The following is a 72,089-nucleotide window of genomic DNA, read 5'->3' on the forward strand; positions in this document are numbered from 1 at the left end:
GGCAATGCTGACAGCCGGATTCGATACCGGTGTCTCGCGCGTTGGTGACGAGCGCTTAGACCGCTACGCCACCCAGCCGCACGTATGTGAATCATTTCTTGAAATGCAGCCTACTGTAAGCAGCATAACCAAAAGTCCCTGTTCTAAAATGGCCTTCCTGACCTATGCAGGTTCTTCAAGGTGACGGGACATGGGTGAATCTATGCACCAAATACATGACCAGAAACTGTCTGCACTGAGGCAATCGATTGACATGGTGGATGGAATCAGATTTAATAGATGTAAACTAAAACACCAACATTAAAAAGGAAGAGGCTTACATAGAATAGATTAGGCTTGAAGATTGCCATAAAAAGAAGAAAGGAGAGCAGCCTGACCAATTCAGGATTGGTTCTGGTACAGTCTGCCCCAGGCAGGGCAAGTTAAAGGAACACGCCAACATTATGGGAACTTACCGCCCTTACCATCTTCTCCAGAGTCAGAACAGGAAGATAGATACCAATTTTCTCTCTGTGCATTCAGTAGAAAGCTATCCGGCTGCAAGCTAGCCTAGCACAAATGAATGGAAGCGGACACTAGACCGCTAGCCTACTGTAGCTTAAAGGCCAACAGCTAGGCTAGCTGGTTGCATCTACATTCATTTGTGCTAAGCTAGGCTTAGACCGTAAGCGCATTTCCCAAAATGTTGGTGTGTTCTTTTAAAGACAATGGGGTGGACTTTGTGGATTCATTTTGATGTACTGTATGCCTATAATTCTACTGATTTATCCAAACCTGGTAGGGGCCCTTCTCTGGGCCTCAGGAACCTTTTCACCCTGGAGCCCTGCACTGAGAGGTATCTGGTATGTCTATAGAGACTAGAGTAAGTGAAGTGAGCAGTCTTCTGTGTGCACCGGGGCTCTGGAAGTGGGTTGAAGGGAACAGAACAGGCCTTAGGAAGGAACAAGAAGGAGACTAGAACAGTGGTCTAGCGGTTAGAGAGTACAGGCTTGTGACCTCAAGGTTGCCAATTCGATCCCCGGTAGGGAAGTCTGGGCACAGGAAGTGAAATAATAGCATTCTCCCCTCCCTCAACATCTGCTGTTGGTGTGCCCTTGAGCAAAGCACTTAACCCCTAACTGCTCCCGTGGAGCTGCTTGACCCAGATATGGAAACATTTCCTGAAAATCTGTTTGGTCTCTAGGGATATCGAAAGCTATGACTGAGGAAATATGGACAATCACATTATGTCTAGAGATGAATCATCCATACGCATAGTGTGGCCTGAAGAGTGGTACTCTCTAGTGGTTCAGGCTTTAGGGTGACGTCGGGTACAGCATGGAGATATCTACAGTATAATGTGTTCTATTTGTTTTATTGTAGTTGTTGTGCTTTCCTCATTAATATATATATATATATAGTTGAGTTTATTGTTGTGCTTTGCATGTTTTTGGAGATTTTGTTTTCTCCCATTTGTTTTTCCTCTTTTTGGAGATAAGTACTCTTGTTCACCGTTGACTGTGCATTCGCCTTTTCATGTTCTACCAAAATAAAATGGTAACCTTTGTTTGAGAATCAACACCTGTCTCTCGTCTATCCGTTCTGCACTGCACTTGGGTCCAGCACACCTACCCAACTCGTAACAATTGTAGCACATAGTATCCATAGTGTCACATTATGTTCTGTATCTCAAAATGTGCTCATGTCCTCAGAAAATCCCCTAGGTGCTTCAACACTGTCCACACAGTACATTTCCCATTTCATTAAAATCTTGTTTTTCTATTTTACATGCTGTTATGAATTATGAACTAATGTTTTGAATTTATTGCACTAAAGATAAATTGTGGGTCTAACAATTCCATTGTTGTAATTGGGATTTATAGATCAGCTGATCTATCTACTGGTTATTGGCAGAGTTATTCTCAGTATACTAACTCTGAAATTATCATTTGGGGCGATTTTTAACATTGCTGATTGATTGATTGATTGATTGAAAACTTTATTAACAGATTGCAGAATGGGTACAATACAGTACAGCTCAATACACACAATTGTTAAGGGGATGCAGACCAGAGAAAGACTTTCGTCTTGTTTACACCAGGGTCCCCCATTTTCAATTCATCAGGACATATATGACATACATGACATACAGATAGTCAGTACTGCTACATCTATACATTTATGACATACCAGATTTGCAAATACAGTACTGTTTGTGATACAGAAGGAGTCAAGAAAAGGGAGTATATACATTTGACGTAGAAACTGTACATTGGAGGAGGTTGGGTGGGGGGGGGTTGGGTACACTGGGATATTGACAACCATACTGGGTAATTTACATTGGAGGTGGTTGGGGGGGGGGGGGGGGCACACTGTATAAACAAGCAAAACTGTACATTGAGGGGGGGGAGACTCTGTACAAACAAACAAAATTGTACATTGGACTATTGACAAAACCATACTAGGTAAATGACTGTACATTGGAGGGGGTTGGGTTAGGATATTTACAGGGGCCAGTGTTGAATTGCAGTCTCCCGTAGGTGTCTCTTGAGAGAGGTTTTGAAAGTGGGTAGTGATCCACATTCCTTTACAGCTTTGGGTAGGGCGTTCCACATTGATGTGGCATAATTGCGAAACGTGTTTAGTCCCTTATTTGAGCCGAATCTGGGTTTAACATGATTTGTGGAGCTCCCTCTGGTGTTGTGATCGTGGTATTCACTGACCTTTGGGAAGTATTTTGCCATGTACATGGGTACCTTGGTCGTGTAGTGTATCTTGTAGACCAGGCCCATTGCAAGTTGCTGTACTCTGTCATCTACTCTAAGCCATCCTAGGTTGTCAAAGTGGGCAGGGGTGAGGTGGGTTCTAGGAGTAAGGTCAAGCAGTAGTCTGACCAGTTTGTTTTGAGATGTTTGTAATTTTGTTTTTAGCGCCTTTGAGGTGCTTTGGTACCATGAGGTGCAAGCATAGTCGTAGTACCCCTGAATGAGTGCTCCTGCCAGAGTCTTCAGGGTATTCTTGTTTACCAGAGAGGAGATCCGGTACAAGAATCGAGTTCGTTGGTTGACTTTTTTTATTACATTGGATGCCATTTTGTCACAGGAGAGATTGGATGCTTGGATGACTGCTTGGATGACTATTGCTTCTGATTATTTAAAGGAGCTCAGTTGATCAATGAACCCACCAGTCCTATCTGAACAACCCCTAAGTGATTTTTTTTTTCTAATAGGAGGTGCCAGAATCATTGTAAGTGGTGTTTTCAATTTAGGGATTAGTAATCATTGCCCTGTTGCATGTATTAGGAACACACATCTGAAGAGAACTTCATCGTGAATTATAGTTAAGAGAAATACACAACATTTTAATGAACAAGCTTTTCGAAACAACCTTTACTTTCTATAAAGCATGCACTGTTTAAAGGGTTTAGAGTGAAAAATAGGTCTAGTCTGTGGTTTTCCCCTGAACTATCAATCGCATTTATGGCAAGAAACAAAGCTTGGTCCCTACTAGATGGACTAAGGAGACGTCCCACTGGGTCTCATTGAGGAAGCTTAGAAATAATTGCATCTCCCTTTTGAGAAAAGCTAAATCTGATTATTGTGAATTTGGTCTAGCTTATATTAAAACCCTGCAAAATGGAAGGTGGTAAAATCTAATAAAAGCAATTCTGCTGCTTCTCTACCTTCTCGTCTCGAGTTTGATGATTGCTTAGTATATGATTATAGTGAGATATGTTCTGCCTTTAATAGACATTTTGCAGCAGCTGGTAAAATTTGAGGATGACCATCTGTTTATTAATCATGATTATGTACTTAATTCAAATCATGCCTCAGTTTATTCCAGATCATGTCTCTCTTAGCGTAGTTATTGAGGCTCTTCAAACCATTGATCCTAAGAAATCAATGAAGTTAATTTGGATCCTTTTTTTCTTCATCTTTATGCCCTACTAATTGCTGAGCATACGTCACATTTGTAACCGTTCTGTTGCTACTTGAGTAGTTCTCATAGTTTGGACAACTGCTCATGTCCTCCCCTTGCACAAGGATGGAGATACGAGCAATCCAAATAATTATAGACCAATATCCAAATTGTCTTGTTTAGCAAGGATTCTATAATCACTCAAGGAATTTCTCACCACAAACTCTGTTCTGAGCATCAATCCGGGTCCAGCTCTACATGCACAGCACTGTTTCTGCTATCACTTTGGTTGTGAATGACATTGGGTGCCATGTCTGGACCTCCAAGGCATTTGACACTGTTGATCATTAATTTTACATATTTGAAGTACTTTTAATTCAAGTGCTTATGCTCTGTGTGGCAGCAGTCAGTGGACTTGGGAACTCTTACCATAACTAAGGTGTGTTCTTTTTACAATGTATATTAATAATATGATTTCATTTTTAGCTAACTGCCATGCACATTTATAGACGGATCATGGATGATACAATATTGTATTGTATTGCCGGCTGTTCGGCTACCTGTGGAGAACAGCTGCACTTAATGATCTTAAAATGGTATTGAATGCACATAAACCTAAGTTTTATGTTGTTCTCTAGACCTAGAGGTAGGGATGGGTACCGAATTCGGTACTTTTGAGGCACCGAACCGAAACACGTCGGTACTACCGAGTATCGAATCAAGTGAGAAACCGAAAAAAAATATATATATATATATTTTTTTTATTATTATTTTTTCTTTTCTTTTTTTTACCTTTTTTTTTTCATGTCAACGTTCACATGCACAATATATGCTTACCTAGGATTTGACTTGATTCAACAACAAAGCAGTCGGAGCAATGACAAGCCGAAAACTGTCGAAATTGTAGTTATTTGAAGTTTGGATTTTTTTTTACGACTGAGGTAGGTAAATTAAATTTCTTGAGACTAAAGTACCGAAAAAAGGTACCGTTGGGTACCGGTATCGATTCACAGGTACCGGTATCGGTTCAAATGTGAAAGGTACCCATCCCTACCTAGAGGTAATAGTACCACAATCTTTCCCACTGTACAAGGATCCAATATTAAGAGTTACAGAATATATATAAATATATACCTTAGTATTGGATAGATGACAGATTCACATTTAAATATCATAAACCATCTTGTCAACAAATCACGACAGAAATTGTCAACAAATTTGCTCTCCAAACAGCTTTCCTTTTTTTATTTTATTTATGGCAATCTAACTTTTCAATGCTGTGTATGAAAAGGATTGCTGAAGCTGTTTTTCCTCTGTTATGGATTATGGTGATGTGATTTATAGGCATAGCTCTGCCTCTCTACTCTTAAGCACTTGGGTGCTGTTTATCATTTGGCTCTTTATTACCCAGTGACGTTTATAGCACTCATCATTGCATCCAGCATGGAAATGTTGGGTGGTCTTCTCTGTCAGAGACGTGATGGGCATATGTATTTATTTATCTACGAGACTTATTGGGAAGCTGCCATCTTATATCACATCTAGATCGGTCCTCTGGGCCATATCAAACTGGGTCTAATGACCCAGTCACTGCAGGTCCCTGGAGTTTGCACTGAGCTTGGAAGACCTGCTTTTGGTCTTTATGCTCCGACCACCTGGACATCTTTACAAAGCACCCTAAAAAGATGAATACTGTGGTCACCCTTGGTCAACTTACATCCATGATCACAAACCGTTCAGCTTCTGTTTGTACCCGTTTTAATTGATTCGTTTTTTGTATCTTTTATTTTGGACATCTGAGAAGATCGGAGGAGGGGGGATGTTGAGAGGGGTGGAGGAGATGATTGTGGATGGGCGGAGGCCGAGAGGGAGGCCGAAGCAGACGTGGAGGGGATGTGTGGAAAATGATATGAGGGATCTGGAGATACATGAAGACATGGCACAAAACTGTGCCCAGTGGCGTGGAGTCATCGCCCCATCCAACCTCACTGTAGTGGGGGGAAAAAGGACATAAAACGAAGATGATGATGAACTGCACTTATATACTTGTTTTAATTGATTGTTCTCTTATTACTTTTTTATTTTTAAACTGTTACTCAACATCATTGTAAACGAGCCCCAAATGATTTTTGGAGTTTAAATAAAGGCAATATATTGTTTGTAGTCTAGGCTTTATCCATGGATGGCATCAGAGACTAGCCTTGGCACTCTTTATTTCTAGGTTAGGTAGAGACTTCAATCTACACTGAATTGTCCCCAAATGACAAGAGTAGAAGTGAATTCCATTTAGGACGGATTCGTCCTTAAAGTCAGAGATCTACTCAAAATACTATATAACACCTAATAGGTTACATGTGGAATTTGTATCTAGTCTCGTCATGAGATTTTACAATGAGATCAGTTTGAACATGTTGCCAGTGAGTATTCTAGTCAGTCGCTGGATGATAACTGTGGGTGGAGGACACTCCCCCCTACTGTCCAGACTATCACTGTAAAACGTTCGCTCCCATTATGAAATAATGCAAATAGACCACCAGAGCTTGAATGAAACGGTATACAAACATGTTATTTATTTAAATCTGTGAGCCATATACGCATTCAATAAAATCAATGCAGGCACTGACCTTCAATTGCCTGATACAATCAATAAAGGCTGCAGGTTAAAGCCCCTATGTGTAGAATTTCTAACAACATATCAGTCCGATTAGTTGTGATACCTTGGTATAGGCTAACTACTGTAAACAATTTAGACCATTGCCAAGACAATCGGTAGCATACAGTAATTTTCAAAGACCACATTTCCCATAACCGTTGCTTCCTGTTGCAAAGGGGATGTTGCTATTTGTTCCTAACCTCCTAGACCCTCCTCCCACCCCATCCCGGCAGCCCTTGCTAACCGTGAACTTTTAATTTAGTTAGTGCAGCTAGTTTGATTTGGAAAGGGTTCCTTTGTGCTGTAAAGCAGTTAGAGGCTACTAAAGATCTCACTGTGTGTTTGTGGTACAGTAATCCTGTCTACAGTAGGTGTGGACACTGAATTGAACCCTTGCACTGTAGAACCATACAACTCCATTATGACATTTTCAATCAATGCATTTCAATCCAAATCACTTGGCGTGTGAATGTTATATATCACAGGAAGGTGCTCTTCTTCTACTTCTGGCATCTTCAACTATGGATGAACACAAATAGTGTCACTTGTTTATGTTGTACAGTATGGAAGATGTGACGTTTGAAAACATTGTTCCTTCGAAAACTTAAAATGGAGCTCAATGGTTCTCAATATGATATACAGGCGTGGAAATCCTACACGTAGGGGCTTTAATGTGCAACAGCGCTTAAGACGAGAAGACTTAAGACAAGATTGCCTCCCAAGTTAGGTCGTTCACAAATGATAAAACCCTACTGCATAAGGCACATATTGCATCAAATAATACTTTTCCTTATACTCTACCATAATGCTTTCAGACACATTCTAGGCCAACCGTTTGTAAAAATAACACAAGAGATGGTAACACTTTTCTGTCAGCACTTGAAATAATGTTATCGAAAGGTTAATTGTTAGTTCATAACATTTAAAGATGTGCATAGTCATCAAAGGAAACAGCGTTAGGAGTGTAAAGATGGACTCATAAACTGAGCTAAATATGGGTATGAGAAACAAGCCCGGCTTGTGATCGTAATATTTCTTTTGGTAAATGACAATTATATCAACCACTAGATACATAGTTGGGGCGATGGGCTTTCCTGAGAAAATAATTTGGTTAAAGAAACTTGCTATTAGGGGGAAAAGTGCTGTTGATGTGCTAATGGGAACGTGCTAGTAGCTTGGACTGACTGTTAAAAACAAAGTTGAACACTGCATTCAGCATGGCTCTAGAGTGAAATGCATAATGACAATGACATTTCTCTATGACAGGTTAGATACTAACATCAGGCAGTAATACATACAGTATTAAACCCTTTCAATACCACACTACAGAAGGTTAACCTTTCACTACCAGTCTGTAGTGTGGTAGTGAACGGGTTAACCTTATGTAGTGTGGTTGTGAAAGGGTTAACCCTTTGTTTGTGTGACAGCGAAAGGGTTAACCTTCTGTATTGTCGCAGTGAAAGGGTTAACCCGTTGGTAGTGAAAGGGTTCATAAACAGGGTGTAGGAAAGCAGATATACTCTGACAGAGGAATACAGTAGGTACATAAAAAAAATAAGATATCGAACAGCGAACTCAACTAGACACTGCTGTTCATGTGCAGACAGGCGTTGAGGCTGGAGGCAGGGTCACGGCTCTGTGGGGAGGCTCCCCGGTCGCCCTGCGCGTCCAGCTGCTCCGCGGTCGGCCCGCTTAGGTCACAACACTCGGAGGGGCAGCTGACGGCCTCCGTGTCTTTGCCCGGGAGCCGCGGAGAGGACACAGGGGTGAGGAGGGCCGATAGGGGGAAGTCTGCGGAGGAGGAGAGCTTAGCGAGGAGCTGTAGCTGGTCCTGCTCGGGGCCCAGTTCCACGCCGACGCTCTTGCACAGCCCGGACAGACTCTGCCTGGTCTCCTCCATGTTCTGCTCCAGCTGACTGCGCTCATGTATCAGCCTCTCCTTCTCACCTCTCTGTTGAGCACAAGCATGATGGTACAGTTGGCCTCACACTCACTTTTACTGACAGGCAGGCAATTGGAGGCTTTTGTGACAATTATTAGCCCATATCTTGCATTTGTACACAGTGTTACAAACCTGAACATTATTTGGATAATTAAACTGTTGATTGATACAGCAATATATTGCGAGGTCTTCCATGATATTATATCAATACGGTGACGTCAAGTATCTATATTGTTGAGGTGTTATGAGGTGAACATAATGAAAGCATTATCTTATTAGATAAAACAGATGATGCATATATATATTTTTATTGCAGACGGTAACAAAGTTGACTATTGGGGACATAATTCATAGTTAATAATTATCAAGTTGTGCAATTTGCTGGCCAGTTTGTCATGCACACTGAGCACAATACATTTTCATGTCAATTTCATGTAAAAAATACATAATTGTCTTTAAATATGAATGTGCACAACATGCCAGTGTTCAGTCTGGGATAGTTACAGTATGCACATCCAACAGACTCGGGTGCAGGCATGTTTTTCAAGACTGATAAAAAAAGATATATTATATGAAAATATAATTCACCTGAAAACTTTAAACTGACTTACCTATATAGTTCTTTGTCTAATGGGTTCATTAAATCAACTTAAATACTCTGGATGCAGGACAACCAGGATGAATAACAAGTGTATAACCATACACTGAAGGGATTCAAAGAAAACATACCAATGTATTGATTTCGCATTCTAATATGTGGATGCCGTCCAACTTCCTCTTTCGGCAGCGCTGGGCGGCTACGCGGTTTTTGCTGCGTCGACGGACATCGTGCACAAATTCCAGCTGATCCTGGGTCAGCTGCTGGCGTCTCAGAAGTTGCTGGAAGGCGCTCCGGCTCAGCGCCGAGATCTGCTCCACCGGGAAGGGCAACTGCACCTGAAGAATACAGGAGTTGTGGAATTGTGTTCAGTCGACGCCTTCAACTTACCATCACTAAAAGTGTCACGTACGTGAACACAAGAATGACCTCTTCTGCTCTCTTCTTGTTGGCCTCCGCATCTCCGTCTGTGTCCAGGTCCGAGTCATCCTCTCCCGAGTTGAGTGAGGACATGTAGGGACTCTCCTCCGACTGGATCAGGCCGTCTGCCCCAGGCGGCTGCTCCCCCTCTGCCCCAAGCTCCCGTAGGAAGGGGCAGTCTGCCGTGCTGGAGCTCAGGTCCAGTTGTTTAAGCCAATGAAAGTCCGTAGCCTTCGCCAGACTGCTCTGGTCCACGGGATCCAGGGGGATTGGCTGAGTTTGAGACGGGCATAGGTCAGGCCAAAATCCCTTCGCCAGATGTTCCGCCACCTCCCTCTCCACACTGCTCCGCTCGCCAAATCCCTCCTCGAGATCAACAGTCATGCTCTCATCGGGGCCGCCGTCACTCTGCTCCAATAACCCACTGCCGTGTTCCCCCCCGGATGCCTCGAGGGGACACGAACCGTGGTTGCAGTTGGTTTCGGCGGCGAGCGACTCGACGGTTTGGTCTCTGAGGTCTCTGAGGTCTCTGAGGTCTGGCAGGTCAACGCCGCTGAGGGAGGCCAGCTCACAGGGCAGGGCGCAGTCGACCAAACCCAGCTCGCTTTGATCACACACGCGGCCTAGCTCCAGGATGGCTGTTTCGCAGAACTGCGTGGAACAGTCTGTTCTGTTGGCTTCCGGGCATGGTATAGCCAAGATGGGGCACACTCCACCGGCTGTTAACCCCAGAGATAAGGGGGTCATTTGAGGGCCACAGTTCTCTAGGCTGAAGTGCTCCTGCTCTATGCCGACGATCTGGCCCTTTATGTTCTCGGGACATTGTGAAGAGAAGTCTATTTGCACTGAAGCCACTGAGCTGTGGGACTCTTGCGATTTAGACGAGTTACCGTGAACAATGGGGTTTGAATCGACGCCAGGAGTCCTATTCTGACAACACCTTCTTCGCCTGACTCCCTTACAGCTCTCTGAAAACTTTGGGATGAGGAAATCGAAGCACGCCGTCTCCAAGTTGTGAAATCCTAACAGCCCGGCACTTGTGTGAACGGCTTGGATGTTTTCTCTGGTGAAGATCAGCTTTGATGTGTAAGCAAACTGGAGCAATGGTTCAAACCCTTCCACTGTCACCTGCGAATGAAGAGAAGATGTTGGAAGTATGACAATAGTGTATTCTTGACTGTTCAAAAGATTTTCAAAACTGCATGGCTCTTAGACAATCTTGTATTTGTACTTTTTTATATTATATTGTATTTGTATTTATATTGTATCTATAGTGTATATAGATACTGGACTGTATAGGAATGTGAAGCTCTGTATCCCCCCCCCCCATGCTGCGTTGACACCCAAATCTCTCCAAGGGGATTAATAAAGGATCATCTTCTTAATAACGCCAATGCATAATAAACAAATCCCACAATAAAGTATAACATAAAGATGATCAACTACCATACGTAAACACTAAGGCGGGAAATTGTCCCCAAGAATACCAGTTTAACTATGAATAGGCTCCAATGAGGCAGATTTGAATGCAATCAGAATATTAATGATACAATTTACATCTCATTACCACATCAAATGAGGAGTAAAATGCTTACAATTAACAAGTTCATTGTGTGTTATATTTGCTACTATGATTAATACCAATATGAAATAATCATTAGGCATTTGGCTGTGCTGTGTAACATCTATTTATTGGCATGCATTGCAGGCACATTTTTCCAATGTCACAAAACCGGAAAGAACCAGTAATGCGTTTTTCAGTTCACCTCATTTCAATTATATATATATATATATAATTGAAATGAGGTGAACTGATATATATATATATCTTTTTTTCTCGTTTTTTCTTTACACTCGGCTAGCTTTTTGACAGTTGAATTCACTCAGCCCTCATAAACACAATCTATATACAATGCACAGATTTTGCATTATTATACATTGGGATTAATTTATATCCCTGATCCCTAAAAGTTCAGAGCCAAGTCAACTGCAACATACATCCAAAAAAGAACAATAATAATAACGCATGTTACTATGACACTATACTAATATAACTGCTACTACTAGGCTATACTATACGGTTACACGGGATATTGACCTCGTGAGGTAGATGCACTGTGGAGTTCTGTTTGGGGACATTGGTGAATCGGCTGTGGAAGTAGTCACCGCAGGAGGCCAGCACGGAGCAGTGGGCACGGAAGCTCCTGTCCTCCACCACCACGGTCACGTCGCACAGCACGTCCCGCTGCCGCTGCTCGTCCAGACACTGCAGCACGTGGGCACTGTGCCCCGCGGACTGGAAGGTGAACGCCGACATGCGAGGCACTTGGAGTGACATGGCTCTCACATGCTTAGCCTGTACAACGGAGGGAGAAAGTTGGAGTGGCATAGCAGCGTCGTGGCTAATATAGCACGAGTGAAGTTTCCACATGTTCAATATGAAGAGTGTACGTGGTGGGAGTGATGTGTAAATCCATTGTTAACGATAGGAGAGGTTGTGTACTTTTAGCTCAGGTATCGCATAAATTACATTCAAAATGTCAAGTGGCACTACATAGTTTTTGGGACAGACCATTTGAAACTCAAAACAGTGTCTGACATATCTTTAATACTGAATTCATTCAAACTGGCTTCCTGGAACACTATTTAATTTCATTTGTATTTGTTCCGTTCATGGTAATGTACAGTTCCATAAAGGTACAATAGTATAGTTTCATAATAAAAACCTCTCAATTTGCACATTCCATGAGCGAAAAGGAGCTGGGAGAAGAAAATCTTATTTTGCCTGCTTACTCAAAACAATAAATAAACAATACAAATAGTTGGTCTGTCAATTATACATACAAGCAATACTTACAATAATGTGAGGGGGGGGGGTATAGGGAATATAGCTGTTACCCCTCAACTTCATAAAGTCTAAATGTTCTTTCTTTATACATGTTCTTGAACTGAAATATATTAAATCATTCTGTAGCAAATTCCACAGTTTTACTTGACATACTGAAATACACATAATGCTTTAACCTCTTAACCTGTGCCCCCAAAAGTGGCCATTTTAGTTTTCGTTTTTTAGGACTGCATACTTTTTTTGCAAACCAAAACAACATACTTTATACTTATAGCACATGCATGAGACTGGTCTCTTTTGAAAGATGACATTCTGAAGTCTCTGATTCCAGAAAGAAAATTCACTTTTAGTGCTAATGAAATAGAGTAACATAGGTCTGAACTTGAGTTGTAGAACTTGTTACTCAAGTTTTTCTGTAGTAGTTAGTAGTCCAGGTAGTATTTCCCCAGAATGTCTGGAGGCTTAATCTCCCGAGATCCATAGCCTGAACTCCTGAAGCCTTATGTAGTACATGTCCAAATTTCATAAAGATCCATTCAGAAATGAGTGATTAGGAGTGATTTTGGTAAACTGTGTACAAAAGAAAAACTCAGTTTTCTCATATACTTCAATTCATTCGGCTGTTTTTCTCTTCCTGTTTTCGCTCGTTAGTTTTTCACCTAGATCCCCGATTCATACATCCCCAGGTGGGGTATCATTAGAAAGCCACACTCATTGGCTACAACCCTCCACAATCATTGTCGAGATCGCCAAATGATTGACGGAACTAGAGCCCCAAGAGTCGGGAGTGGTATTTTGCACAATACTGTGTACTTTGCACAAGCCTCAAATTGTGAGGCCATAACATTTTTGTGTGAGCCCTTACATCCAAATTAGGTTTGTTTCCAAGCTTGCACAAACATTGTATGACCCCTTAATAAAGTCAGAGCCCCATTCATGGAGCAATCACACATTTTACATTGCAGTAGCAAATGGGGGACCCTGATGTAAACAAGACGAAAGTCTTTCTCTGGTCTGCATCCCCTTAACAATTGTGTGTATTGAGCTGTACTGTATTGTACCCATTCTGCAATCTGTTAATAAAGTTTTCAATCAATAACATCACCGATTCTCTATTGTGATTTGCGACATGCGTTGCTCATGGGACGACTGGTTGCACTATGTTTTAATGACGCCAATGATGCGCAATTATTAAAATGGGTGACATTCCCCTTTAATGACAGCGCATGCAAGGAAGAACGCCGAACCAGTCTGTAGTGATACTGTCCAAATCGTGATGTACACAATCACATGTTTCCTATAGTATAAGGTTTGAAGAGTATAACAACGGACATCTCTGCAACAAACCTCAATAAGATGCAGTGCGACACGTAGCCTACGCGATTGTATGACATTATTGCATGACTTTGTTTCGGGAACTCAAGCTATAATACTAGGTTGAATTTGAGGAACCCTCTTTGAAATGCTGAGTCATGGTTAGCTGGCTGGCCATACTTTCCGATTCTTGTTTTTACACGATCAGGGCTACTGAAGAAACAGAACATGACTATAGCGCCAGCGTAAGATCATAATTTGATATCTCAATACATGACGCTATAATACAATGTGGAGACAATGTTCAACGCTTAGGCCTATTATTAATTAATAGTCCAATAACAACGTTACATGCATATACTTGACGTTACTAGCCAGGCTATGGTATGAACGTGTGGAAAAACAATTGACATTGAAATACAAACTTGGCCAAATAGTAAACACGAACTTTTACACCAACAAATGGTCTCACTAACCTGTCATGTCCCCTTCTTGACATTCGTGCCACTGATTTGTTTTTTGTTATCGACGCTCTGGGTAAAGACCATTCAGATGTCATGTGACATTTAGGAGCAGGAACTACTGTGTATTACCACGCATGCTCACTTTTATTTATCTAAAGTGTGCAGCACAGTAGTGGTGATAATGCACATTGCAATGTAATACACATTTCAACATTTTCAACCCACCTTTACCGTACGTTGGTCAAATGTATATACTCTCTTTTTTAACTCTTTTTGTATCACAAACAATACTGTATTTGTAAATCTGGTATGTCATAAATGTATAGATGTAGGAGTATTGTCTATCTGTATGTGTACAGTCTCCTCCCCATCATATGTATATAATCTGTTAGGATTTATGGGTAACAGTACTGTATATTTGCATATGGTTTATGTCACAAATGTAACAGTGCTATATACCTGTATGTCCCTATGCCATAAATGTCATGTATGTTGTGTATGTCATGTTATTATAAATTGAAAATGGGGGACCTTGATGTAAACAAGACAAACGTCTTTCTCTGGTCTGCATTCCCTTAACAATTGTGTATTGAGCCGTACTGTATTGTACCCATTCTGCAATCTGTTAAATAAAGTTTTCATTCATTCACCTAACCAAACAAGCAAAAAATAAGGGACGTTTTTCTTAGTTTTTAAGCATTTATTAATATATGACAGCAATATAAAATGCATATAAATATTTCATACAAATGCATGTTCCCCCGCCCCCCACACCGATCACGCTACTAAGGGACATACTGGCACTTTGCTCTTTGTGCTAAGGTAAAAACTACACTGGTTTATGAACAACCCACTCTGTTCAATGTCCAACAGTAGCAGGAAAGGACTTTTGCTCTTCCAGATAGCAGCCGCATCAGCAATAGCCAAGGTGATCCGATGTTGTCCTCTTAAATACTACAGAGTAGCCTATGGCAAAAAAAAATAAAAGAAGCAATCAAAAAGCTTAATTTGTCATACAATGTAGTGGCATTTCATCCCACTTTTCAGTGCTTTGCACAATGTGATGTTAGTCGCCTAATATATATCCTGTTAAGCCTTAAGGTCCCCCTATAGGGGACCCTGCTTTTCTTTATCATAAATCGATCAATAGAGACCATATTAGATCCCCAATTATCATATCATGGGGTATCATTGGAAAGCCACACGCATTTGCTACAACCCTGTGCAAAGATTTTCGAGATCGCCAAATGATTGACGGAGCTAGAGCCCCGGGAGTCGGGGGTGGTAATGTGTACTTTTGCGTACTTTGGGGCACGCCTCACATATCGGCATGTAACTCGAGAACCGCTGAACGGAATTGTCACCTGAAAGGGCAATCGACAGGCAACAAATAGGGCTTTAATTCTATCTATATATTGTATTAAAAGAAATGCACACCCGAGCCACTAGAGGTCGGCAAAGAATCGTCCACATGTGGGCCCTTGGATGTTAAGAGGTTAATGTTTAAAAAAGAAAAAAAATTGTAGCCAAGAGTAAAGACCATAACCCTATCAAAAACAGTAGTCAAAGTGTATATTTTCATTTTTACCGATGTTTTATATGATTTATCGGAAATAAGAATTTATCGGAAAATGCGAATTATCGTAAAAACCGCAAGGAAATGACTAAATCCAGATTCAACCCTGCCATTGGAAAGAGGAGCATTTTCCCTATCCATAGATGTATGATTTGGCGATCGATTATCATTAATTACTGTATCTACAAATCCTTCTGTTTAATCATCTTCCCGCGGTTCATTTGCTTAGATTTTTTGTACACATGATCTCAATAAAGGTGGTGAATGAGCTCAGTGAGCATTTTCTCGTGCCCCGCAGATTTAACATGATCAAAGATGCAAAAATCATAAATCATAATTGATATTCTCCTTTTCTTCATTACAATTTACTCAGCCTAGTAACAGACACAATATTTATGACACTGGAAATACATACGCCCAGGTCCCTAGATGTCCCTAGATACCAAGAACATGCAAATTGACCTTGCAGAAGTGGAGCAATCTTCCATTTACTTAGGCATGTACCTTTAGGCGAAATACAGCCTACAGCTTAACAGGATATATATATATATATTGTGGAGCGACAGGTGGGGTTGTTTCCTGAGTTGTGTGGGAGGACTAGGGGATCCTCTCGTAGAAGAGGAGGTACGCTTGCGAGGCCTGGGCTTTGCTCTCAGACGCAGGCTGAACGCTGGAGTCACTGACGTGGAACCAGGACCCTCTGGGCGCCTCGCCGTCTCCTGTGGAAGTGAGCAGATGGTCTTACACAATATGTATATTTACTCATTTAGGATGGGACATTAATAGGAGGTATTGTATATTTGTATTGTCCTCCCACCCCTGGGGGGAATTAACATTAGCTACTAGGGATGTCCGATATTATCGGCCTACCGATATTATCGGCCGATATCGGCATTAAAATGTGATATCGGAAAATATCTGTGTCGGTTTTCAAAAAAAAAAAAAAAAATCTTTTTTACATTTCTAGAACCTTTATTTACCCAGGCAAGCAAGTAAAAACAAATTCTGATTTTATTTATTGTCAAAAGTATGCATAATGTTGTGTTAATTCCACAACAAGAGATATGTAATGTTAATTACCTGAAATTATTCCGTTTTTGGGGGGGGGACCCTGCATATATCGGTATCGGTTGATATCGGTATCGGAAATTAAGAGTTGGACAATATCGGTATAGGTAAAAAAGCCAATATCGAGCATCCCTATTAGCTACTATCATTTTACTATTCAACATACAAAATAAATAAATAGAAAAAAACCACCAGGAACCATTTGAAAATGGTGATCTAAAACACAGTTGAAGCTCAAAAAACAACCAATGCCCACTACGTGATTTTCCATATTCAATACATACAACTGCTTTACAAGCGTGGAGAGCCATGGTTCCTGTTGCAACCATATGCTTTTATGTTGCATAGTACGGCTAGAGAGACAATCTTCAGGTACCAGAGCAGGGCTGGAACTGCAGAGTTCTATATTACTACAAAAGAACAAGCGGCTCCTTGTGCTTCAATCCCCATGCCTGACTGTAGTCGAATGTGAACTTACCTTGTGTTGTTACTCCATTTGATGTAGGGCAGCGAGGTCGTGCTTTGACATAGGCTGTATAATGGCCTGACCTCATTGTTCCACTGTGTTCTACAATACCATAGAGGCTGTAAAACACCTGCTTGTTCCCCTCTGGCAAGTTCTGGGTGGACACAAAACCACATTAGTGTCGAGTGCTCTCAGAGGCATACAGCAAAACCTTTACATATTGATATTTTTGTAGAAGTTGTAATGTTTACCTTGCAGTGTACGGCACAAAAAGGCGCTAGGTCCAGTATTTGAGGGAACTGGACGTGTCTGTTCACCTTATCACATCTGTAGCCCGTCTACAGGAAGAACAACAACAGTCACATCAGTCCCATCCTACTGATATGAACAGGAAATGTCATCCTTCCACAGGGATGTCATTTTACAAGATGTCAAACTAATTCTCGTAAATCCTCTTCAACGTTTATCCCACATGTTTAGGACAATCTACAAACATATTATCTCCAAAAACACTATGTGCCCTTGAAGCGGTACGCTCTGGGTTACGAGTGGTCGGAAAACAGCTTAGCAGACTCAGCTCAATGGAAGTGTTCTTTTAAGTGGATCACCTGCTGGAATCTCTTCAAGTGCAGAGTGAGAACCGGTGGGGGGGAGGAGATAAGCATTTGCTTCAAGGCATCAGTGTACACGTTCTTCCTGGGTCCTAAGACGAAGCACAAACAAAAGGTTAGGGATCTTATTGAAACACCTGCATTGCAACCAAATCCATACATGGCTTAAAATTCTCGAATAAAAGGCCTGGTCCTCTCTTCAGTTGAGGTACAGTAAATAAAGACCTGGTTCTCTCTTCAGTTGAGGTAAATAAAGACCCGGTTCTCCCTTCAGTTGAGGTAAATAAAGACCCCGGCCCACTATTTGAGGATGACGTTCATTCTCCCCATTAAAAAAAAAAGGACAAAGAAACCAAAACAAAGTACCGGTAACCATTTTCAGAGATACCTGCAGAGTTCTTTGTCTGGGGCCACCGCTTAGTGCAGGTGACACAGAGCAGACTGTTGTTCTCGGTGAGCTTCTCCACCTCCGTGAACTGGAGCAGGCAGGACTGCACCGAACACTCCTGCTTCTCAGAGGTCGTCCTGGTAGCCAGGGTCTGGAAGGCCAGCTCAGGGTCCTGGTTCACCACGATGTATTCTTTAGCCTCCTCCTCCTTCTCCTCCTCCTCCTCCTCCTCCTCCGAAGCGTCTCTGTCGTCCGCGTTTTGCTCCGCGGCGTCGGGATCTTCGCAAAACCCATCGTTGAGGGACATGTCCTCTAGTTCACCCGCCAACCGTACTTCCCCTTCCCCCTCCTCTTCCTCCTCCTCTTCCCCCTCCTCCTCTTCCTCAGCTCCCTGTTCAACCTCGGATGTTTTCCCGTCTTCTGTGGCGCCGTCCTTTGAGGTATGGTCCTCTGATAAGACCGTAAAATTATTGCCGACCGCCAACACGTCCATCGCTGAATCCTCCTCCTTCTCCTCTTCTCGTTCCCCGTTGGCCCGGTCCCCGTCGGGTTTCTCCTGCCTCTCTTCTGGGGTTCTCGGACTCACTGGGGCCTCTTCGCGGGTCCCGTCATCAGCCTTCTCTCCGTCCTCTGGGTCAGTAGGGTCCATCGGTGGGCTCTCTGTGGGGCTCTGAGAGGTGAGACTGTCCAACGTCACCGTGCCGTCTTGCTTATATTGCCTCCGTTGATTCTGCGGGGGCAGGGGTTTGGACAGGATGTAAACATGGTTTATTCTCACACACTTACAAAATGGCCACTTTTTATGACAAAATGAGAGGATTGTGATCAGCAGCACTACAAGAGAGAATACATGTAACATAAATAAAGGACATACAAATCAAAGAATACAATTACATAAAAGACAAGAAATAAAACACAAGGTAAAGCACAGGTAGGGTGTGATTTGTTTAAAAAAAAAGCGTAGGTTTATATATATATTTTTTAATGTAGGCCATAAAAATGAGAGTTAGCCATATAAAACGCACACATCTCATAAAACGATGCAACAGAAGGTAGTTTAATGTTTCCTTTGTTTGTTGTTTGTTTTTATTCCTCTACCAAGGGATTTGCCCTCAAACACTTGCAAAGTGATTAAATGAACGTATTCTCAACAGGCTATGTTTTTCTTTCAAAATATAATGCAATGGCTTGCTGCTCCCTTTTCATCTTGTAGGGTGACCTTGTACAGGACAGTAAAGTAATATTGAAAACAATATGTAAGAATAAGGTTTAGCAACATAATGTATACAGCATTTGATCTAAATAGTTAGATTAATTAAGACATTTATTTAAAGCACAGTCGGCTATGTAGGTCAAATAGAATGAAAGGCTAAGCAGCAGAAACACAGCAGAACCGAACATAAATGATCTCTTCATAGTCGTTACTGGCCGTCATAAGGTTACCTCTCTCAAAACACAAATTTGGTAAATCGGAGATAAAGGTTTCAGCACCAGAGTGTGGTGAGTGGACCATAGGAAACCAGATCATGCTTCTTGGACTGACTTCAATATTTGTGTTTGTCCCAAGCCACTAAAACGAGATTTGGACCGTGATATCCCTTCAGTATCGTCCCTAACTTCACTCAAGACAGTCACTCCCATCTCCACCACTTCCCTTTTACGTAAAGCACTTTGAACTGCAACCTCTGTATGAAAAGTGCTATACAAATAAAGTTATTATTATTATTATTACGTTATGGAGCGCATCTTCAGCTGTAGCGCTGAGACCAGTGAAATGGAAAGTAACAGGCTGTAGCTACTCAAACTGCACGCAATAACACAGCTCACAGTAGCCTCTTGGAGAGAGGAGACACTGGCAAGCAGGGAGACACTGGTGGTGTGTAAGCTTGTTTCTTTGTATACATCCGTTACACTACCATGGCTTGTTTCTTTATATACATCCGTTACACTACCATGGCTTGTTTCTTTATATACATCTGTTACACTACCATGGCTTGTTTCTTTGTATACATCCGTTACACTACCATGGCTTGTTTCTTTGTATACATCCGTTACACTACCTTGGCTTGTTTCTTTGCCTGCTTCTTGGCTTTCTTCTGCTGGTACTTGCTCCCAGCCCCAGTGGGCATGTCGTCGGTTCCGTTGGTGAGAACAGGACTGTCTCTGCCAGGCTGGCTCGGTGCGCTGGGCTTCTGGGCTCCCTTCTGGCTCTTTTTCCTGTGCGCCTACGGGTGACGCACGTGAAGAAATACACAACATTATGAATAAATAATAGGGATGTCCGATATTATCAGGGCCCAGATATTATCGTCCGATATTGGCATAAAAATGTGATATTGAAAAATATCTGTTTTTTTTTTTTTTTTTTTACATTTATTTAACCTTTATTTACCCAGGCAAGCAAGTAAGAACAAATTATTATTTTATTTATTGTCAAAGTATGCATAATGTTGTGTTAATTACACGACAAGAGATATGTAATGTTAATTACCTGAAATTATTCAGTTTTGGGGGGGGGGGGGGGGGGGGGGACCCTGCATATATCGGTATCGGTTGATATCGGTATCGGAAATTAAGAGTTGGACAATATCGGTATACCGATATCGGTAAAAAAGCCAATATCGAGCATCCCTAATAAATAATCAAGGCAATATCCTCCAAAGTTGCAAGAATCTAAATAAGAATCGTCCCGTGTTAAGAGGCTGTGCGAATAAAATAAAAAAGGGGAACAAAGTCCATTACCTCATCGGAAACGGGAAGGGAAAGATCTAGGAACATCTCCGTGACTAAGGACACCTGTGAAGAAAACGCACTATCCGTTTAATAAAGGATCGACACGCTCATCAATGTATTAACGTGTTTTCATCGGTGCATTATAAAATACACACCGTTTTGCATTGTTGGCACATTACAGTGCTGGTCATTTCACCTCCAAACACATGGTCAACAAAGTTTTTGGGAGCTCCATTCTTCTCATATTCTGGGGACATAACATATTCTATGTTAGAATGCAAAATTAGGTACATGCATATCAAAGTCACAACAGGGTGGTAAATAATCTTTTGATTTACAAAAACACTGGAAGTGAAAGTGATTCTGTGGGAATTAGAGCTGGGTATTGTTACAAATCTGTCAATACCGGTGCCAATACCGATATTATTGGCTGAGTTATGTGCGTTGCTGTGTGCTGCATGAGCCAATCAGAGGCGTTGTTATATTTTGGATCGGTTGCCCAGAAGACACAGCCTCATATCTTGGAACAAACATGCTGATTGGCTCACTGATGGTGATGAGAAAAATTTGGTATTGAATGACCAAATTTTCCCAATACTCGAACTTCGATTGAATTTCAATATCCAGCCCCAGTGGGTGTAACTATATTTACCTTTGAGTAACGTCTTTGCCTGTTCTCCATCTGTGTTTTTACCAGATTTCTTCAGTGCCTCTAGTATCCCAGAGTTTACTCTCTAGAAAAGCAAACACATTTTTCACTCACAATGCAAACAATTCTTTCAAAACATAAACGTCACATGCGAGATATGCTCAGTGTATCCGCATTTTAAACAGCAACCGTTCCTCTATCAAAAAACATGTTCCGCGAAAACGTATCCCTAAAATCAGGGAAAATGGGAAGAGTGGGGTGTCCCCAAATTAATTCATGGAAATAATCTGTAATTCAGCTGTATGTCATATAGACGTTGCCCTCTATGTAGAACCAGAAACTGAGAGTGAAATCAATGAGCCCGACTGTGATAAAACATGTGATGAATAGTTCAACAAGAAATGGACTGCATTTATATAGCGATTTTTATCCAAAGCGATTTACAATTTATGCCTCACGTTCACCCATTCAGACACCGATGGCGGAGGTGACCATGCAAGGTGCCAACCTGCTCATCAGGAGCAGTGAGGGGTTAAGCCTCTTGCTCAAGGACACTTCGACAAACGCTGCCCGGGGAGGAGCGGGAATCATATTACCAGACGGCCGTACTACCCCCTGAGCCACTGCCGCACCCTGCAACTATTAGTTCATTCAAATGGCGACAGTGGCTCAGGAGGCAGAGCGTTCCTCTGGCAATCAGAAGGTTTCCGGTTCGATTCCGTCTCGTCCCTGTGTCAATGTGTCCTTGAGCAAGGCACTTAACCCCTAACTATTCCCGATGAGTAGGTTGGCACCTTGCATGGTTGTCTCCGCTGTCGGCGTGTGAGTGAATGGGTGAACGTGAGGCATAAGTTGTACAGCGCTTTGGATAAAAAGCACTATATAGATGCAGTCCATTTGGTTCCGAAATATAATGTGACAATTGATTAGTCAACTGCTAGGACCCCACTGTTTACATTGAAGAGTCCTGGTTGAGAGTGCCCCTTCCTTTCCCATCAATTACGTCCACGTACATCGGAGTTGGTTTCCCTTTAACAGCACATCATTAATTAATAATGAGTTGAGGGCTGTTAAACCCTATATAGGCCAATATCCCACTTAGAGAAAAGATATTTTTATCATTGGTTCAATCAAACATTTGAAGACACAGAATGTTAAATATCTGGAGTCACTCCTGCTGTTGATTAGACCTGTTCGGAAAATAAGTACATCATTTCAATTTGACCTTTTTAGAAGACAGGTACATACTTTTATCTCCTCTGCTCTCATCCCGTCCAGCAGGTAACGCAGGAGCTCTTGGCTGTCTTGCTGTTGAAATCCTTTGAACCTCGCTGCCCTAGGGATGGAGAAGTGAAGAAAAAGGAAGCAAAGCAACAGTGAAAACGAGTCCAGTCCCGAATGCAACTTTGAAAAAGGCTGAATTCCAACCAGACACGCAGCGGCCCTCACTTTTTACAAACTTGTGAGAACAGATCCCGCGGGGTTACCACCTTCGTCTTGGATTCCTGGATCTCATTTAGCAGGTGACACATGGCCACGGTCAGGGATCCGGGTTGATCCAACTGAACTAGAATGGGCTCCTGCAAATGGCAACAACATCAAATCAGTGTTGGAAGAATATCTTGTGTAAACACGGGAAAAGAAATGTAAACGGGAGAATGGTAAACACACCAGGTCAGAGGAGGAGGCACCAGGGGTGATGTTAAGACTGGTCTTCTCTTCTTTTATCATACCCAGAGTCTGCCTGAACAGCTGTGTTTGAGAGAGGTTCTGGAGGGGGGAGGGGTAATGTTAGTAATTACAGCAAAGTCAATAAAATATTATAAAACGGGAAGCTCAAATCAAGCAAATGGTGCCATGGTATAATGAGCATATATCCACAGCTATGATTCCAATTCCCTTTCACAAGTCAGTATTCCTCTGAGGAAAAGAAAATGTTAGCCTTGTTAACCCATTGAAACCGGGAAACACATGTGTGTATATTAGAGCTGGGCCGTTAACGTGCTGCGTTAACGCCGGACTGTTATCGTGCGATAATACAATTGACGCCGTTAATCTATTTCTCAAACTTGGGTCTCCTCTCCTCTCTCTGTCTGCATGAGAAGCGAGCCGCTCACTCACTCACACATACATGGGTACTTAAGGGCGGGGCCTATCTGTGGCTCAGTGTTGAAGCGCTGAGGACACAGGCGCGTTATTTTTTTCCCTAGCCGCATTTGTCGGAGATGCTCTCCGATTGGCCGACGCCCGTTTCTACACTGGTTAAGCTTAGGCACTCTTTCGAAGTTGGTTAAGGTTAGAGTTTGTCTTAGAGCGTGACGGCAAGTTATTTCGACGGTTAAGTTTAGGCACTCTTTCGAAGTTGGTTAAGGTTAGAGTTTGTCTTAGAGCATGGCGATAGAACGCCAGGTAGTTTGCAGGCTGTTCGACGCGGAAATGGGCAAAGACACAGCTCGTCACGCGATTGGGCAAACATGTCAGTGGCCAATCAGAGAGCGTCAGTCAGTGCCAATCAGAGAGCGTCTCCGAGAAATGCGGCTAGGAAAAAAAAATAACGCGACACAGACCGAGCTCTGCGCTCATTATTATTATTATCATGGCGGAGAGAACAAAACGAAAGTCTGGGTACACTTTACGAAAGACGATGCCGACAACGCACGTTGCCACAAGTGCAATAAAACATTTGCAAGTATGGGTGGCACTGGCAATACAAGCAATTTGTCAAAACATCTGTTGTCAAAACATAACATTAGTCTGGAGAAATGCGCCGTTTTCGACTGCTTTGCTCGCAGTGTTCCATCTCCATGCACGTCCACTGCAGGTAAGCCAAGATAATACGGAGTTAGCTAGGCTAATAACGAATTATTACGAATAGGCTAATAAATCAAATATAATTGTTTAGCTACAAATATATTTGAAAGATGACAGCCCACGCCTCCTCCCTCCACCACCGAATACAGGCGTCCCAGCCAAGCCAAGTCCCTTCACCCTAGCAGCTAGGAAGGATGACAGAGGTAGGGGGGCGGGTGTCACAGGGCTGTGACCCAGTTTGTTGTCAAAGGCCTGCACCCCTTCTCTACAGTGGAGTCCAAGGGCTTTAGGTAACAACTAATCATTCAGTGTATATCTTTTTTTTTTTTTTATCTTACATTTGTTGTTTATTATAAAAAGTCTATAATTCAGACACATTTAAAACATTGTTGCTGCTGTTGCTGAAGAAATTATATTTATTTATTATATTTATTTATAAAGTTATATAAAAGAACATTGCTGCTGCTGTTGCTGAAGAAATAATATTTATTTATAAAGTTATAAATAATAAAGCAATGTCGATAAAGTACCGAACCGTTAAGCAGTATCGATAAGAGTAGTAGTATCGATAAAATCCTAACGATACCCATCCCTAGGTAGAACACACATATTTTGAGCCATTTTAATCTAGATTAACTCCAGGATTGCAGATAGATTAATCTAGATTAAAAAATTTAATCTATGCCCACCTCTAGTGTATATACAGGCTATATAATTGCAGGCGTTTTAGGTCTAAATGGGTTTTAAATGATTGGGGATTGCAGATTGGGGAAGCCCTCGCATCAAGGCACGCACGTATATGGACCAAGAAAGGTTCAAAATGTCTGTTAGCGTCATCTGAATCGATGTGATGGTTTTATCCAGATTTTGATTATTGCCACTTCCACTAAATTAATCTAGCTACTAAGTGGGGAGACTGATGAATGAAAGGAATATAGCAGGACAATCGGTTATGATAGTTAACCTCACGTTGAACAGGGATTCCCGGTTAACTACGCCCCTTAGCTGTGAGATAAAATACCCATATACCATGGCCTGTTGTGAGCTATTGCTTAAGTAACTGATGAGACCGCAACATCGTATGGCGTTCTTACCTGAATGACTGCGTTAAAGAAGCAGGTGTTTCCCAGATTACTCAGACCCTTCACCGTCACAACGCTGCCGTCCTCAGTCTTGCCGGCCGGCTTTTGTGATTTCACCGTCACTGCGCCGGCTTTCTTGACACTTTTCTTTTGATTCTCTTTGTTTTCTTTCCCTTCGTCGTCCTCCGTCTTTACGCTCTCGGCCGCGCGCTCTTCGTCCGGCAAACTCTCCTCCACCTTGGCCTCTACAAGAGTTGAAACAGAAGATTCCAGGTGAATTTAATCACGACTGTGTATGATTCCCGTTTCCCGAAAACCCATTTTGCAGTAAAATAAATAAATAAATAAATAAAAGGGTATACAAAAAAGTTATGTTTAAAAGGTGCACTATATCGTTTCATGAGGGTGAATAATTTCTAAGGTATATTTTCACAACTGAATAAACAAATTGGATCCCTGGAACACTGTTTTTCACACAAGGATGCCAGGGATTGCTGTGGGACTCACTTCTCTGTGGTGTTATCCTCCTGGGCTGTGAGGTTTGTTTTTTTAGGTTGGTCACCAGCTGAGCCAAATGGCCGGTGGCGGAATACTGGACGTCATCATCACATAAATAACACCTGTGTGTGGATGAGAGCATGTGAAGGTGAGAGTGAGAGAATCTGATACACAAAAACGAAATACACGATACATGACTACATGGTTGTACAACACTCCAGCATGTGTAACCCACATGGGAGACAAAACATCTATCGGTCGACCAAAGGGGGAAACCCCGCCTTCCCAATGGAGCGCACCACCCATTGCGGGGAAACAGTTTTGGCCACGACACCACTGTAACCCACCTGGATTTAAACCCGGGTCTCCCACATTGGAAACCAAACATCTACCGGTCAGCCAAAGGGGGAATTCCCCCTGGCAAAGGGAGATACTAGGCTTACTAGGCTTCAAGCCCAGGATATTAGGCTTACTAGACTTCAGGCCAATGGAGATATTTGGGGCTTACTAAGGGGGATAAGGGAGATATTAGACTTAATTACTAGGCTTCAGGCCAGTGTAGATATCACGCTTACTAGGCTTCAGGCCAAGGGAGATATTGGGCTTAAGGCCAGTGGAGATATTAGGCTTACTAGGCTTCAGGCCAAGGGAGATATTGGGCTTAAGGCCAGTGGAGATATTAGGCTTACTAGGCTTCAGGCCAAGGGAGATATTATGCTTACTAGGCTTCAGGCTGGGCTACTCTGCTAGTACACGTGCATAGATGATATGTCACCTAAAAGGAGACCACACTCACCACACACTCCAGTTGTCCATGCTGACCACCAAGCAATGAGGATCTGAACGGGGAGTCTCATAATGTTTTACTGAATGCTGCTGCTCCGAGTATCGTCCGCACCCCTTATGAGAAGAGAAGCAATGGTTAGAGTGGGGAAATAATGCCTGGGAACAGCCACTTCATGTGATCAATATATAGAACAAAGCGTAATAGGTTGGGGAAAATAAGCTCACTCTGTGTCCACATTTCAAGCACAGCCATATCACTGGGCTTTCCGTTTCCTCCTGGTCCTCCTCTGGCAGGATTTCAGCTGTGTCCTCTTTATCCGTACAGTCCTGGCAAATGTTCCAGTTTGAATTCGCAGCGGATTTCTTTAGAAAACTATTATCTATCCCCTTCCGTATATGGGTGCAAGAAGGACCTAAATCGGTAAAAAGAGAATGAAGCCACTGGACACATACATGGTCGGTTCACAGGATAGAGGCTACACAATACTAGCATGATCTGCCCTTTGCAGTATTTACCTGTCAGGTCAATGACTTCGTCCTCCCTGGGTGCTTTGTCCTTCACCCTTTTCTTCCCCATTTTAACCTAAATCAAAGAAAATAATCTCATTATAGAGACCAAGCCCATTCATAGCAGTCACTATGAGCTATGCTATGTGTTGAATTAACGTTAGTAACTTATATAGCTATGTTGATTGTGATCGATCACGAGTAAAGTGAAATTGATCACACATGTCATCAAACATACGTACACTCAAATCTGGAGTCTGCTTCTCGGTTTCGTTTCCTCTCAGATGAAGTCTCTAATCCGGCCATATTCTAGTTCAACCGTCATCGCTAACGTATCTGTACAACGAACAACCCCAATGAAAACAAAGTACCTAAATATCATACAAATGACTCGCAATTTAATGCCAAGACTTACACAATTATGGTTGTTGGTGCCTATCATCTAATACTAACAATGTGGCGCTTTTGCTGTATCCGGTGTCGGTGTGTCTGTTTCCCGTGTGCGTCGTCTAAAACAGTCCGGGTACATGCTGGAAATCCTGCGTGATTTCCCCCCGTAGCCTATGTTTGCGAAGACGCTCTCTGATTGGCTAGCCGCGTACAGCGAAGACCCTCTCTGATTGGTTTAGCGCCGAAGGGTCTCTTCCGCCTATTCAACAACAATTGATATGTTATTCCCTAACCCTAACCTTAACCCTAATAACCTTAACCTTAACCCTAACCTTAACCTTAACCTTAACCCTAACCCTAACCTTAACCCTAACCCCAACTCTAAGCATAACCCACTTCGAAAGAGGGCCAAAATATAACCACTTTGAAGCAGAGAATATAATATATGTACAAGGCGGAAGAGACCCTTCGGCGCTAAACCAATCAGAGAGGGTCTTCTCTGTACGCGGCTAGCCAATCAGAGAGCGTTTTCGCACACATAGACTACGTTTAAAAATCACGCTGGAAATCCTCTCCATAACAACTGGCTGCCTTCTACGTCGATCGTTGTGCCACTGACTTCGCTGATTAGGAAGTGGCCTTTTATGGCTACAATAAAATAGCATTACATTATATATATCCCTTTTAATAATAATGTATACTTACGTGATCGTAGTAACGTAAGTAACGTTATCGAATTTAATTGAACCTGTAACATGACTCTGAGCTGCACTCACACTGACTGCTCTCAGGTAGTGACGTGTACGTTCTTATCTACTGTCTTTGGACACATCTAGTCCTACAACATCAGATGTGAAATATACTGTATATACCAGCCTGTGCTTCTTTTAGCCATGTCTCATTCCGAGTGGGCCGAATCGCAACTTTCAGAGATAGAATTGCTGTCAAGTATGTTTCCTACTCAGGATGAGTTTGAAATAACAGACCAGCTGGCAATTGCAGAACTGAGGCACTATGTGGAGGGTTCTACAGACAGCCACCCTCCCTCCAGACCCCAGTTTTTCATAAAGGAGAAGATGGATACCCCAAGCGTGAAAGGGGTAACTACTGGATCATGTGTCACAGACAGTGGAGTTTGTTCTGTCTTTCCTGATATCAGATTATTTGATCTTTTCACTTATTTTGTAGGTGGATGTCACCATATCCTGCACCTATCCATCTGACTATCCCAAAGTGTTGCCAGAGATAGTTGTACGGTAAGATTAAACCTGACGTGACTATTGAAGTTAATTTGGATGTTGGAAGTACTAGCTGCACGTTTTCAAGACAAAGCAGAATTGGAAAGTGTCAGACTTTCACACAGACCTTCACATTAGAGGAATCGAGATTGATTGATTGATTGAAAATTGTATTATAACAGAGTGCAGGATGGGTACAATACAGTACGGCTCAATAAATTGTTAAGGGGATGCAGACCAGAGAAAGACTTTCGTCTTGTTTACATCAGGGTCCCCCATTTTCAATTCATCATAACGTATAGATATATGACATAGACGACATACAGTACTGTTTAAGAGACAGAGATCCTAAAAGAAAATATATGCATTCGAGGGGGAAGAAACTACATATAGGAGGGGGTTGGGGGGGGGGGGGGTGGACATTTACGGGGGCCAGTTTCGAATTGCAGCCTCCGTACTCTTTGAGGGCGGTTTTGAAGGTGGGTAGGGATTCACATTATTTTACGGCTGTGAGTAGGGCGTTCCACATTGTTGTGGCATAATTGCGAATCTGGGTTGAACATGATTTGTGGAACTCCCTCTGGTGTTGTGGTCGTGGAATTCACTGACCTTTGGGAAGTATTTCGACATGTACATGGGTATCTTAGTGGTGTAGTGTATCTTGTAGACCAGGACCTGGAGGGATAGATAATTGTCACATTAAGAGCCTCAGCCATGTTGCTGAAAAATGTCACATGTTGTCGAGGCTCTATTGGCAACAATAATGTTCTGTCCTGATATCAGAAATGCACCTGTTAACACATTAACTGCCACGCTTATATCCATCAATGTTTGATCACTGCCACCAGTCTTAAGTCTATGGAGATGTTTACCTTCTTTGCAGGGCTATAACTTTTTAAATTGTATTGCTAAATTGACATTACTATGGCCCATTCAACATCGATTATCTATCGTTCAGGATGTAGGAACGTTTTCATTTTTCATTCACACATTCATACGAAAATACCGTCTAGAGTATAAATATGTTTTTATCATTTTCTGCAGTAATTCCTAGAACGTGAGATATAGGCATAAATGCATATATTAGATTATCAAATGGCGTTTTATACCGATCGACGCTATATTAAAAATGTCAACTGTACAAGGTCCTAAACGTTATGACTGATCATGCGCGGGTGAACGGGGGGGGGGGGGGGGGGTCGTTTATAATTCCGTGATCATCGTTAAATGATTTATGTAGTATGGGTGATATACAGATCAGAGCAGTTTGCATCGATAATAATAAACAAAAACGATGAAAGTCACGGCAGCCTCCTCTTACCGTTGGGCGATGATACTGGAGCAAACAGATCCCAGTTATTTGATGGGGATCGAGGCGATCCATTTCCGGTTTGTATAATACTAATACACGCCCAAATCATGTTGATTATTGAGTTATGGCAGCGATCCATATCCAGAGTGTGTGGCTAGAGTCCTGGGATGATATGCGAGTGGCCGGACGTAATTAGGAGACGCACCGAGATCCAACCGGCATATCCGGTTTGGCAACTCGCCGATCATCCACCAGGTGGCAGTATTGAAGCGTTGCAGAGTTGTGCTGAGTCCCACAGCATCAGACAAGGCTCCGTGAGTGAAATATGAATACCATGGCGAAAATATGAAATATGATCACAATAACGTCGTACGCCGTGATCTGGCAGAATTAGCATGAACTTGAAACACGTCGTACAACGTGATTGGCGCAGAAAGTGTTAAAAGGAAAGAGCTTTTTTTTTTGTATCCACTTTTTCTCTGATTTTCTCCCATCCCAATTTCGTCGTTATGCCAATTCCCCCCTCCCCTTCCTGGTCGTTGCTCGCATGTGCCCCCCACTGGTCGGTCTAGGGAGTCCTGAAGTCTATCAGATGCTTCCTCCGTCACATAGGAGACAGCCAGCAACCTCTTTTCACCTGCCAGCGCGGACTCTCATTGGTGAAGTGTAACGCGTGGGAGGTCACACTACCTTCAACATATCCCTTCTTTGCTGTGCAGGCGCCCTGACCGACCTGTAGGAGTCGCTGTTTACAATGACCAGAATACCACCCCACCGGCTTCCCTCCCGCTGACTCTGCCAATTAAGCCAGTATGACGGCCGGCCAAGCCGGAGGCAACGCTGACAGCCGGATTCAATACCGGTGTCTCTTGCGTTGGTGACGAGCGCTTAGACCGCTGCGCCACCCAGCCGCCTAGGAAATAGCTTTTTATAATATCGATAAACGTCTTTCCTTCTTGCCCCAGGTGCTCTGATCTCAGCCGGGCGCAGCAGACACAGCTTCACACAGACTTAAATGCATACCTTGCCGACAACTGCCAAGGAGAGGTGTGTGTGCTTTCCGCCGTGGAGTGGGTGAAGGACAACTCCCACTTGTATCTCGTCAACAAGAGCACATCAGCAGCAGCTGCTACCAAGAAAGAGCCAGCCTCTCCACGGTCGAGGCCGGTGTTGTTTAGCCGTGTATGGATTTACAGCCATCACATCTACAACAAAGTCAAGAGGAAGAATATTCTGGAGTGGTCCAAGGAGCTGGGCCTATCGGGATTCTGTATGCCTGGGAAGCCTGGCATTGTGTGTGTGGAAGGTCCCCAAGCTGCGTGTGAGGAGTTCTGGTCCAGGTAGGTCCATTTGATCACTTGTAGTAGTAGCCTACAAGTCATAAGGTCACTGCTGTCTTTTAGTTTGTCTGTTTGTATTAACTGGTTCTGCGCCAAAAACGAGTATACTCGTTATTGGATCCGTTTTTCTTTTATTCACTATTGCCATTCATAATTCATCGGGGCAGCCTGTGCATGCTGTTCTGAATGTGTCTGAGCTGGCAGACGGTCAATACCGCCCTCTAACGCCTTGCGGCCGCTATTGCACTCCATTTGAAATTATGTAGTTTGTTTTATACAATGGCATGCAAATTTCTTGATTCTGATTGGCTGAAACAGTGTAGTTGCCGGTTGTTATTTAGTATAACACACTCCAGGTGACCCCAGATCCCTCCCACAACCGAATAACTTTTTTGTTTCTGTCTGAATCAATCCGCCATAGATAGAAAAAGGGAAGTATGAATAGCTTTTGAACGAATCCTCCAAAAAATATACAGTCAACTGGAATATGTTAGTTCGTTACATACACATGGATTATGTAATTAATTTGTCATGACTCATTGTGAAACAAAAGAAAAATCGCAGAGATAATAATAATATAAATAAATAAATAAAAATAATTCTTTTGTCAGATTTGATTGATTGATTGATGACATACATGACATACAGATAGACAGTACTGCTACATCTTGTTTAACACTTTCAGTGCCCAGCAGGGGGCGCACATTTAGTGCTTGAATGCCCACCTTCCACTGCAATGTTAGCATTAATATCGCCTAATCTATGTTTTAAATTATGTGTCTAATCTGCCCGTCGCATTATCAATGACTCATTTCCAGTCAACATTCTCGAAGCGGATTGTTTTTTTATCGGTTCATTTCTGTTTTATAGCATTTTGAAAAGCCCTCGTTTTCACGAAAAAATAAAAGATTCCATGATAATCGCCCTGTACTGTAATATTCTAGAACGTTGTCATTTTTCGGCATATTTATGAATCGTTTTCAAATAAACGCTAGATTATCGATAGTATATGTGATGTGTACGTGTGCACGCTGGTGCCGCGCGCTCAGTTCCTGATCGATCTTACAGTCAAACAGCCATATCACATTATAGGGGAAAAGCTTATATCTCTGTGAAAACGGGTCTGATTATCCTAAGACTGGTAAAATAGATTCCTTACCTGAGATCAGATGGTATCCAAATGGATTATTCCAATTCCTGATCGCCATTCCAAAAATCGATCCTTTTATTGATCCCACGCGTATACTGTAAAAACACATATTACACGCTGTGCTGAAGGTTCAGAATGAATCTGATCGGCTCCGGTTACATGCGTGAGAAGTCAAATGTGGATTCCGGAGTTTTTTTTTCTCATCCATTTTCATCGAGTCCAATCCAAAATGGTGCATTACCATCTGGGAGACGATAGGGGGCGCTTTTTTCACATCTGAGCGCCTGGCGGGGCAGGATTACCAACGGTAGACTCGGTTGATGAAATATGAATTCAGATCGCTAATAAATAAAAAAAATCCGAGAATTCTCGTGATGGGCTGATAACCAGAGAAATCTCGTGATGGGCATTCAATGTGTTAAGAAGCACAGTGAAGTTACCGGTTGTTATTTGATTGAATGTCCACAGCCGCTCTAGTGTAAAACAAAGATATCCAAATGGTTTATTTCTCTTCCACAGCGAAGTCTTTCTTTACAGAAGTGGTCCTAAAGCTATTTTCCTAAATATTCACGTTACTACTACAAGTTAAGAAAACTGTATTTTCCCAGTCTCCAAAATCACTGCCGACTCGACACATGAAAATTCCTCCACACTGGAAAGCCGCAAATCAACTTGCCGGCTCTTTCCACAGCAAAACGGTAGGCTTGGCACCTTGGTTGAGAAATGCAGGCTTCAGTCTAAGACTCTGTTTAGTCTATCTGTTCAGTCCTGTTCAGTCCTGTTTCAAGATGCACACTGCTGCTCTTTTTCTTCTTCTTCTTCTTCTTTAGAATTTCCGGCAGTGTAGACTCATCGTGGCGTATTACTGCCCTCCACAATTCTTTTGATGAGCTCTTCTTCTTCTTCTTCTTCTTCTTCTTCTTCTTCTTCTTCTTCTTCTTCTTCTTCTTCTTCTTCTTCTTCTTCTTCTTCTTCTTCTTCTTCTTCTTCTTCTTCTTCTTCTTCTTCTTCTTCTTCTTCTTCTTCTTCTTCTTTCTTCTTTTGAATTTCCCGCAGGCATATTTCTGCCCTCCTCAGTTCTTATACTACGCTAGTGGTGTGCCATAGTTAGGCCTCTGGTAAACCAACTTTTGATTGTTTACCCTCTTCTTCTTCTCATCTTCAAAACACACTGTCTCCTTCTTCTCTGCTCCTCTTGCCTGTCCAATACTAATAAATACAATAACGCTATATCCTCTGGTACAACTCTGAAGCATGCAGAAATGTCAGCACTGCCTCTGTGATCAGCTGGTGGTTCTCATTATCCATGCCAAAGAAAGATTTAAGAGAGAAGGAAGAGACTCCCAACTCTACCAGACTTTTATAAAAGATTTCCCTCTCTTTCCTATACCTTTCACATTCTAGGAAGACATGCCCGACAGTTTCAGTCTCTCCACATTCACACCCCCCATCTGGATGTTTTCCCACAATGCACAAGGTACTGTTCAACCCACAGTGTCCCAGCCTCAGTCTACACATCTTCACCCTATCACTCCTAGACCCATATCCATCCACCTTGATTTTGACCCGAGGCTGCAGAGAGAAATAGTGCCTTCCCTTGGTCCCCCTTTCCCACTCAGCCTGCCACTCAGCCTCAACTCCTTTCTTTATCTTCTCTCTGAGTTCTACTCTTCCCATTCAAATGCCTATCTCTTCCTCCCTTCCCAGGCTCTGTTTGGCAAGGGAGTCAGCCATCTCATTTCCTGCAATCCCAGCATGCCCCGGAACCCAACAAAACTCCACTGACCAGCCTGCCTTCGCAATCCTATATAAAACCAACATTATTTCCTGAATGAGATCAGGGCGAGCTTTAGACCCACCTGCACTCAGAGCCATCAGTGCAGCAGCCGAGTCAGAACATATAATCACCTGGCTTGGTCCCACTTCCTCCACCCACCACAATGCCCAGAGGATGGCAAGCAACTCTGTCACAAATACAGAGCTGCCATCAGATATTCTTTGTCCCTCATCACAAAGGTTCTAGAATGTTTGGTTATGACATCATACAGTGACATCACAAATGTTCTAGAATGTTCTATTATGACAAATAAGACGGTTCACTGACTATCTAAATCCAATCAATATTCCTAATGCCGTTTCAATGTAAGGTTATACAAATAAACATATAAACATTCATATAATACAATAACTTTAATATATAGCTTTGGCTCCTACATAATGCATCATAACATGACATACATGACATACAGATAGACAGTACTGCTACATCTTGTTTAACACATTGTCTGCCAGTGCCACGCAGTTTGCCCATCTTATACCACTCTCTGCCAGTGCTGTAACCCTATGGAGTCGCTCACCTTCTTTGCAGGGCTATAACCTTTAAAATATTATAGCTATATCGACATTACTATGGCCCGTTCAACATCGGGTATCTATCGTTCCGGATGTGGGAACGTTATATTTTTCCATTCATACATTGTCGTGTTAGTACCGTCGTGAATATAAGTATGTTTTTAGAGTGTATAGCAGTAATTCCTAGAACTAGAGTTATAGGCCCTGATGCATATTATACATAATCCATTGGCGTTTCGTTCCTATATACACACTATATTAAAAAACTCAAATGCATATGATCGCTATTAGGGCTGTCTTAAATACTTCGAAGCTTCGAAGCTTCGTTCGATGGCACAAGCTTCGAACATAAAAAAAAAATCGAAGTTAAAAAGAAATATATATATTTTTTTTTATTTTTTTTTATTTTGCCTCCAAAATCTTGCGCCTCCATTCCAATGAATCGGACAGATTTGTGTTCATTGTGCTGCTTTTTTAAAGTGTCCCGACCCATATAAAAATATGTCTTAATAAAACGTGCTTAATTAAGTCGAATTCTGCCTTTGTCTCTATCAACTACATATAAATATTTATATAATTGTTTGCTTGATAGACGAAGGTTGCAACATAATTATGTAATGTCATGTCGTTGGCTGTGAGAGCCTATATATATCTATGGTGAGAGCACCCCCACTGCACCCAGGCAGGGCAGCCGGGCTACTTAATTAATTAATCCAATCCACTTTATTTATAGAGCACATTTAAAAACAACAAAGTTTACCAAAGTGCTGTACAAGTCCCACAACATCAGATACAAAAAAAAATAATTATAAAAAAGAATTCCGAAGCTTCGAATTAAAATCGAAGCTCGGCCCCCCGAAGCTTCGATTGCCAAAAAAAGCTTCGAAGGTCATCCCTAATCGCTATACATTATGCTCAATCATGCGTGAAGGAAAGGGGGGGGGGGTCGTTTATGATTCCTTGATTGTCAGTAACGGCTTTCTTTAGTACGACATCATACGTTGATCGGATGGATTGCAATGAAATAAATGGACAATCGAGCTGGAATTAACGTTAGATTCCTCTTACCTATTGCCGTACTTTTATTACTGTTGTCTTACTAATGTGATGCTTTTATTTTATTTTACTTTTATCTTTATTTTTTATTTATTTATTTCTATTTTTATTTTTTATTTTATTTTAAACATTGATCTTAACTGATCACTGTGACTTTATTACTTTTATCGTTATATATGCCTATGTTTGTGTACAGCACTTTGAGCTACATAACATGTATGAAAGGTGCTTTATAAATACTTACTTACTTACCTGTGGCCGATGAGTCTGGAGAAAAAAAATTCCAATTATTTGATTTAGATCTGCTAGATCCATTTTCCGTTTGTACGACGCAATAAACGCTGAAAGCATATTGATTCTTGCGTCTCGAAAGCGATCCAATGCACTCGAGGTGTTTGTCTGGATCCACGTAACAAAGATAGCTCTGCCGGAGCTTTTTCCCCGATGCACAGAGCGCCACATCCGGTTTAGAGTGGAGTGCAACTCGCCCGAAATCCACCAGGCGGCGGTATTGAGGCGTTGCAATATCAGACAGAGTCCAGCTGGCTCCCGGGGCCTTCCTGGATGAATTATGAATGTCAATAGCGAGGATATAAAGGAAATGACGATCATAAAAACGAGGAAACTTGTTGTTGGCGTTATTAGATTGGCGGGCAATAACGAGTAAACTCATTTTTGGCACAGGATGTGTTAAGAAGCACAGTGAAGTTACCGGTTGTTATTTGATTGATTGATTGAACATTTTATTAACAGATTGCAGAATGGGTACAATACAATACAGCTCAATACACACAATTGTTAAGGGGATGCAGACCAGAGAAAGACTTTCGTCTTGTTTACATCAGGGTCCCCCATTTTCAATGCATCATAACATAATGATATACATGACATACAGATAGACAGTACTGCTACATCTATACATTTATGACATACCAGATTTACAAATACAGTACTGTTTGTGAGAGTATATACATTTGACGAAGAAACTGTACATTGGAGGAGGTTGGTAGGTAGGAGATTGGTTGGTGGGGTGGAGGGGTATTTCCAGAAGAAACTCACTGACAATCGACAACGTTATTAGATCCATAGCTATAATATTTAATATAGTTTTAGCACTCGCAAACACGGCATTCTCTCCATTGAACAAAGCGCTGGCACAAACGGCCATACGCCCACAGCGACCTCCGGCGGTCAATGTGTTAAGGAGGGGGAAGTCCACTCCCCTTGGTGTTTTTTCTGTTGTTGAGACCCATATTAACACAATGCCCGCCATCAGCAGGGGGCCCGCGCTGATCCCCCTTCAGCGCCAGGTCTTTATTCAATGGATCTAGTTTTAGAATGCCAAACTTGCAAGTCCTAAAACTATATTTTATATTATATCTATGGATCTAATAACGCCGTCGACTATCAGTGAGTTGCTTATGGTTAACATGCAAAAAACATTGTTTTTTCATCCGTACATTTCCGTTTTATACCGTTTTGAATATGAGTATGGTTTGGGTGATTCTGAGTAATTCCAGGAAAAGACGAGAAAAAGGCATTTTAGTGTAATCCAGTTATCACGTTGTAATTTTTCGGCTGATTATCTAATCTTCTTGAAATCAACACTAGATTATCATTATTATGTCTCCTCATGCTCTTGCATACATGAAATGGCCCTCGTAGTGGGGCGCTCTGATCGCCATTCCAGTTATCCACAGCGATCCTGTCCCCGACATTACAGAGCGTTACACATGAACACGGGCGGGCGGAGTTAGTGTTCCATGCCATCGTTGTAGGCCCCTGCCTTGCCCGATTATTTAAACCCCGTCCCCACGGCTCAGATCGGCTCAGAAAACACACCAGACCGTTTCCAATGGAGTGCAATAGCTCCGCAAGGCAGTAGAGGGCGGTGTTGACCGTCTGCCAGCTCAGACACATTCACCAGGGTCTGCAGAGGCTGCAGCCATGAATTATGAATAGATATAGCAAATAAAATAAATAACGATCATAAAAAGGCAATTAATGTGTTAAGGGTGGGGTGGGGGGCATCGAGATTCTGTCTGTATTCTAAGATTAAGAATCCATTAACTAATTTCAAAAATCTATTTTCTTTTTCAGTTTCCAGACATATGATAGGGTTTCAACTTTCCCCATGGTCTTAAAACTATAAATCTTTTAGCTAGCTGAATCCCTACAGATTGCTAAAATTGAATTGCCTAGGTAGGCTAATGAATCGAGAATTGATCTTTAAATCGAATCATGACTCTAAGAATCTAAATCTAAATTGAATTGTGAGATTCACAAAGATTCCCTCTTCCCTCTAATATATATTATGATGTGTTTAGGTGTTCTAACCGCAGTGAAGGTCAATTATTTTGCGACAATGACCGAGTATAGCTATACATTATCCCGCTTATTACATGGCTAACTTACTAACAATATACCTAATTCATTTTACACCATCGACAAGCCGAGATCAAATGCAGACGCAGTTGTTCTGTTGCTCCTCTGTCATCGCCGGCAGCCGGCAGGTGTGTGGACTTGATTCCACTGATGTAGTGCAGCTGTGCATAATGGTAATGCTTAGCTTTCGTGACTGCGATCAAAATGCTTGATTGTGATTGGTCAATAGCGCTCTGTTGCCCCTAACAGCGGTCATTATTGCACGTTGCCCATGACAGCGGTGAATTATCGAGAAATAATTGACCGCTGTCAGGGGCAACCGAGCGCTATTGACCAATCACAATCAAGCATTTTGGCGAATGTTAAAACGCCATGTAATAAGTAAGGGATAATGTATAGCTACGAGGTCATTGTCTCAAAATAATTGACCGACACTGCGTTCTAATAGTTAATAATAACTATTAATTATGTCCCCAACGGAATTTTTTTATCATCTACAATAAAAATATATATAAATCTGTTTTATCTAATAAGATAACGTTTTCAGTCTGTTCACCTCATTCCAATCATTGTTATTGCAGTAAAATGGGACAATTTTACAGACGCAAAATCGGACAATATAGTGCTGTATTTTAACCACCAAGCCGTCCCTGGGGCACAGGTCACCACTGTTTTAAAATGTTTTTCTCCACCTAACAGAGTGAAGGTTCTGACATGGAAGAAGATTATGATTCGACACCGGGAGGACATTCCCGTGGGCAGTCCAGGGGACGACAACAGGACTGGTGAAAGCATTGACTCGTTGCGCAAATTCACAGGTTTTGAGGAGGCAATGTTTGACCCTCATGGGAATAGAGGCAATCACATGGACCTTGGACTGCTCTATCAGTTCTTAAACGATAAAGGCTGTGGCGATGTCTTTCAGATTTACTTTGGCATTGAAGGGAGATAGTGGCCTGTGGTTATTGTGATATTTTTGATGGTATTTCATTTTTGTCCACAATACGAGTTACAAATTGATGTTTTGATGACCTTTTTCCGGAACAAAATCTGCATTATGTGACTTTCATTCAGAATGGTCTCATACAATCCTTAGAATACTGCCGCAGTGTGCAATTTATGTATATAGACTAGGGGTGTAACGGTACACAAAAACCACGGTACGGTACGGTACGTACCTTGGTTTTGAAGTCAAGGTTCGGTACGGGTTTTTTCGGTACAGTGGGGGAAAGTTTGGCTTTCCATGTTCCACTCGGGTGATGTAGTGTGCAGTAACTAATTGTACTTGTAGGGCTGTCAACGAATATTCTATATTGTAATTAATAATCGACTTGTAAATAATAATAAAAAAAAATAATTATATTAGATTGTGATCCAAACTACATACCGTAAGATATTGGAACAGTATTATGTGGATTCCTTAAAGTACGGCATATCTCCCCAGGCCTGGTTTTTAGGCCTTCAGAATTCTGAAATGTAGCTATATATATGCCAAGTGTGTTGTCTTGGAAATGGTTTTGCATTAAAGTTAGCTTTACTATGTAATTGACCACACCGCCATATTGCATTTTGTAAATGATCTACAGTCTTTGCGCACATGTATGCGCACAAATGGATTTGCATCAATGCCTTTATGTCACATGGGCTGGATACATTGAAACAAATAAAGAAGATATTTATGTAAACAGTTGCACTTGACACAGCAATGCACTTGAAATTGTTGGCACCAGCGGGAAATTGGCATCATCGTCGTCGTCGTCGTCCCCCTCCCCACAGTCTGAGAAACGGTTCCAATGCATTCTGGAAAGCATGGAATTTGAAAGATTCATTAACCAGTCCTGGAAAGAAATATTAAATGCCACAGTATGTAATGGTCCTGGGAAATCAGAATGTGTCCTCTCAAAAGGTCACCAATAATGAGCATTTTTAAGCTGCTTCTAGGGGCACGCTTTCCTAATGACCCCTACCTAATGCTAATGACCCCTACCTAATGCTAATGACTTACCCAGCTTGATCCTCGAGAATATGTACAAATATATTTTTGGGATGGGGTGGGGGCTCGATATTTTGTCTTCCAAGATAAAAAAATAAATACAAATCTTGTGATATGGTTTTAACATTCTCATGTAATTAGGACTTTTAAGTCTTTAGTTTGCTAAATCATACAGAGTGCCAAGATTATCCAAGCAGAAAGACACAATATACAAGCTTAATAGTAATCTAGAATCTTAAGCCTAGATCAGTGGTTCTTTCTTGGCTTGTGTGTCCCTCCCTCCCTCCCCCTGTCTAGCACTGTACCCCCTTGACCGACCATTGTCTTATTGATGCCTTAACTCTCATTTGTTGTTATGGTTGTCCTTGTTTCAACTCCCCGTCCATATTCTTTCTCCCTGCCCGGGCATCTTTAGCATGAGAACAAACCACGTCCAACAGGCTTAGAACAAAAGCTTCATTGTTCGTGATGCAAAAGATACTCAGTAAATTCCTTGCTTTAACTTGGGAAATAGTAGGTATATCATATTCAGTGTTACATGTTCATGTAGCAATATGTATTCTATGGATTTTTATACACATTGTGTTATGTTGTGATACAAGTTCGCTTTTTTACCCTCATACCCTTGCAGTATCCCTGTGTACCCCGTTTGAGAAACACTGGCCTAGATGATCACGATGAATCCAGAATAGATTTAAAAAACAAATCGTGACCCCAAGAGTAGACATTTTTATCAAATTGAGATTCCCAACCAAATATCTTTAGATATATGTGTATGATGTATTGCTACATCACTGCCTTAGTACTTTAGATATGTGTATGATGTGTTGCTACATCACTGCCTTAGTACGTTAGATATATGTGTATGATGTGTTGCTACATCACTGCCTTAGTACTTTATATATGTGTATGATGTGTTGCTACATCACTGCCATAGTACTTTCTCCCCTGAAAACATTTCATTGTTGTGTTCCAACAACAATCATAGTGATATTGATTGACACCGACTGGGGAAGAACATAAACAATACGCAAGAAGATGCACTTTGCTGATGGGTGCATGGAAGATTGGTTTCTCTTTGGAATTGAAAGTATCACTCATATTTCTCAGAAGTGGTACATTGCAGAGTACTTGACCTTTAAAATGTGTTGTTTCTCTGCATAACTCACTGCAGCCCAAACAGAATTCTAAAGCACACACATCTGGCTTTTACTTTTACTTGAGTTAAGATCTAGTGTTAAAATAATCTACTTTACAAAAACAAGTAATTTGATAGAAATCAAATCTTTTTTTCTAATATATATATATATGAGAGAGGGATGGATGATAGATGGATGGATGCCCAGATATATATATGCCCAGAGATGGTGTAGTGATTAAGACCCTGCCTCTGGAATCACAAGTAGTACCCCTGCCGGCCTGGGATCAGATCCTACCAGAACCTGAAAACATTTAAATTAAAAAAATTATATTTTTCTGTGAAATGCCCATATCTGCTGGTAATATAGTGATTATACAGTTCAAATTGTATATCCTTGCACATTCTAAAACGCCCTCAAAGATGATTTTTTAATAAGAGTCAAAAGTGTAGACACAGGGACACCTCGTTTTTAAATCAGGACTGTACAATAATTAATTAATCATTATTAGCCTGTAATGACTATTAAAAATGTGTTTGGGTTTAAGATGTCCAGCAGATGGCAGCATTTTACCATCAAACTTGACTCATCAGGAATCTCTTCACAGGACTACCATGACAAGAGACTTTACAGTAGACTGGATATTATTTTATGATGTTAAATAAGTTAATGGTTACAATACAGACAAATAATTCAGCCAATATTTTACTGATGGCTACATCTTTGATAATAATTTGTAAGGGCTTCATAAGTTAGTGTCCCATGATTGAGCCTGAACAGTTATTAAGAATAATAACAACAATAATGATATTGTTCTTCTTTCATTATATCACGACACGATAGCAATATTTCTATCTGTGATACCACTCAGTATGTGTGTGGTGTAGGCTTAGAGCTGGTCATATGGTCATTCATACACCTAGCGCATTCTGTACTGATTGCTTCATACTATTCCTGACAGCTCAGATAGATTGAAATACGGACAGTCTACCAATGTCCATGCAGAGTTTGCCATCAATCTTACATCAGGAATTGCTGTCATAAATCCTTTTGAACAAATTGGCCAAATTGGTTCATTCTCACACGTCTTGCAAGATGTTTCTTATGTTTTCATAGATTTTCTCTCCATTTCTTCCCCATTGTCTGAAGAATTCCACCATTCCAAATGCATCAAAGGGGTTTACTAGAAGAAATGACCTAATTGCTGAATGTGTTCCAAGTTATGAAGACGTACTAGACGGGGAGGTACTGGTGTTTTACACAAAGAGAGGCTTTTCTCGTTCTCTTCAGCAGTACGACCAAGGTTTCATATAATACAGATTTTCTAAAGCCCCTTGAGTATTCCTTTTCCGCCACGTGACGTACAGTAGTACGACTATGAATGACAAAAGGCATGGCGATGCCTTAATCAAAGCCACGCACCCCCTTAGTCCAAATCCATGACTACAATGTCCATCTAATGAACGTTAACCACAGCAAACGTGCCGCTTTGTGGCGCCTCTGCGACGAGCGCGGTCACTAGGAAGCAAGGGGGCTGGGCTGCAGCACTGAGCCCACAGTCTTATTATTAGTCTGCTCCTGGCCTGCATCGCCACTGACCAGTACCATTATCTCTTCTAACCAGCCCCCCAGGGCCTACATTCCTCCCCTCTATAGCTGTATCATCTGTGTTGTCTGTGCCCTGACCCCAGTCCCATACTCTCCTCACTTTGATTTACTACCAGCGATATGGGCCCAGGGCTCTCATAGTTACAGTATATATTACACCTAGTGGGTGATGTTGGGGGGGGGGGGGGGGCATCTCCATTGTTGAAACAAATCATTAGAAGTGCCTACTTATTAACTATAGAATTGAGGGGGGGTGGAAAACTAGGTGGAATTTGATGTGACCAACTGATCACAGAAATCGTACCTCTGACGAAGGTGACCCTGGTTTGGTCTTCTAATAAAGTAACACTGAGACAGGTCTTGCTCGTGATGAGGATGGTGATGGTGGTGCTGGTGATGATGATGATCATGCCTGGGCAGTGTGTGTGAGAGTTCATGTTCACAGACAATGAGATGGCTCAGCAGATCAAGGTCCTGCCCCTGAGCATACCCAACCTCTAGGGGTGTTCTCTGCCTCTGCTGATAATGGGCTTCTGCATCTCGGGTATCATTGTCAAGTAAAACCCCAGAGGCAAGGTGGTGGTGTTGGTGGTGGAGAAGGGTGGTGGGTGGTGTTCATTTTCCTTGTCAGCCACCTCGCAGCATTACCTTGTTCCCTGAGACATAATTCCTCATGAGTGCGGGGAAGTGCGGGTGAGGAGCTTAAAGGGAAAATGCACCCAAAAAGTAGAACTTGTGTTATTTTTTTTTGCACTTTTTCTCTTCCTATTTTTCTGTATTTTTTTCTCCCATCCCAATTTAGTCGTTATGCCAATTTCCCCCTCCCCTTCCTGGTTGTTGCGCGCATGTGCCCCCCACTGGTAGGTCTAGGGAGCCCTGAAGTCTATCACATGCTTCCTCCGATACATAGGAGACAGCCAGCAGCCTCTTTTCACCTGGCAGCGAGGACTCTCATTGGTGAAGTGTAACGCGTGGGAGGTCACACTACCTTCACCATTTCCCTCCCTCGCTGTGCAGGCGCCCTGACCGACCTGTAGGAGTCGCTGTTTACAACGACCAGATTACCACCCACCGGCTTCCCTCCCGCTGACTCTGCCAATTGAGTCAGTACAACGATCGGCCAAGCCGGAGGCAACGCTGACAGCCGAATTCGATACCAGTGTCTCTGCAGTGGTAGACAGACGCTTAGTCCGCTGTGCTACCCGGCCGCCCAACTTGTGTTATTTCTATAATACCGTACAGCTCAGTTTCCATTTGTGAGATATGAACATGTCTCCTTAAGCGGAGTACCAGATAGAGACGATTCTACTGAAGATGTCTCTGAACGATTACGTCCCGGAGCTGCTCCAACTCTCTGACCGTAGTGGGAATCACCAGTTTCATCACGATACGATATCGATTCTTTGGACGATACGATATTTTCCGATATCACAAAGTCTGCCACGATACGATACGATTAGATTCAGGTGCCTGCGATCGATATGAGACGATATTATACGCCCATTTAACACAATCGGTAACATTTAAATCAACAAAAAAAGGCAATGGAAATATCATGACATTTTTTATTGTTGATCTCTTCCAGACATTTAAATGAAAAACAATCTATTGTTTTTAATACAAATAGACCTCCTGTTCACAGTTTTTGGTTCGTTTTTAGTTTTTTTCCGATATTAATATCCTATCACAGCGCTGTATTTTGGCTGGAAAAGGCATATTGGGAGTCAGAAGGTGCAGTACCGGCCAGATCCTGTTAGTGGGGCTATCTCGAGAATGCAGTAACCCCCCCTCCTTCCCAGTCCCTAGTGGACCTCTGCTGCTCTCTCTATCAGCTTAGCTTAGTTAGCTCACGCTAACGCAACGTTAATTTCGGTATTTAACGCGGTGTGGGCATAAAGGAATGGCGAGGATGGAAAGCATGTTAGATGCATTTGACCCCTTGTGGGGGAAAAAAACAACAGGCACTTATTTCGGACTCTGAAGCAATGTTGTCTAACGTCTACACACGCTGAGCTGCGCTGAGCTACTGTTGTTGTTGCAGCCAGCCGGGCGGATATGCTCACGAGGGGATTTTCAAAATAAGAGTATCGCAATATGAATCGATCTTTTTATGTTGCATCGATCCTATTTGATAATTGATAATAGATCGATATATCGATCTGGATCGATGTATTGTCCCACCCCTCCGAGTTTATTCCCCCCCCCCCCCTCTGATTCAGAGCCTTAAGCCCTACATTTGAATGGAACTCATTTGGATGGATTAGCTCAAACAAAAATTCTATGAGCCCACAAAGTCATGTCACGAATTAATTGTCAGTGGACAAACTCGCAATTTGAGTCTCAATCAGAGACCTTTCACAGAGGGAGACTAACCAACCCGTTCTCACTTCCTGCAATGGATCACGTGGGTTACACAAGGTGTGCCATTGGTGGGCTTACTCCACCCCTCTCCACACACACACACACTAGGAGAGTAGAGTAGGTACAGGTTCCCTTCACCCCAAGAGATGTACTGTAGAGGTTTTTACTGAATGTGGTTAGCAGAGAGTTACATCCCATGCGAGGCCGCATCTGAAAGGGGAAAGACCCATCAATCGATTCAGATTCCGTGCCATGCCTCGTCACCAGGGCGTAGGTTCAGGAAACACATCATCTCTGTTGAGCGAAGCCTCTTGAAGCTGGGGTTCCTCTTACGAGTCAATGCGCTTGTGGGATCTCCAAGCTATCATCATGAAACTCATTGTCCATATTGATTTCCCGAATACGTCGTCACTCAGACTGCATGCTAAGTGTGGTGTGCTATTGATCAAACATACAGTATATATGGTATATTTAATGAGTAGGCCCATGCAGACCAACATCAATACATCTTCTTCACAGCCAGAGGCACAACTGGCCTCGTGATTTAGGACAAATGAATGGCGTTAAACGTAGATGCTGTGCTGTGTGCTAGATTATATTTCTATAGATTTCATCAAATGAGAACAACAATATGACTTGGAGAGAGATCATTTAAAATGGGCAGCGTCTAGATCTGAGTATTTTCAGAACAAAATGTTTGAATGTAAGAACAAAAGTAAAAGACGATGGAATATTTTCAACAACATACTCGATTGGTCTAAAGTTAATCCCCCCCCTCATTTATTGAGGCTGATGGTGTTTTAATTACCACACCTCTTGAAATGGCCAATTATTTCAATAATATCTTCATTGAAAATGTGTCTAATCTAAGGAAGTCTAGAGGTTAGCCTAATCAAAGATAATATTATGAAAGATACAAATTGTAGATTTATGTTGAGACCTGTGTTATTAGAATAAAATAATACACAATTGGTTAGAAGTTGGTTAGAGTTATGGCTGAATATATTTGCAGCGCCAGTTTGTCATATTTTCAGTTGCAGTCTTAGGGAGGGAGTTTTCCCTCAAGCATGGAAAGTTGCTAAATCATCAAAGAACAGAATGTTGGAAAGGATAGTATTTGATCAAATGTTGTTGTTATTTCTCTGTGAATGGATTCAATTCCATTTGTCAGCATGCCTATAAAGAAGGCCGCTCAACAGGTACTGCATTGTCACAAATGACCGGTGTCATTGGTCAGATTGATGAAAGGAAAACATTCTATAAAAAAACCTGATGTCCTTATGGCTGAAGTTTTCTTTTGCACTTAGCTGGTTAGAAAGGTTTCCTTTGCTCGTAGCTGGTTAGAAAGTTATCCGTCTTATAGAATGCAATGTGTTTATTTTTATGGTAGTTGTTTTACCGCTGGTAATTTAAAATGTGGGGTTCCACAGGGGAGTTGCCTGCAGGGCCCACTCCTATTTTCAGTTTTTACAAATTACATACCATTGGGTCTGAATCGGGCAGTCATGACTTTGTATGATTCCACTTTATATACAGCCACTGACAGTGTCCTGCAGAATGTGTGTCTGAATGAGTTGAAAACAACAGATTGGTACTAAATATATCTAAAACAAAATTATAGTCTTTGGTTCTAGTTATACATCTCTCGCGCTCAATGTAGGATATAGTACTAGAACAAGTCCGTAATGTAAAATAATCTAATCTTGAATCCAATCTAATGGGGATCTTAACAATATACAATAAACACTGTTTTTTTTTTTTTGCACTACTTGGCACTACACCCCCCCCCCCCCCCCACACACACACACACACACTACAACATTTAAAGGGGGCATATTGTAGGAATTCTAATTTTCCTATACTTATATTATAGTTGTTTGACTAGGAGTTTAATGTTGAGTGTCAAAATTAGAATTAGCTTGAGCTGCAAGATTTACAGTTATTATCAGTCCGTTTCAGACCATGTTCCTTTTCCTACATAGCTCAGTCATAATTCAGTCTTGATTGGAGTTCCTCCTTAAACGACAGTTGAACCCCCACCAATCACTTGAGTTTGCAGTATTTTAACTATTGAGAGTCACAGGAATGGCTCCAATCAGCTGATTTGCATCATTTGAAATGTGAGCGAGCGCGGGTATAGTCCGCCTATCAATATTAATTATTGTGACATTTCTGCATGCAATATTGTATACTCTTCCCAATCAAAACACATCATACAACAACTATATTTGTTTGGAAAACAACATTTCAAACAACAATAATTCCTTACCCCCTGAGACACGAGTACAGTAGTTGTTGTATGAAATGTCACAAATTTTGGAAGTACATTTTGTGAAAATGTGCCTTTTAATTATACCTTTGAAGAGCACAGAGGCATATGCTAAACAGGATATTTAGTGGGTGCAGAGTGATAGTCAGGCAAATGACTGCAGAGATTATAAGCCTTTGTTCTTGAAGCCCATTTGGGCAATTCTTTTTGAAAATCATTTTTACATTAAAGTTCACGCGCACAAGATTTTTATGGATATTTTACTTTCTCTCTCTCCCCCCTGACAATAACCCAATTCTGTAAATCCATTGAACTGGTGATGCATATAATTGAATACATTTTTTAACGTCATGGTAAGGTATTTCAATACAAGGATTTCATCATGTCTGTATATGGCACTCATTCAGATAACTAAGTTAATATAAATAGTATTGTTTTGAATGATCTGAAGCAGCAAATATTGTATACTGTATACATATATATACAACGTTGCAATTATATATATATAATTGCAATGTTTTGCTTCCATGGAAGTTCTTCCAGTCCTGAAAGGAAGTGTGAACATACTGTATACCAGTGTGTTCTCTCAGAACACTATTCTGTTTCTATTATGTACATTGTTATTTATCAGATATAATATCGTAATATATTTTGGCATTTGGCCTGGGATACTTAGTTTGTTTGCCATACTTATTTGTCATAAATAATAGTGAAGGATGTAACCAATCATGTTGTATTACACTCCATGTTGTAATGAGTTAGAGACACATTCATCATCTTGTGACTTATTCAGATGTACAACAATTACACTGGCCAGTAGCTTAGTTGTAGGGGTGAGGTTGGTGCATTAATTCTACTCAAATATAATGAATATGCAGACATAAGGAGTTGATTATGACCATAATACAAAATAACACCCAAACGCATGCAGCCAATGATGTGCTTGCACAGTTGTTGAAATTAATGAATTGTCAACTCCATGCCCCATGTTGCTCTAAAACCAACACTAACGCACATTGAACCACGTGCTCAATGTATACAGTGAGGTACAACCATTATGTATTGGATGCATGAGGAATGCACTCATTTGTGCCCAGAGCTTGAAGTTCAGCATTGATTTACCCCGCAAATCTATCACAATGTCACACAGCGGCTGAAATGGAACTCCCATCTCTCAGCATATCGCCATGCTAATTCATTCCATGCGTTGCATTACCATTTTCAATTTTGCCAAAGTAAACCAGATAATCAAAGCAATTAAAAACACAATCAGTTGTGTTTCTAAGTAGTAAATGTAAAACTTGGGCCCAGCAGCACTTTGGGATTCCAGACCCTTTTCTCCCGGCGCTGACCCTTCAAGGTGAACCCTTGTGCAGCCCGGGCCGTCCCATGAATACTAACTACGTCGGGATTAGACCTTTTCTCTCTCCTCACCACTACTTAATCAGCTGTCTCACCGAGCTGTCTGTCTGGAGTAGTCCCCACAGGCTCGCACCACACCACCGCGCTGACTGGCATCGTAAAGATGACTGGCGTGCTGCTCTGGAAGCGTTCACCCTCAATCAATCCCAATGGGTCCCCCTCCCCCCTTTCTCTTTTTTTGTGCGTGTTTTACGGCAACTGCGAGACGATAAATCAAGAGTGGTTTTCCTCTTTGTGGCTTTGTCACCGCTTGAAAAACTCTCAAGGTATGATTCATGGGAGCCCTCCTCGCACAATAGTAGAGTATGTACCTACCGGTGTGTGTAGGTTATATAGGCTTCCCCTCGCACCTCTTATAATTACTTTAGATTAGGTCATGGATTATTACGCTCCGATGGACGACGTTCTTCAATTGGTTAATAATTTTCGTTCTAAAACATCAGACTTGTCAAATGGTTTGATTCGATTGAAGGTCAGGTCGCTTGTCTCGGTTAATCATGTTAATAGGGCGCAAGGTTTCCGCTTGAAGGGGAACGCCTCTCAATTTAGGAATAGACGCGAATTTCTACTGTATGGTGGTCAAGGGCAGTCCGAGAGATATTGGCGAAAATTAATGACTCTCTCCCGGAAGCCAAAAGAAACGACAACCAATGGTGTCAACAATATCTAAAGTCTGGTGCTGCTGCTTAAACAGTGAATGGGGGATTGATGTTTTATTTTTATATACACCAAAATGAGCTTCAGTGTTACAGTATCAGGTTCAGGAGACATACCTTTATCCCTGTTAAATCCCCCTGGGTGTGATGCCACAACGCCCCCTCCCCCTCCACACCCCACCCCCCTCTCTACATTAATTCTCTGTGGAGCAGATTCTACATCTTCATGACAGGTTCATATCATGATGGTATGTTTTCCCCCTACAAAAACACACACACATGCACGCACGTGCACACACACACACACACACACACACACACACACACACACATACCCCCCACAAATTCATCACAGGTCCTATAGGTTCTGGCGCTGGGAGAGACTTGTTCATCATGGTGACATGGTGATTAGACTGTTGCCAACAGTAGGAATAACCTATATGAATTCTCAGTACTATACCCTGTAATCTCAAGCGAAATTTCATATTCTGTTGTCTATCTCCTCCTGTGTTAAGATTTCCCACAGTTGTCACTTTATTGGAGCAACATCAGTCTCCCAGTCACTAATATTCCAACTTTAATTAAGTCTCTAGTGACTTGCCTGGAAGGATCTCTTGATGCTGGAATCCAAACAGATGGCACAGTATTTCCTGCATACCTTATGCCACAGGTACTTTGTTTCCCCCCAGAAGAATATCCGAGACAAGGCCTCTCTTTATGTGCTCTCCTGGGCCCCAGTGATTCACAATTCAGCCAAACAACGCGGAAAAGTTTGTTTTAATTAGATCTGAAAATACAATATGGAATAAATCAAATGGCAGGCAGACCCGGGGCAGGTTATTTAAAGGATGGCACCAGGTAGAGAAGTATGCGAGTCAGTGTGGATGAATGATTTTAGCATAGGGTAGGTATAGTCCTAATTCCCTCATCAATCCACGGGCCTGCCTGTGGCCTGATTCATACAGTGAAGTCTGTTGCCTCACGGCGTGGAAGTCCCCTCATAAAGCAGAGCATGGGAGCTGGATCTGACAGGGCCCATTCATACAGACTAACAGCGCGGTGATGTATCCGGGGGGATACGCGGCCGCGTGTTCTTTGTTCCACATGGTTTGACTCCTCCATAGCCTCCTGTCACAGCGGGCGGCCAGAGTGATCAGTTTCAACGTCATCAAATGTAATCAGGGAAAACACGTCTCACGATAATGCCCCCGCCCGGCCCGGCCCGGCCCCCGCGACGACGTACGAACGTTAGCGTTCAGCTACGCAGAGGAACACGGCTCTTTGTGCCCTTCATCTGGTTCAGAATTAGATGCGGCGTCGTGTGAGACGATGAAAGTAAAAGAGAACATTTTTGGGTATTGGAGTCGGGTTGTTGCCGGTCTCGTTTACATGAGGAGGATGCTATTCTCCCAGAGGCTCCCCCAAGCATGAGCTGTCAATCAGAGACAAAAGCGTGAATACAAACACAGGGTACAGGTTGCGATAACAGACTCCACGCTCATCTGAAAACGAAAGGGGGAGATATTGGAAAAGGGTGAATTTCATCTTTCACTGTCTGATCTTGACACCTTCCTTTGGGAGGGTATAGCCTACACTTAGAGCTATGTTTACAGGTAAAACCGCCCATCATCTATACACGGCTCGAATGGCAATATGGATGATGTACCATAACGTCCTCTCTCTTAACCCTTTGTCGTGTGGCAGTGAAATGGTTAACCTTCTGTATTGTCGCAGTGAAAGGGTTAACCCTTTGTCGTGTGGCAGTGAAAGGGTTAACCTTCTGTAGTGTGGTTGTGAAACGCTTAACCCTTTGGTAGTGTGGTAGTGAATGATTTAAATTGGCGTTTAGTTTTGCTCTTGGTCGCCTGGTGTGGCTATTGTATTGTCATCAGGCCATATAGCCTACACACTACTAGTGAATGCATGTTTGGCAAACGTAAACAAAAAAAAGCATTTAGCATTTTCACTAAGAGGGAGGGAATTAAAGACATGATCCAGAAAGGGAGCACCTCTTCAAACTCTTCTCCTCAGCGTTGGTTTAAGGATGGAATATATTTACTCTGCAATCCCACTTTTATCTTTAAAACCCTTTTATCCCTTTATGTCCCCCGCAAATCGCTCAATGGATTATACGAGGCAATTAACGCGCTTGGATAGTGAAAAGAAGTGGAATTAATGTTACTTCTACACGTTTGAGTTAAAAAGCCTCACGCCGATAATCCGAGGGGAAGACAGAGCGGTATTTGCAGCGGGGTTGGAGGGTTTTTCCTGTGTCCATGTCGTCGAGGATTCTCTGGCTGCCGCCTAATATGAAGCATGTGAGGGTGAACTGACCTGACCGGAGACTGAACAGAGGGACGTGGTATATCGTATATATCTGCTATTCTTTCAATTTGGCACCTTTTGTAAGACTGAAAAAAATACTATGCTACATTAAATTATATTATTTGCAGTACAGCGGATTAATCTACAGTAGCAGGAATTCCCTTACTTTTATCATCCGCACCATTGCATGGCTCAGGGGCCCTATTTAAGAACGTTTCTTAGACAGATTTTGTGCTTACAACCAAATCCAAGTGGAAGTTCTGACAGTATATGGGGCGACAGTAGAGGTAGAGCAGTCGTCTGGTAATCCGTCGTCTGGTTCGATTCCCGCTTCTCACGAGCGGCGTGTCGATGTGTCCTTGAGCAAGACACTTAACCCCTAATTGCTCCCGATGAGCAGGATGGCTCCTTGCATGGTTGCCTCTGCCATCGGTGTGTGAATGTGTGAGTGAATGGGTAAAATGTGAGGAACAAATTGTAAAGCGCTATATAAAAATGCAGCCATTTAACAGTATATATACAAACGTTATAAATAACTATTTCATTTGTTTTCTTTGAATGAAATCTGAAGTGATAGTACAATGAAATATAGGACTCCTTTTTCTTTTATTTATTTTTTAATCAATGAAGCGTCCGGATGCCGTCCTTTCAGGAACTAATGACGTGGACGTGTAATTCCCATCATTATAGGCATACGTTGAGCGTAATAATGCATGTCATCTCATTCATTAAGGTTTTCTGTTGTGGACTGGTGCTTTAGCGTGATAAGGGCTTAGTGTGAGCAGGAGGACTGATATGAACACTCCCTACGGCGGGGGTTACAGGGGCACGATGACGATCAGGTCCTCCCTGTCTACTAAAGCCTCCCAAGGGCCCCGTAGTAGAGGTCACACTGGGCTCCTTTACATACCAGCCCCACAGTACATGAGATTTCAAGGGTGAAACGTGAAAAAAAATCCCCTTTTAATTTCATATTTTTGCTATTACACAGTAAGTATTTCCCTCTCAATAACCGACTCACTAAATGATGATGGATTTTTAACATTACATCGCGCTAGGCATTACTCAGGACAGTCTATCTCAATTTACATAGCCTAACGAAGCACAACGCCTCTAATAGAGGCAAGGAGTGCTGATATTGAGAGTCAATGTTTGTTTGAATTGGCTGGGCTTTTGCTGGTAATGATTATGAAGCAGACATCGGGGGGCTATTTGGACAAGAGGGGGAGCGAGTTGGTATGTGGATCAGGCAGATGGTTGGCTGGACAGCGTGTTGATAATAGCAACATTAGTCTGTTGGGAAACAACATTATGCTCAAGGTCAATGAGAGCTGAAGAATGGCACACCGTAATGGCTTGGGCCTTGTGTGTACAGTCCCCCCAGCCGAGTGGGGATGTGCAGATACCGTATGCTGCATGGGGGCCAAGTGGTCTACCCGGGGCCGTTATGATATTATCCCTCAAGTGAAATAACCGTCTACGCCTAAGTCAGTGGAATAAGGTTGTGTGGCGAATACGTGGCACACACACTCAGGGGCGTAGCTGGGGGGGGGGGGGTAGCTTAGGATGATTCCAAGGGCCCAGCACTGGACATCACTCAGGTGTATTATTGATGCTCTCATTGATACTATGTTTGTTTCTGAAGTGTGTGTGTGTGTGTGTGTGTGTGTGAGATATATATATAGAGAGGGGGGGCTTTGGTAGACTATTGCATTGGTCCATTCATTGAAGATGAACGCAATGCGACATCCTTTACTAGGCTCACCCACCAACAGTGCAGGTGCTGAACTGCTGATCCGAATGTATAGGTAAAAACCATATTATGCGTTTTCATCAATAAAAAAATGGCCAAAAAAATTTCCGCTCGCGCCCTTACGCCGCGCGCTCGCATTCACTGGGGGCCTACAAATACATTCTTTCATGGGGCCCAGAATCTGGAGCTACACCCCTGCACACACACTGGAATTGTGTAGAAACCCATCTGATCTTTTTTATTTCCATTTTAGATATTGGGAGTAAAAACCTTACTGGTGAAAGTCAAGTCCTTTTTTGAGTAGACTCTTTAAAGGACTGTTTGTGACACATTAGCTATGCTTCTTAAAAAGGTGCCTTTAATGCCGCTTCATCTACTTTAAATTCCCTTCAGAAATGACATTCCGTTTGTCCCCACCCCCTGGTTCAAAAGCTGCTATACTTATACTATGGAGACTGTATGCTATTTTGCAATTTAAAACATTGGATCAGCTTGAAACGTTTCTTGGCATTGCTAAGTCTGTTTAAAACGATGAATACAACAAACAAACAAAAACAACAAAGAAAAAAACAATACAACTTTGTGTATTTCCCAGAGAAACACACCACTACATCTAACAGAACAGCCCTCCGGGAAACGGCTGTTCCATGGCACAACAAAAGGGGTGAAAGGGTGAACTTTATTCAAGTTAATAATTATTTTCCTTGGCAAATATTGTTAGATATGGATGTATCAGAGAGCGCTTCTAGCACTATGGGTAATCCCTGAACAGCCATTGGCTCCTGAACACCATTCTACTATAGCAGCCAGCCAATTATATACAGTGAGTGGTGCATAAATGTTTCCATAATTCTATGCCCCCAAGGGTATAATGCCACATATTACCCACCTTCTCCGGTTCACTTTGTTCAGCAAAACTATCTCATATAACTAGAGATACATCCATATCATTATATATTGTTAGCGCTTTGCTTCAAAGCTAGCACTATGGGTAACCAGTAAAGTGAAGTGAAGCCCAAAAGAGTACGCCCCACTGGACCTATCCATGTACCACATACAAATATAGTTTCAAGCAGGGCATGTGGCTGGCTGCACAAGATGATCTCAATTACCCCCTTCCAGGGGTGAGGCTTGCAATCTCAATTACCACCCGACCTCCTAAAAATGTAATACACATTTGTATTGTGCACTATGTCACTATACTGCATAAGGTCTTAAAATAGACAAGAAAATATAGGGAAAATCCATTATTTGTGGTGCCCCCCCCCCACACACCAGTAACCAGAAACCCAAACGTGCCACTGCATAAATCCACGATGCAAGCCACTTTCCCTCATTTCCCTGCTGGACTGGAGAGGCGAGGAGGATTGAAGTAGTATTCTGTCACTGTGTAAAGTTCATCCCGAACCACGTCATCAATGAATGTATGCTCAGATGGATTAATGATGATAGCATGGCCATAACCTATAGGTCTGAACAACACGTTAATTGATGAACGCTATTGTAGCTATAGCTAGCTGTGCGTTTGTCATTTAACGTGTTGTTGCGCTAACACATTAGGGTTAAAGTAATTTGAAGATGTGATTGGAAACAGTCTGTGCTGTTGATCGAGTCTCGACAATGCAGCCACGTGCAACTTTCTAATGGAATCAGGGGGGGGGGGGGGGGGATTCCTATCCTATCCTATATCCTCAGCTGATAATCCTCTATTTTGGTCTGACATGTACCCAGTAGACCTTATATCCTCAATATTACAAACCTCGAAACAGCTGCCTCTTTTTATTAGATAGAAATCATAATTTATTGACATCTTGAGATAAACAATACCCTGGCCTGTCCTACAACAACAATAGTTTGGTTGTTCACAGAGCTCATTAATCATCTACCCCTTTAGGGCATGGAATCTAACCTACAAATGATCTAAAATGGTGAGTCCTCTTAGTGACAGTGACCAGATACATAAACAAGTAAAAGGAAGGGTAAAAGTGGGACACCTCCAGCTTTTCTTCCAGGAAAAATAAACATGGGCAGAGTGTTTGCATAAGATGGAGGAGATCGAGAGACGGGAGAGCAACAATGAAGAAAAAGAAGATGAAAGAGAAAGTTGGAGAGAGAGGAGAGAGGCCAGGGAATGAACGAGGGAGATACCGGTATGAGTGATGAAGAGCTGGGTAAGAAGAATGAAGGACGAATCAGAAGCAAGAGCCAGTGAGAGACAACAGAGAGAGAGAAAGGGAGAGGGAGAGAGAGAGAGCGAGAGAGAGTGAGACAGTGATGGAGAGATGGATCAACAGAGAGGGAGATGGATGGACAGAAAGATAGAAACTGAGAGGCGGAAATTGAAGGGAGACAGAGTGAGATTAAAAGTCCAGCTGGACCTCATGGTATGTTAGTTCTCCGGCTGTATCTTTTTTTTTTTTTTTTTTACAAATTCCAATATAGCAACATGCCAGTTCAAACCATTAGGCGAGAATATATGTTCATTAACAGGAATAAAATGGAAATATGAGGGTTATTTTCACAGGCGGTATTTAACACATCATATAATAGTAACATAGAACTTTTACCAGGAATTAACAGGAATAAAATGGAAATATAGGGGTTATTTTGACAGGCTGTATTTAACATGTCATATGCAGATAGAAACATAAACCTGTTACCACATCATAAGCACTAAGCAGACCTAATTGCAAATACATTTTACAATGTTGTGAGTTGAACTTTAAAGCTAAGGGACACTTTAGCTAGGGACACATAATCTCATACATATCTCACATGTGTGCACATATACATTTGGGTCTCTGATGGGCCTACTAACACACAAACTGTGAAATAAGACAACCCGGTTCAGATTCTTCTGCCTAGGTCAGAAAACATGTGATTTAACCACCCGTTCAGATATGCCTCTCCATCATATGTCAATCATCACAGGATCACAGACAATGCGCAATCCTTGACTCGTGTGTGCATGTGAAAAACCTGCTGGTAAAAAATGGTTGTTTAGCTACTCATAAACGTTCAATAAAAAATGTTCCCCACCAAACAGATTTTTAGGCGACAGGTAAAGTGTGCATTTGTGATCTTACCTCATATTTGATCCACAATGCCTAGTTTGACTGTTTGATCTGAATTTCATGAGCCGTCCGCGCAGTTCCGGAGCACAGAGTTGTGGAGCTGCAGCTTGTTTGCATTTGAAGCTACAGACAGAAAACAGCCTGTTGCTGGACTGAAAAAGGGTATAGAGGCATGCTAATGTGTGACCTTGTATGAGTTTGAATATGTCCTCCAGTGATGTCATTGGAGGACACAGAATCCTTGTATTTATTACAGCTCAATGAAATGATGGACATGAAAAAATAGCAATCCCTAATGCAGTCGCTGTTGCTATTTTAACATCAACATAATTTCATTGAGCTGCAATTAACACAACACAAGGATTCAGTGTCTTCTGATGATATCACTGTAGGACATAGGCAGACTGTCAGACTTGTGTGGAACATGGTTTTGATTTTGTGTCAAATGTATCTGCATTGTTGTGAATTAAAAGAGTTGACTCCTTACAACAACAAGAAATACATTCCCTATGATCCCACTCCAAAGACCTTTTGAACTGTAGGCCCAACTTTATTGTGGGCTCAATAACACTACATTAGGGTGCATCTGTACAGGTGATGGAAGAGTGCTCTGTGTAGGCAAAAGGTTGTAATTCTACTGAATTCCCATTAAATGTGATGCTGGAAATTACCTATACATGTGATGAACGAGAGCACTGCACACAGAATGCACAGTGTAGGGTTGCAATTCAACTGAGTTAACATTAAATGGGGATATTTTAACCAAAACATGCCACAACACCTAGTATTGTCTTATGTGTATTTCCTTCCCCAAATAAGTTCACTATTATAACATTTACATTTTTCTTGAAATGTAGCAAAATGTCCAACTTCCAATGTCCTTCCTCCAACTTAACTTCCCATGGAAAATCTCAGAAATCTACCGGAAAGGTTCTGCCCCTTTGCAACGCTACTTCTAACACTCTGTTTAAAATCAATTATAGAAAATTACAAGAGGAATCATACAGCAATGCAACCTGTATTAATCAATCTGAAACAATAACATAATTGGTGAAACAGCTCTACAACTCACATGAGATAAACAAAACAAAAAAAATGATAGGAACTAAAACAGGTCAATAAAGAAAAATAGTCTTTTCAAACCATGCTTTTTTGTTTTTGTCACTTGTTTCCTCTTCGGCAATCTCAGATGAAAGCGAAAGTCTTATTATTTTGATATATATATATATATATATATTAGTTCCCCAAATCCACTTCAATTATTCCCATAATTGTATCCCAGCCGATCAAACAGTCAATCATAGTCAATAGTCAATAGTCAATAGTCCCCCCCGCCCCCCCCCCCCCGAATAGAACCGACATTTGTAATCTACTCTGGCGTTCACCGAAGCCTTCAGCCAGTTCTGTCCAGCGTGATTTTCTTTCGTAGCCGCAGTTTGCGAAGACACTCTCTGATTGGTTTAGCTCCGAAGGGCTCTGGGATAGAAATGTCCGCCTTGTACATATATATTCTCTGCTTCGAAGTGGTTATGCTTAGAGTTTGGAATCAGGGCTGGTGGTCCATCGCCCTGCTCTAAAGATAAACTCTAAACATAACCCACATCGAAAGAGGGCCAACGCCTGGGCGGCTAGGTGGTGCAGTGGGCAAGGCGCTCACCACCAATGCAGGAGACGCTGGGTTCGAGCCCAGCTCTCAACATTGCTATCAGCTTGGCTGGTCGTTCACACTAATACATTTGGCAGTATTAGGGGGTGGGAAGCTGATGGGTGGGGATCGGACGCTGTGGACAGCGACTCCTACAGGTCGGTTGGTGCGCCTGCGCAGTAGAATCAGGAAGCGACGGGGGCGGCGTGCCCTCCAAACGCAGACCCCCGACGCTGAAAGATCGCGCTGTGCAGGTGAAAAGATGTGACGGCTGCTACCTCGAGTACCGGAGGGGACTCGTGCAATGTATGGCTTCGTCCACATTACAGCCGGCTTGTGGGAGGCATGGCCTAACAGCGTTCGAGACAGGGGAGGGTAGAATTGGACGATACGAAATTGGGATGGGAGAAAAATAGAAAATGGGAGAAAAAGTAGATCACAAAAAAAAGAGAGGGCCAAAGCATAACCACTTCGAAGCAGAGAATATATATGTACAAGGCGGAAGAGCCTTAAGGAGCAAAACCAATCAGAGAGGGTCTTCGCTGTACGCGGGCTAGCCAATCAGAGAGCGTCTTCGCAATGCGCAGTGCGCTCCAGTGAATGAATGAATGAAAACTTTATTTAACAGATTGCAGAATGGGTACAATACAGTACGGCTCAATACACACAATTGTTAAGGGAATGCAGACCAGAGAAAGACGTTTGTCTTGTTTACATCAGGGTCCCCCATTTTCAATTCATAGTGACATTTATGACATACACAACTGACACAAACAGGTAATTTATGACAAATAGGGAGTCCACACGTGATAACAATTTAACAAAAAATTATTTATTTCTAAACAAACAAAAGCATAAGGACATGAACAATGAAATGTTTTGTATTAGAATCAGTGGTGAGTGCAGTGTGTGGATGAGTGAGTAAGTATGCTGTGGTGTGTTTTTGGTGTAAGTATCAGTGCTATAATATGTCAAAGGATGCAGCTTGGGTGTTGGTACAACCTGTGCCTGGGAGTGGAGAAAGCAGACAGAGAGGGAATTAGACAGAGACACATATATTCAGGTGCAGGCAGCTCTGCACTGCACAGGTGAGTCCCATACAGTTAACGAGCCACCCACTCCACCATGCTTCCTGGTGAGTCAACAGACTCTCCATTAGCAGGTAGGGTGGGGGTCGTCACACCCTCCCCCTAAAGAAAAGGGTTCTTCCCTATTAACAAATTACATTTTTATTTATAAGTGACTAACCAAACTAAATCAATACATAAACTCAAGTAACACAATATTTTGTCCCCTATATTCAAATCAAAATAAACATTGTTTTACCCTTCACCCATTCCCCTCACCATCCTGCCTCCGCTCTCAGCAACATAGGGCCCTAAGAAGCTATTTAAGAGAGCAGGAGACAGTAGGGATTGGGGAACAGATAGAGAGAGGCAACACAAAGTATCCTCATGGGACCAACTTAGGGTATGCGGGACAATGCGTCCGCAATCACATTCTGAGACCCTTTAATGTGACGAATGTCCAAAGAATAGGGCTGTAAAAACAAAGCCCACCTCATCAACCTCTGGTTGGGATTTTGGAGGGACTTTAAAAAGGTCAAAGGATTATGATCCGTGTACGCCACCAGGGGAGTCAACCCTGACCCCAGATACACGTCAAAATGTTGGAGTCCCCAAATCAGTGATAACGCCTCCTTCTCGATAACTGAGTAGTTAAGTTGGTAGGTGTTAAATTTCCTCGAGAAGAAGGCCACCGATGCTACACACGAACGGGTAAACTGGGTACCCAAATCCTGTGAAAATTCAAGATGAGATTGTTTGTCCCTTTTCTTCCACATACGGAACCGCTGTCTGTACGCCTCAGGTACAAGTTCGTACACCTTAAGCACTGCCGACTTCACCTGTACATAAACTTTACAGTCCGCGGGACTCAATGCAGAGTATGCTTCCTGGTCTCTACCAGTGAGAACACACTGCAACATCATACAACTATCCTCACTACTCCAGTGCTTTGCATCTGCCAAACGTTCAAACAATTAAAAAAAAACATCGGGTCCTTCTCATTAAACTGAGGAAGCAAACGCAGTTCACGTAAAACGTCAAATCTACCCCCCTGAGACGGATCCCCAGTACCATCAGTAACATCGGAACCGAGCCACTTTCCCGCCCCGACCAAATCTAGCTTTCTATTCTGCACCTCTACTTTGGCAAGCTCAGTCTTTTGCTTAAGTTCTTCCAAAGCCAACTCTTGACGCTGCTGCATTAACAGAAGTTCCTTCTGCTGCTCAAAACTGAGAGGCGGTCCCCCAGCTGGCTTGAGAACACCTTTCTCCACCAACTCTGCCTTCAAAGTGGCCTTGACTGCCACTTTTGACAGTCTAACAGGTATCTCAATATCATACTTCTCAGCAATCGCTAACAACTGCTCCTTAGTATACTGATCAATCAGTTCTACTCAGTGACTGGTCAAATTCCTCTACAACAGAGGCCATAATGTACCAGTGGCTACAAACAAACCAAACTTATGTCGGGACCATGAAGCGCGAACACCAAGAACAAGACAGTCTGATCCAATGAACCTCCCTACCCTGACTAACTACAGTTCCTAACTAGGGATGTCCGATATTATCGGCCTACCGATATTATCGGCCGATATCGGCATTAAAATGTGATATCGGAAAATATCTATCGGTTTTCAATTTTTTTTTTTTTTTATTTTTTTTTACATTTCTATAACCTTTATTTACCCATGCAAGCAAGTAAGAACAAATTCTGATTTTATTTATTGTCAAAAGTATGCATAATGTTGTGTTAATTCCACAACAAGAGATATGTAATGTTAAAGGGGAACTATTTTACTATTTCTTTCACTATTTGGGCACTTTTACACAATTCCTGTGAGTCTATGGAACACCTCTGTTTTTTTTTTTTTTTTTAATTCATTTTATATTTCTAATCAAGTACTCAAAAACAGCATTTTTCTACCTTAAGATCTCAAGCCGTTTTGAGGCTGGGCTCCAACCACTGTGTGGCCTGGTGCCTGAGTTGCCACATTATTATGCAGCTGAGACATCTCTGACATCACAGATCAGCACATTTTCAGATGACTCAGTTCAGTGAGGGTGAATATTGTGAGAGGAGAAATGGAAGAATGCGCCAATATGAGAATTAGAGACATAGATCCTATTAATATAAGTCCATATAGCTAGGAAACAATGCTAAACACTGAAAAAGGCCATTTATAAGATAGTTCCCCTTTAATTACCTGAAATTATTCCATTTTGGGGGGGGGGGGGGGGCCCTGCATATATCGGTATCGGTTGATATCGGTATTGGAAATTAAGAGTTGGACAATATCGGTATATCGGTATCGGTAAAAAAGCCAATATGGAGCATCCCTAGTCCTAACTAACTAACTAACTAACTAACTAACTAACTAACTAACTAACTACCTCAAAACCTCAATCTTCTTGCCACTACATGCAGGGGGTACTAATGCACTAGAACTCTCTGGGCAGAAAAAGTACCTGTTATACAGCCACTCCTCTGAGCCAGAGACGTGCTCCCGAGAGGACACAAGCGCCAATGCTAGTGCCTGTCTCTACCCACGTTTGCAGCCGCCTAAAAAAGAAAACACCAAGACAAGCCCCCCTATTGGGAACCCGCCTTCTTTGCCTAACCAGGGATTAATGGTTCCCAAAACACACAGACTGTATTATTAAAGTATCAACCCTCCAAAGCCCCAACACGAGAAACAACAAACTGTAACCAAAACAAAAACAAAACAAATTAACATCTCTACCACAAGAAATCTGCACAAACAAACTGCTACTCTCCCCCAAATCCCAAACAACAAACACCCCCAAGAACAAATCACGTGCTAACTCCCCAACCCTGGCATACAAATAAGTAGTCTACAAACAAACACTAGCCAACAGGCCACAAATACTAGCTGCAAACCTACAGGTCACAGACACTAGTCCAACCAAGTAGCCTAAATATTCTTCCCAATGAGCCCTCCTATAGTCAGACAGAGCCCAAACAAATTGTCCCTCACAGGAACCCAAATACAAATGCCAGCCAAAATACAAATACCAGCAAACTACCAAGCACAAACGCTAGCCAGAATCCAACCAAAAATTTAACCACACTAGGCCAAATACAAACAAATTCACCAACTCCTACAAAAAGGCCCTACAAACGGACGAGCCCCCAATTTGTCACAAACAGGTAATTTATGACAAATAGGGAGTCCACACGTGATAACAATTTAACAAAATTATTTATTTAAACCTATCTAAACAAACAAAAGCATAAGGACATGAACAATGAAATGTTTTGTATTAGAATCAGTGGTGAGTGCAGTGTGTGGATGAGTGAGTAAGTATGCTGTGGTGTGTGTTTGGTGTAAGTATCAGTGCTATAATATGTCAAAGGATGCAGCTTGGGTGTTGGTACAACCTGTGCCTGGGAGTGGAGAAAGCAGACAGAGAGGGAATTAGACAGAGACACATATATTCAGGTGCAGGCAGCTCTGCACTGCACAGGTGAGTCTCATACAGTTAACGAGCCACCCACTCCACCATGCTTCCTGGTGAGTCAACAGACTCTCCATTAGCAGGTAGGGTGGGGGTCGTCACACAACATACATGACATCATGACATTTATGGCATAGGGACATACATGACATACAGGTATATAGTACTGTTACATTTGTGACATACGATATGCAAATATACAGTACTGTTACCCATAGATCCTAACAGAGAATATATACATATGATGGGGAGGAGACTGTACATTAGGAGGGGGTGGGTGGGTGGGAGAGAAATATACATACGGTGGGGAGAGAATATATACATACGGTGGGGAGGAGACTGTACATTAGGAGGGGGTGGGTGGGTGGTAGAGAAATATACATATGGTGGGGAGAGAATATATACATACGGTGGGGAGGAGACTGTCTATTAGGAGGGGGTGGGGGGGTTTGGACATTTAAGGTGTCCAGTTACGAATTGCAGCCTCCCGTAGGTGCTCTTTAAGAGCGGTTTTGAATGTGGGTAGGGATTCACATTCCTTTACAGCTTTGGGTAGGGCGTTCCACATTGATGTGGCATAATTGCTAAACGTGTTTAGTCCCTTGTTTGAGCCAAATCTGGGTTTAACATGATTTGTGGAACTCCCTCTGGTGTTCAAGTTCTTTAATAGTTGTCATACAGAAGTACAGAATACTTTCATACAAAATGCTTCTTACTGTTACGCTCCAGAGACTGTGCTAGACAAGATAGTATCAAATAACATAATAACATAATATAGCATGAATTTAGAAGAAGAAAATGAGGTCACAGTGTTCGGTATAGACATATGTACAATGTTCTGAGTTACCATATAATATACAATACACAATACTATGCAGTGTACTAATGTACAGTACTATCTAGTGCAAAGCAGAAATGGGATGAGGTACAATTTTAGGTACAATTTACAGTAAGGTGTACGAGTTGTAGTGCAATCCTTCATCCATAAATATAAAGTGTGGGGAGTGGGTGCTACAGTGTGTTTGTTTAAAGTGGGTGTGTGCTATAAGTGTGTGGAGTGGGTGCTACAGTGTGTTTGTTTAAAGTGAGTGTGTGCGTGTGGATGTGTGTGCTATGTGCGTTTGGTGGTTGTTGTTGTGTAGTGTTCATTCATTGTTCGTTTAGCAGCCTGATGGCCTGGGGATAGAAGTTGTTGTGGTATTCACTGACCTTTGGGAAGACCTTTGTACATGGGTACCTTAGTCGTATAGTGTATCTTGTAGACCAGGCCCATTGCAAGTTGCTGTACTCTGTCGTCTACTCTAAGCCATCTTAGGTAGTCAAAGTGGGCAGGGGTGAGGTGGGTTCTAGGAGTAAGGTCAAGTAGTAGTCTGACCAGTTTGTTTTGTGATGTTTGTAATCTTGTTTTTAGCACCTTTGAGGTGCTTTGGTACCATGAGGTGCAACCATAGTCGTAGTACCCTTGAATGAGTGCTCCTGCCAGAGTCTTCAGGGTATTCTTGTTTACCAGAGAGGAGATCCGGTACAAGAATCTAGTTTGTTGGTTGACTTTTTTTTATTACATTGGATGCCATTTTGTCACAGGAAAGATTTGCCTCTAGGATGGAACCTAGATATGTAATTTCATCTTTCCTTGTGACAATATTGTCACCCACTGTAACGTAAGGTTATCCTATAACCCTAGTTATATGAATACTGGCTGAGCGTCTCGCTCTGCCTACTGAGATATATCATTATCTCCAGCACCTAGTGTGCCCGGGGAAACAAAACAAATGCACCCACTTGCACATGACCACGCCACTCCCATGCGTGCCTCTATATTAGGCAGGAAGTGGTCACGCCTCACCCTTCCAAGTTCGAATTCCATATGCGGAAAACATCCAAGGGACATCAGGGCGCTGAAGAGCGAGACACTCAGCCAGTATTCATATAACTAGGGTTATAGGATAACCTTACGTTATATATCATCTGGCTTCACGTCTCGCTCTGCCTACTGAGATAAAGGGCAGAGCGGACGCGTGGCCACGTCAAATGCACCCCCTGAGGGCCTGTAAGCCCCTGCCAGGGAGGAGGGGAGCCCCGTCCACCCGCCCGTCCTAACGAAGGGGGGGAGGCAGTCAACTACAACCAAAGTGCGAAAAAAGGGGAACCAGGCACCCCCGAACGCACAGCGCAAGCGGGACCACGTGTGACACAGCACTCCGCAGTCCACACCCACACACTCCCGCTAGCCCACCTGATGGCGGGATGCAGGAGAGGTCCCGGACTCCAGGACTGCCTGGGAGACAGAACCCCCAGTCATGTCCATGAGGTAAAACCTAACGAAAGGACCCGGGGAGGACCAGGAGGCTGCAGCACAGACGTCCTCCACGAGGCCCCCCCCAACAAGGCAGCAGAGGCCGCCACACCACGAGTGGAGTGCGCCCTGACGCCCCCGGGGTGAACCTGTCCAGCCAACATGTAGCAAAGGGCAATGCCCTTGCACAACCAATGTGACAGGCGCTGCTTGGACAGCGCCTTACCCGCGCGAGGGCCACTGTAACAAACAAACAAACAGTTGATCGGAAGCCCTGAGATCCCGCGTGCGACTAAGGTAAACCTTCAGTGCACGGACAGGACACGACAGGTGAAGGCTCACCTCCAACCCACTAGCGTGAGGAGGAGGGCGAAACGCCTGAAGCACAATATCCCAGGAGCGACAAGAGCTCCGGATATTCTTTGGCACGAAGGCCGGATCAGGCCACAGAGTCGCCTGCTATCGGCCCGAATAGACAGGTACTCCGACCGCACCGAGAGAGCAGCGGAGGTGATGGCCCAAAAAAGGAACGAGGTCGTAAGACAGACGATCCAATGGCGCCTGCCAAGAGGCTCAAACGGGGCCCCCAACAGCCTTTCCAGAACAGTCGGAGGTCCCGACTCGGAGACAGAGAACGTTTCACAGGCTTGAGACGCTGTGCGCCAAGCAAGAACGTCCCACGAGAGGGTGGCTGAACAGTGTTCTGCCCTCAAAGCCCGCATGACAAGAAGATATAGCTGCGGCATATACCTTCACTGTCGAGGTCGACCGCCCATCCAGGATAGACTGGAGAAGGACAGAACCGAGTCCAGGGGGCATGACACCGGGTCCAAGCCCCCAACCTCACACCACTCTCGAACCATACGCCACTTCCCTGCGTAAGCCGCCGTAGTGGACGGAGCGTGCGCGTTCCGGATGACGTTAACCACAGAAGAGTTAAGACGCATCCCCACCAGATTCACCCTTTCAGCAGCCAAGCCATCAGGGGCTGCCCCAGAACAGGAGGCAGAACAGAGTTCTGCGTGCCTGAGAGAGGGCCCGCGTGACCATGGAACAGGCCACGGCGGGGCCACCAAGAGCTGAATCAGGGCCAGGAACCACACAGCCGAGCCCCGGCCCGGCGCGACCAGGATCAAAGTCCCGCGCTCCTGACGTACCTGCTCCAACAGCTGAGCTATCAGGTGTATGGGGGGGAACGCGTACAGCATCCCGGGCGGCCACGGACCGAATCGGCCGCCGCCCGGTGGAGACGGGGGGAGCGTACTCCTCCCTGTCTGATGACATACGATGCCGACGTCGTGCTGTCCGTCCTGATCAGAACATGCTCGCCCATCACATGATGGCCGAGCCGTCCGAGGACTAGAAGCACTGCCTTCAATTCCAACACATTGATATGTAGTGTAGACCGGGCAGCATGGTCCTTGCCAGCTGCCCCCTACTGCGTCGGTCCGACACGTCCCCCCCCATCCCGTGAGGGAGGCGTCGGTGAAGACCGTGACGTGTGACAGCCTGCTGCCCATGGGGCCCCCGCTGGTGAGGGCCCCAGGCCCCCCCCAGAAGGCGAGGTCCCCCAGTACTGACATGGGAACCTTCAGCAGCTTCCACTTGACTCTCACAGGGTCTATTTTCACACTGAAAAACCCACCTCTGTATCCTTCTCATGAAGAGGAGGCCAAGAGGGACCACAGCTTGAGCTGATGCCATAATACCGCGCAGGCGTATCACGGTCAGCGCCGTAACCGTCCTAGGACGGAACCCGAGAATATCCTCTCGCCGCCGCTCTGAGAGGGATGCCCACATAGACCTTGAGCTTAGAAATAAGCCCAAGTACTCCAACCGTTGAGCACATGAGCACTCTTGTTCCAGTCTACAGCAAAACCCAGGCTGGTGAGGAATTCCACCACCTGCCTGGTATGAGACCTGGCGATCTTCTTTGACCGGCCGAGGACCAGAACGTCATCCAGGGTAGAATAAAATTCGTATCCCCTGACGACGCAGAGGCCCCAGCGCGGTCTCCACGCACTTGGTGGAGATGCGAGGAGCCAGAGAGTAGCCGAACGGCAGCCTCTGGTACTCGTACGCTAAGCCCTGAAAAATGAAGCGTAGGTATGTCCTAGGAGGGAAGATCGGGATGCGAATACGCATCCTTCAGGTCTATGGAGGTGAACCAGTCCCCCACCTGACAGCGCTTAACAGGTGGGTGACGGTCAACATCCTGAGCCTTCCATGGGACAGGTCCAGTATGGGTCTGACACTGCCCCCCCCCCCCCCGATTTCTCGGCCACCAGAGAATATCGGGAGGAAACGCCGCTCATCGCGTCCTCCCATGGGACCACGACGACGGCCTGCTTCGCCGCCAGAGAACGAATCTCCTCGGCCAGGGCTGTCACTGCCGTGGACTCTGATAATAGAGTCTGTACCAAACCCAAAAACGGAGGGCGCGGGTGTGTAAACTGAAACACAAGCGCCGCCCTCAGCGTTCTCTCCATCCACACAGACATATGGCTACTACTGCAGCCATACGTGGTAAAAAATTCCAAAGCGCCCCCGCCGCCAACTGCCGCTGGTCCGCTAGGAATCGTAGATAGGTGGCCCGGTCCCTCCCGCTGTGCATTGTCAACCCTGGTCTCGCCAACCGCGCAAGCAGGGTGTCCCGCGGAGCCGGGATATCGCAACCCTGACTCTACCAACGAGGCAATCGCACCCAAGGGGGGGGGACCCCGACAGAAGGTGCGGTCTGATACGGGGGGAGCTGCCATCACCCCTGGTGACATAGGCTCCCCCGCTGAGCATCTTCCTGGCTTAGCTTGCTGAGGACAGCCTGCTCTGCAGCTGGACATGCATGGTGTGTGGTCCTCACACTGCCCGATAGGGTGGGTCTCTACACACTGTAGCCCTGTAGTGATATTACTACCACCCAAATTACGCGTGCCTGCTGACCACCCCGGGATCGGAAGTCCAGACGGGCGAGGCACTAACGTAATACCTGACCTGGCGAGGGCGGGGCTGGGGGGAACCCACGCTGCAACCTCCTGGGCCTAGAGTTCCCCCTCTGACAATTTTTTAGATACAGGGAACCCTGCTCCGTCGACAGATACAACACCAGGCTCACCAAACACAGACGCAGGACGTGTGGTGTAGGAGCCGCTTGACAGCACAGCATTCTCATAGACAGACCCAGGCCTAGCTAGCAACTGGGTGTCAGCCCGTCTCCATGAGAAGCTAAATGTGGGGCCACTTGCGCTTCACTGGAAGAATGCGGCCCGCAGCCAAAAAGGACAAATCAGAGCCCTGAGTCCCGTAGCGTAGCGGGGGGGAGTAACGGGAGAGCATGCTAGCCACAGCTAGATGGCAACGTTTTTTTAGGGTGTGCCCATCTAATATAGGCGATCCCTCGGGCCGCCGAGGCTGTCGGCCTTGTGATCACCTGTTTTCTTTGTGTCCAGGGTATCTCAGGTGGGGGAAATATGGTCGCTGGCCGGGGGCCTCGCCGCAGCCGCTGGCGAGGCCGTGCTCTCACCTCTGGCTGCGCGGTGTGGGGCGGCGTGGAGCCCAGGTCAAATACCGCCCGCGCCTCCGTGGACAGACCAAGGTCCACCCGCAAAGAGGGGAGCCCTCCCCTCCCCAAGGGGAGATTGCTCCAACCAAGATGCCTGTGAACAACCGTTGACAGCATCCTAGCCCTCCCTGCGGTTATAGCTTGCGGCTGGGTCAAAAGCTGAATAACCTCAAAACCTCGCGCGATAGTTTTGACGTTGGCTGGCCCTAAGGCCTCACCACCCGACAGAAAAGCAGCCAATTGAGCAATGTTGTTAGTTGCTGCTAAATTCTGTACCGCCGCGGTATAAGCCTCATCAGCCCACCAGCCACCTGCCGGGCCAACTCGCCTCTTGGCGTCGTCCGGGCGGGATACCGTTCCACCATGTCAGGGCAAAGGACCGATGCCACCTGCTCCACTAAGCACGGAACACCAGTGGCGGCTGCTGACCAAAGTCTATTACTAGTGAAGTACTGCTCCACTAGTAGTCATGCAACAACCTCCACTGCGGTGTGCCACGGTGAAGGGATAAATGAATGAATGAACGAAAACTATTAACATATTGCAGAATGGGCTAGCCCAATACACACAATTGTTAAGGGGATGCAGACCAGAGAAAACATTAGTCCTGTCTATATCAGGGTCCCCCATTTTCAATTCATAGATTCACAAAATGCACACCTGCCCTGAGCCCTGTCGTCAGCCCATCCACCCATGTAAAGGGTAAATAAGCCTCCGCTAAACCCCCTACATTAGACACCGATTGACCGTCAGCATGAATGGTTAAGAGGAGGGAAGAGTAAAGACAGCCCCGGCGGGGTACATGGGAAACGGTGCCCCAACATTGTAGCATTAGCACCAGCTGCGTGCGCTAAGATACTTGGAGAAACATCCAACAGTGAGTCATGATGACCACGTTTATCCAAATATCCCACCCCCCGCGCCAATACATCGCCAGGTCGTCTCACGAGACAACAAGCAGTATTACACATGCCAGTACCAACGCCTGCCAGCGCAGGTCCTACCTGAGCGCGGCATAGCTCGACTGCCAACCGTCGCGCGAAGTCCATCGGTCCGCTGTCAAGCGACGAGGAAAAAACACAGGATAGGACCGCCGTGCTGTCTGGACGTGCCGAGAAGGATCCGGGGGCTGGCATACTTCTGGCGAAAGCCCAACATTGCGTAATTTCTCCCTACGTTTCATAATAAAGTTCCCTTTTTTTTTTGAACGTGCATGTGAGCTGCTTCCGCGTTTGGAAAATAATGAGGAAGGGTGAGGCGTGACCACTTCTTGCCTAATATAGAGGAACGCATGGGAGTGGCGTGGTCACGTGCAAGTGGGTGCATTTGTTTTGTTTCCCCAGGCACACTAGGTGCTGGAGATAATGATATATCTCAGTAGGCAGAGCGAGACGCGAAGCCAGATGATATATAACTGAGAAGCCGTCGGTCTTGCTGAGTTTGTTATTTGATCCAAAGAGAATGGACTCTGTTTTACCCAGGTGTAATGATAGTTTGTTATCAGCGAGCCAGGTGCAGATTCTGCCGAGTTCAGAGCTGAGGGTTTTTTCAACCTGTAACTTGTTCTTGTCAGAGACCAGCAGGGCTGAATCGTCCGCGAACAAGAACAAGTTGTAGTCACAAGCTGACGACATGTCATTTGCATAAATTAGGAACAGTAGAGGTCCTAGTATGCTTCCTTGTGGAACACCACAGCTCACTGTGAGGGGGGGGGGATAGAGTACCGTTTACCTCCACCATATGTTCTCTCCCCTCAAGGTAGGATTGCATCCAGCTCACTGATAAACTATCAAAACCAATTGCTTTTAGCTTGTCAATCAGAATGGAGTGATTGACAGTGTCGAAGGCCTTTTGTAGGTCCAGCATGACCATGCCGCAGTATTTGCCCGCGTCCACCTCTTGTTTGATGTGGTCGTTCAAATAGAGAAGGCATGTGTTAGTGGAGTGGGATGTTCTGAAGCCAGATTGGAATTCGTAGATTCGATTTTTTCCTGCTAGGTACTTTTCGACCTGTTCGTAGAAATTTTTTTCCATGACTTTCGAGATGGAGGTAAGAATAGAAACAGGGCGGCAGTAGGATCCAATTATCAGCGACATAGTCCCATGTTGCTTCAATACAACCTCCACAGTTGTATGGCTCTGCTAAATGTTTTGCTTTTCTATCTTATCCATAGCATATAGTTATATTATCATACTGGTCATCGCGTCTCGCTCTTTGCCATTATGAGATATCTCTTATCTCCTAGCACCTACTGTGCTCACGAACAAACAATTGCACTCACATGCACGTGACCAGGCCACGCCCCCGGGTCCTACTATATGACACCGGACATGGTCACACTCTGCCTTCCTCTTTTTTGTTTCCAACATGGACGCTGCAGTGCACTCCGTGAACTAGTTGTTATGAAACGCAGGAAGAAATTACACAATGTTGGGTTTTCGCCGGAGGTTCACCAGCCCCTGGAATCTTCTCGGCACATCCTACCAGCGCATCGGCCTGTCCTGGGGTTCCTCATCTCGTGACAGCGGACTGAGGGACATCGCGCGACGGTTAGCAGTCAAGCTACGTCGCGCACAGGTAGGCCTGCGTTGTCAGGCATTGATACTAGCATGAGTAATACTGCTCGTTGTCCCGTGAGACAGCTGTGTGATGTATTGGCGCGAGGGGCAGGATATTTGGGAAAACATGGTCGTCATGACTCCGTTTTGGGTGTTTTCCAAACTATCCTAGTGCTCGCGGCTAATGCTACAATGCTGGGTCTCCGTTCTTTGTTCCCCGCCGAGGGCTGTCTTTACTAAAAGGTCTTCCCTCCTCTTAACCATTCATGCTGACGGTCAATCGGTGTCTAATGTTGGGGGTTTAGCGGGGGCTTGTTTACCATTTTCATGGGTGGATGGGCTGAGGCCCAGGG

General features: G+C 43.4%; 3 protein-coding genes across 3 annotated transcripts; 1 reads left to right on the top strand and 2 right to left on the bottom strand.

Moving 5' to 3' along the window:
• Nucleotides 1–6,449: 6,449 nt before the first annotated feature.
• On the bottom strand, nt 6,450–14,243 carry LOC311239842 (transcription regulator protein BACH1-like). Its single transcript, XM_084328290.1, has 5 exons — nt 14,149–14,243; nt 11,609–11,866; nt 9,520–10,638; nt 9,222–9,428; nt 6,450–8,501 (listed from the first exon to the last, which is right to left on the bottom strand). The coding sequence occupies exons 2-5, from the start codon at nt 11,846–11,848 to the stop codon at nt 8,130–8,132; spliced, it is 1,938 nt and encodes a 645-aa protein (XP_084184416.1). The 5' UTR covers nt 11,849–11,866; nt 14,149–14,243; the 3' UTR covers nt 6,450–8,129.
• A 613-nt stretch (nt 14,244–14,856) lies between these two features.
• Nucleotides 14,857–27,789, bottom strand: usp16 (ubiquitin specific peptidase 16). Its single transcript, XM_084328252.1, has 18 exons — nt 27,554–27,789; nt 27,321–27,387; nt 27,030–27,217; nt 26,815–26,918; nt 26,028–26,140; nt 25,533–25,765; nt 23,299–23,397; nt 23,077–23,207; nt 22,876–22,963; nt 21,631–21,712; nt 21,134–21,225; nt 20,988–21,041; nt 20,306–20,470; nt 18,246–18,975; nt 17,855–17,949; nt 17,498–17,584; nt 17,259–17,400; nt 14,857–16,431 (listed from the first exon to the last, which is right to left on the bottom strand). The coding sequence occupies exons 2-18, from the start codon at nt 27,379–27,381 to the stop codon at nt 16,310–16,312; spliced, it is 2,586 nt and encodes an 861-aa protein (XP_084184378.1). The 5' UTR covers nt 27,382–27,387; nt 27,554–27,789; the 3' UTR covers nt 14,857–16,309.
• A 500-nt stretch (nt 27,790–28,289) lies between these two features.
• Nucleotides 28,290–40,199, top strand: rwdd2b (RWD domain containing 2B). Its single transcript, XM_084328331.1, has 4 exons — nt 28,290–28,801; nt 28,890–28,957; nt 31,217–31,591; nt 39,234–40,199. The coding sequence occupies exons 1-4, from the start codon at nt 28,595–28,597 to the stop codon at nt 39,484–39,486; spliced, it is 903 nt and encodes a 300-aa protein (XP_084184457.1). The 5' UTR covers nt 28,290–28,594; the 3' UTR covers nt 39,487–40,199.
• Nucleotides 40,200–72,089: the final 31,890 nt, after the last annotated feature.

The sequence above is a fragment of the Notolepis coatsorum genome, assembly GCF_963971535.1.
Source record: "Notolepis coatsorum genome assembly, chromosome: 1".
In the NCBI taxonomy this organism is placed as follows: domain Eukaryota; kingdom Metazoa; phylum Chordata; class Actinopteri; order Aulopiformes; family Paralepididae; genus Notolepis; species Notolepis coatsorum.

What these genes read in the sequence shown, in the direction of transcription:
- LOC311239842 (XM_084328290.1), bottom strand. Translation starts at nt 11,848, where the DNA reads ATGTCACTCCAAGTGCCTCGCATGTCGGCGTTCACCTTCCAGTCCGCG. An exon ending in CAGTGCATCTACCTCACGAG is followed by an intron (nt 10,639 to 11,608) that starts GTCAATATCCCG and finishes CTTCATTCGCAG; the next exon opens with GTGACAGTGGAAGGGTTTGA. An exon ending in AATGCGAAATCAATACATTG is followed by an intron (nt 8,502 to 9,221) that starts GTATGTTTTCTT and finishes TGTGCTCAACAG; the next exon opens with AGAGGTGAGAAGGAGAGGCT.
- usp16 (XM_084328252.1), bottom strand. Translation starts at nt 27,381, where the DNA reads ATGGGGAAGAAAAGGGTGAAGGACAAAGCACCCAGGGAGGACGAAGTC. An exon ending in CGAAGTCATTGACCTGACAG is followed by an intron (nt 27,218 to 27,320) that starts GTAAATACTGCA and finishes TTACCGATTTAG; the next exon opens with GTCCTTCTTGCACCCATATA. An exon ending in TGAGAGCAGAGGAGATAAAA is followed by an intron (nt 21,713 to 22,875) that starts GTATGTACCTGT and finishes TTGCTTTTCTAG; the next exon opens with AGAGTAAACTCTGGGATACT.
- rwdd2b (XM_084328331.1), top strand. Translation starts at nt 28,595, where the DNA reads ATGTCTCATTCCGAGTGGGCCGAATCGCAACTTTCAGAGATAGAATTG. An exon ending in ATACCCCAAGCGTGAAAGGG is followed by an intron (nt 28,802 to 28,889) that starts GTAACTACTGGA and finishes CTTATTTTGTAG; the next exon opens with GTGGATGTCACCATATCCTG. An exon ending in TGTGAGGAGTTCTGGTCCAG is followed by an intron (nt 31,592 to 39,233) that starts GTAGGTCCATTT and finishes TCCACCTAACAG; the next exon opens with AGTGAAGGTTCTGACATGGA.